The sequence below is a fragment of the Schistocerca cancellata genome, chromosome 1 (genome assembly GCF_023864275.1).
Source record: "Schistocerca cancellata isolate TAMUIC-IGC-003103 chromosome 1, iqSchCanc2.1, whole genome shotgun sequence".
Classification (NCBI taxonomy): Eukaryota; Metazoa; Arthropoda; class Insecta; order Orthoptera; family Acrididae; genus Schistocerca; species Schistocerca cancellata.
In genome coordinates, this window is record NC_064626.1 from 388,515,246 (window position 1) to 388,576,193 (window position 60,948).

The following is a 60,948-nucleotide window of genomic DNA, read 5'->3' on the forward strand; positions in this document are numbered from 1 at the left end:
CTTGATTTTCTTTTGAAAGCTACTAGTTTATGAGTTACATCAGGTAAGTATGCACATGTTTTTAAAAAAATATATTTTTATCATTACTTATTACGAGCATCATAAGCACCACCACCACCACCACCACCACCACCACCACCACCACCACCCTTTTTTTTTTTTAAATCAAAAAGCTGTGTGGTCTTTGATGGAATCAGTTCTGTTAGTGTTGTAATAAATCTAGAATGAAATTTTCACTCTGCAGTGGAGTGTGTGCTGATATGAAACTTCCTGACAGATTAAAACTGTGTGCCAGACTGAGACTCGAACTTGGGACCTTTGCCTTTCGCGGGCAAGTGCTCTACCAACTGAGCTAGCCAAGCACGACTCACGATCCGTCCTTATACTCACAGTTATGACAGGTCGTGAGTTGTACTTGGGTAGCTCAGTTGGTAGAGCACTTGCCCACGAAAGGCAAAGGTCCCAAGTTTGAGTCTCAGTCCGGCACACAGTTTTAATCTGCCAGGAAGTTTCATAATAAATCTATGTAATCATTTATCATTATCTTTTCTTTCCAATTGAAACTTAAAATATACCACATGCAACTAGGTTCCACTTTAATGGAGCTGTTACATCTGACTCACCACTTTTTCTACTCACCCTTATTACAACCAAAGACACACTGACCTTTCAATGACAATATCAATACGGTATTTAGGTAATCTGCTTCTTTTACACTATTACATAAAATGTTTACTCCATATCTGGTAGAGACATTATATTTTAATATAGAGATTAAAGAGATTACTTATACAGAAAAACATTAGGTTCTTTCAGGTGAAATACCATAGATACCTTGACTGGAAGCGATTTGGACATTGCTTCACCTCGGGCGGACCTGTGAAAACATGTTTTGAATATACTGGAAAGGAGAATTGTTCACTCAATTGAATGTTTGGGTATGGATTACGGACGGATAGAATGGTACCCCACTGGGAGAAGTAAGAATGGAAATTGAAGATTAGGAATACCATATATACCTTGACTGGAAGCGATTTGGACATTGCTTCACCTCGGGCGGACCTGTGAAAACATGTTTTGAATATACTGGAAAGGAGAATGGTTCACTCAATTGAATGTTTGGGTATGGATTACGGACGGATAGAATGGTACCCCACTAGGAGAAGTAAGAATGGAAATTTAAGATTAGGAATGTTAGAGCCCAAGAAGGAAAGAAGACAGCCCTGAAAGAAAGACAGCCTTCTCATCCAAGATCCCTCCCTAGGAGTACTTTTCTGCTGGAAGAATAGAGATGTACATCAATCCTACAGAATGGACACTACCAGCTTCATCCCCATAGTCTCCAAAAATATTGGTTCTAACACCTTACGATGGAAAGTCTATGGAGAGAGCCACAATGCACACAGTAACTTTTGTTCAACATCTGAGTCAGACTACAAAGTGGACTAACTCTCACTATAAAAATGAATAAAACTATACATCAGTGACCTTAATCTAGAGTTGTTAGGGGATGGACACAACTAATAAATTAGATCATGTCTGTCATAGTGGAAGACTCCCATAGGATGTTCTCCTTCCTCCAGAATTGCCAATACTACCATTACCATTTCTGATGGATTCTCCTACAAGTGCTAAACTGCAATTAAACATGTAACAAGGGAAAAAAGATTCCACTTCTTCACTCTACATCAGTATACACACTATCAGTACCCATCCCATAAAGCAGTGGTTGTCAAACTTTACTCAAGAGCCAGTACTGACATTTTTGGGGCAGAACCTCGGACTGCATACATACTGATATTATTATTAACTGGTAACCTACATACATTAGTATGTTACGAAGCCCCAAAAGTATAGCTACAGTAATTGGAACTCTTTGTGTCAACTGTTGTCTTTTTCAGTTTGCTGCCACCATCAAGAGCCCCAAATAAGTGTTCTGTTAGTGTGTGAGCAGATGTGTAACTGATTAATAACAGTAACTGTACTTACGTGTCAATGCATTATGAAATGTGGTCACAAATGTTTACTAGATTTTTTAATGTCATTTTTCTCCTAGTCACTGTGTTGTATTACAACAGCCTTAATTTAATTTCAAATTCCTTGCTACAAATATGTACTCATTTGAAGATGACCATGTCTGTAATGCACATTCACAAATAAATGATTCTCATATTTGAAATTCATACCTTAGCAGCTAATCTGTAAAAGCTGTGCACACCCATGAGTTGCCAGTACTGAGAAGATGAACAATAAAACACTCTCACTCTCATATCCACCAGTCCTGTAGTGGACTGGGTAAGTGGCCAACTTAATTTAGCTCATGACCGAATTCACCAATGTCAATTAAAATTAAGCATGCCTTAAGTTATTACTATCTCTGTAAGAATTTTTGTTCATTACTGAATAGGAATGCAAACTCTCTTAAGAAGTTCTTATTGTAAGTAGACATTTTTGGTTTCAGTTGTTAGCTGAAGGATACATATCATTATAAAATATGACTGAGAAGTGCAGGCCGCACGAATACTTCATTAGGGCTGCATGTAGCCCATGGGCCGCAGTTTGACAACCACGCCTGATTTTTGACACAAATTCAGTCTCCTGCTTTGTACTGCACAAGATCTCATATAACCATCTTTTCCTCCATTTATCTCCTTCTTTGATTAAAAAGGCCCTCAGCCACAAAATCCGAAAGGCATTCTGATACTATTGGATATTTTTACTTACACACACACACACACACACACACACACACACACACACAATCCGAAAGGCATTCTGATACTATTGGATATTTTTACTTACACACACACACACACACACACACACACACACACACACACACACACACACACACACACACGTGCAAAGTAACTACTTTAACTATATGCTATAAGGCCTCAGTATTTTCTTTACTGTTCTAAACATATTCCTTAAGTTGTAATGTTTTTTCATAAGCAGTACACACTGTGTGTGACCAAAATATAAATCCTTTAATTCTTTCCTTACCTCACTTCTGACAAATTGATAGTTTAGACACTTACTGATATGTGACTACTGTGTATTATATCTTTTATCCCCACAGTTATTTATTAAGCATCCTATCTCAGCTTATACAGAAGAGAGTTCCTTCACTATCAGAATATTCCATGGCAGCTTCCAATTTCTCCAATTGTGGTTCCATTTAATTTTTAAATACTGCAAACAACTCAACATTCTTAGTTGTGATTTGGTCTAAATTATCCTTTGTTTCAATTAAAGCTTTTCTAATATTTGTACTCAACTCACTAAAATACCTTGTACTGAGTTAATAGTACATAAAAGCTGAACTTTGCTTTCTAACTCTTATTTCACCAAGTCTAAATTATCACCTAAATCTTGAATATGTTTTAATCGTAATTCCATTCTCTTTTCTAGTTTGTCTTCTTCCACTTAACTGGAAACCTAAACCAAGCACTTTACTGTTAATGTTAGAAAGTTTCCCATCATTTTGAGGGGAAAATCCTCTAGTCTATTTGAGAAAATCTTTTGCCTGCCTGATAATATCCTCCATCCATTATTGCTGCCTGGTGAGAAGCCACCAACAGAATTTTTTTGAATGCTTCTTTTCCTTCCATGAGAATCATGGCCATCAATCTCCTCACCCATAATAATCATAAAGAATCACATAAGTGGTATTTACAATAATTTCGAATGTACTTATAGCAAAAGGTACATGTTTCTTTTATCTAAGTTGCTCATAAATCTATGAAATTTGCTAAGCAAGTTCAGTGTGTAAACTGACATTCATCTCAAAAGGTCACTCTATACATTGAAATTAATAACACGCTGCACAATAAAATGATATCTCACCCAACAGAAATAATCAGGTTCCAATGAAGTGATCCCCAATTAAAGTTTTCATATGCCAAGCCCACTGCTCATTTATAGAGATGTGGGCACACAATCATTGCCGGATTCCCACTGCATTGGCTGGTCACAATGTGGGGAATGGCTGAGCACATATTTCCAGCAAGCAGGTGTACTATGGCCATTGTGTTCTCTATTGTTGCAGCCTCAAGATGATCACCTGGACAATAAGCTATTTGCCTATCACTCAGATAGTACAAGAAGTGTCTACATATACAGGGTATTTCAAAGTCTTTGCACAAAATGTCTAGGGATGAAAGATCCCAACACAGGGCACAACTTTCGTTGGAGACAAAATGTTTGTTGATGCTCCCTGACTGCTAGGCATACTTTAGTATTCACCAACCTTGGGGTGACTAGATTTCACCAAACTAGCAGGGTCCACTAGCCAGGTGTGCTGAATATACCTACCACAGCAAATTTATAAGGTTGCTTTTCAAAAATAAAACCTTAAAAATTAGTGTCTCTAAGTAGAGAAACATATTTTAGAAGCAAAGCAGTAACTTTAATTTTGCTGGGTATACCCAATTTCACATGGAGTAGATGACTGGGTTATAAGTAATATGTAAGGTGCACGCGTGCACACACACACTCACTCTCTTTGCGGAGTGCCTAAGTCCTGCTGCCTATCAGTGGAATAATGAGTATAAAATGACACCTTAGTGTTGCTGGAGTGTCAGCGAACATTTTGTCTAACGAAAGTTGTTCCCCATGATGTGATCTATCACCCCTAGACTTGCATGCAGAGACTATGAAACATCCTGTGTAACTCTGACTTTCAGCTTTTGATTCTTCCTCACTTAATACTATTCAAAATTATGTTCAGTTTCCACAGTCTTCTTTGTATTTAATATTAACCACTAAATATTGTGGAGCAATGGTTATTACTTTTTGTTCTGTTTGTTGATTGTCTTGTTGATTACTGTTGCTAATATATTTAATATATTGTGTGACTGCAACATTGTTACTCGCTCTTTTTTTTTTTTTCCTGCATCGGGACCTGATTGGTATGGTCATTAACATATGTGGCATTGTTAATTTAAGGGATGTCCAGATGACTTTCCTGTGCCCCCCTCCCATACATGTACCCCCAACTGTCTGTGTGTGAACTGTTGTTAATATGAAAGTAAGAGAAAGTTTTCTAAATGTTTGAGAATCATGTAATTGAGGTGAGAGATGGGTACCAGCCCACTGTTCATCTAGTTGGAAGCGGTGCTTTAAAATGACCAGCTATCTGGGAGTGCCCTGTGAATTCAATATTAATCAATGTTTAAGATTCAAATCATGAAGCATTAGACAATTTCTTGATCCATTAATTAGCTGTGAGGCTGACTTCTGATAACTGTAAACATTATATACACATATCTCACACTCCACTGAATCACGGTACTTCAATATCACTTGTAAATAAACCTTCAACTCACTTTAGAAAGGAAACCTTTAGTCCAATCTTCAGTTTTATAATAAAACCCAAAAATATCACTAAAGTCTGCAGTTCTTTAGTTTCTCAGCCTTGATTACTGTACTATAGCACTTCCACATGTAATGAATTAGTTTGAATTTTTTAACTTCTTGCAGATTCAGTCTTCTTCACCACTATCTCACATGAAAGGCATGAAATTCACAAGAACTCACTATTAAAAGATGTGCATTTTCTTTTAAAATGTCTCTTCTCCTTTCTGAATTTTGTAAAACCACCAACCATGTAATATTTTCAGATCTAGATCTCATCCGTTATCCGGTTTCTCCAGTTACTACACTTTCATTTTCCAACATTTTTAATTCTCAGTTTCATGTTGATCTTGTTGTTTTGGTTTCTTACTTTTCTGTTGTTATTTACTACTTTTAACTTCCATCATTTTTAAACAATAATGAATTTTTATTACAATGTAAGTACAGGTATGTGGTTTGAGCAATTGCTAAGCTTGTACTCAACTAAAAAGTTTTACAAGAATTCATATTACAATTTTTTACTATCTCCTTTTTTTCACATCAATGGAACAAAGTACTCTGAAGTTCTCCTTGGCATTCTACACAGTGTCGGTAGCTCCATACAGCACCTGCTGCAGCATATGGGTGTCTATTGTCAAACTCCATCTGCTGTGCACTGCCCAAGGAGTATGCAAACAAATAATAAAAATAGAAAACAAATATTTGAAAATATAAAGGATATCATCCACAAGCAAATAACATATTTCTCCAACACTTTGGTCCCATTTAATTATCATCAGAACTACAACATAATTAACCATATGCACAATTGCTCATTTATAGATGACATGGGTACAGAAAACGTCTTAATTAAACTTGCCTGACTTCTGTACCCATAACACACAGTACGTGTCATGCCATAAGGTGTCACCTAGATTCATAGTTGACCTGAAGACTGGAGTGGATACCTTAGCAGTGTGGTGAATATGACATACTAGCAATGTTCACTTTTCAAACATTTCAGATGGCTTTCACAGCTCCCATCTGGATGGTGTTTTGCTATTTCAGTCTGGTGTTTCTTGACTGAGGAATGAGTGTAATTCTTCAACCATTTCTCACTGATCAGTGTGTGCAACAGCAGGAGAGCATATTGAGAGGTTGGTAGCAGAGAATGACCCTGTAGTAATGCCAACATTCATGACATATAGCATTCTCAACAGCTTGAGTCAGAAGTCGGATAAGGATTTCACTTCTGGAGCAGGAAGTTGCTAAGCCTCATAGCACACAGTGTTTTGGAATCTTCACATAAGAAGAATAATTGGGGAGCTTATTTGTCAAAATTTTCATAAAACTTTTTTGTGGGGTAATATCAAGGATCATGTGTATACAACACAAGTCAATGTCACTGCTAACCTTCTTGCACGAATCAATGATGCAGTCAGAACTGTTGAAGCTGCCAGAACTCTAATAACATCTTGATGTTGCACGAATGCCTAGCAGAATTTACTTTAAAATTCTACCACAACAGAAAAAAATTGAGAGTTGCTAAACATTTTACAACAAACCACAATGCTCTAATAGTTTCAAAGTTATGATTTTTTTTAAATGATGCTGGGACATTATAGACACCCTGTTCTTACCTCATCTCAATAGGAATTCAGATCCAGCCTTTTTACAGCCAAAGCAGTTGACAGCTTGGTAATAAAGGTATAAAACTCTTTTGAAAATAAAGATATGATCTGTGCAACTGTGTCAGATCAAGAAATATATTTAATATGGTCTCCTACAATACTCTTACCAAAAGAATCCAGTACTATGGAGTGAGAGCGAATTCTCTATACACCTAGTGCAGTCGTACATGGGCAACTGAAAACATTTAATGAAGATAATTAATCAGAAGTCAGAATGTCTTCCAGTTGTAAATGTTCTGCTTCAGTGATCTGTTCTCAGACCTTTCCTTTTCATTATTCACTTGAATGTTTATTATTATTATTATTATTATGTTGTGATCTGTTCTCAGACCTTTCCTTTTCATTATTCACTTGAATGTTTATTATTATTATTATTATTATTATTATTATTATGTTTTACCAACAGTTGTGCCATATGAACAGTGGTGTATGAGAGAAGCAAAAAGTGTGTCATTACCTACAAATACGTGTATTTCCCCTTCAAAAATAATCCCTGAATGCAGGGGCATCATAAAAGAGTCTCCACTGTGTTAAAAGTTTCAGTTCCTTTATGTATCCTGAAGCAATTCATGTTCAACTGTAGTATGGGAGCCACTTTAGTTGTGAGATCTGTTTCTTTACATCTGGCTGTTTTCTCCAAGGAGAGGAGATTATGGCAGATGGAGAGGGTTACTTGAGGGTTAGTTCAGGCAGACACTTAAGTCCATATCATGAGTGAAACAGTTGTCATCTGAACTTTAAATGCAAACATGTTTGCTTAGGCTTTACTGTGGCTATTATTGATATAGAATGAAACAAGTTTACTGTTACCAGTCACCATTTATTCATTTCCACAATGCATTTCAGAAGTTTAAACCTCTATTAACAAGTGGGTTAATACAATGTGTGTGTGTGTTTTATGACTTTTGGGTAACCTGTGGCACTATTTCTAATGGTCATAGGCTCGTTTTCCTCTCATGCTACATCATATACACCATCAAACTTTGTGTCTGCAATAAGACTACAAGAGAGAGTACTATAGGTTACCTGAAATTTATAAAAGAACACATACATGCCATATTAATCTACATAAACCCACCTGATGTAGGTTAAACCTCCAAAATGCACCATGGAAATATATAAAGAAATACTGACTACAACAGTAAAAGCTGTTTCATTCATCATGTGAAGTGTCAAACAAGTCAAAGCTCTGACAGTCTTACATCAGATATTGTGGAGCTGTGGCTGTGCTTAATGCTAAGCCTTGATATTTAATTTGGTGGTGGTAATTTACTATTGTAATGGTATGACACAGACAGGAGTCCAGAGTTGTACTCAAGGTGCACATTGGAGCTAGCCAGTGTATCATTTTGCCATAGTGACAGCTTCCTCAATAGCGACCCTGGTTCTCCAGGCAATGATCAGTCTTCAAGAAGTTTTGATGGCACTGAAGTATGTGGCAGTACTTGTCCTTCACATTAACAAGCCCTCATTTTCTGTATATATATACCCCTGGACCAGCCGAGCAGATCATCAGTATGGCTTGGCTATGCATCAATGGCTAACATGTGTAGATCTCTGCCAACGGGTTATTGGGTCGCTGACACTCTTCTGATGCAACTATCATTGACACAACTGATCTGCATCCCAATGACTGCTGCCTGACTGCCTAGCCATCAAGTCACCTTTCTTCTGCACCATCTCCAAGAGACTGCCAGTGGGGGTCCTACATCATTGTCCGACATACAAAATGAGGTCCTCCCAGCTACAAACTGCTGAGGGCTGACACTGCCAGACACAGTGCCCCAACCATCAGTCCAGGGTTTGTTATCTGGAATTCACTGATATATCCTGCTAGATTGTCCACTGGTCTGCCTCATTTTGGCCATCTGAGGTTGGACTCTATCACACCATCATAACTCAACAGCAGCCAGTGGCTTGGAATGTGCTATAGTCGAGACTTCTCAGTACCAGATTTCTCTTCGAGAAACACTTATAGCATTGCGTCCACACCTGTGTACCTGGCTGCACAGTTCAATGCCCAACATCTATCATCTAACTGCAGCATGCACACTGCACTGTTTATAGTTAAAAATAAACAACTTTTGCAACATCTGGCTGCCTTCGTCACCTAATCGTCCAGCCATTCCTCCATAGAACCATGTGTCTACTCTGTTCTCCCCAATACCATTACAACTGGTGTCAGAAGTTGGATGGCGTAGATGGAGACAGAGTGCTGTTGCAGATTGAACTGGTAGATCAACATGTGTGAAGCAATGAATGTAAGTAGCAGCAACCGCTTATATCATTTGTAGAGTCCCTGCACTTGTCCTCTTCCCATTTTGTAATCATTTGTCTGGGATAAACTCAGTTATGGTACTTGGGTAGCACCTGAGGGATGAACCAATGACACCAAACGTGTGTAAGTAATGTTATTTTTTTGGGCATGCAGCCCGATGAGCTGAATCACACATGGTGCGCAGACAGAAAGGGCATTACCCTAGGCAGTAAACTCGAAGTCTGTGGCTAAGGTGAGGAAGGCCCTGCATACCGAGAACATTTAGGTGAACGCAAATAATAGGCAAATACAAGCAAGGGTTGTTTTAAATAGAGAAATAGAAATTTAGTAGTTTGTTCTAGTGGATATGACATGTCTATCTGAAATAGAATGAGTGCTATAAATAGTTACAGTTTGTACTAGGAAACAAAATAACCAATAGCTTATCAAGAGCTAATAATCTGGTAGTACAACAACCATCACGATATTACTTAGCAAATACTGCTTAGTTCTAATAAGGCACATGTGTTTACATAAAACAACATGGATCAAGTGTCACAACAAAAATGTTTAATGTTTCCTGACTTTGAATCATGTGCACTGACTCAAAGCAGCAAGGCACTGAGATAAAAATGAGTCTTTGGCCATGATGTCATCAGTTAAACTGCTCCAGGTCCTTGAGTTACAAGGAGCATAATGACAGAAAATCCACCTCATATATATGTTCAAGTCAAGGAAATGACATCATGGGGAATGTTTCAGATATTAAGGGAATAATTATAAAGTATTGACAACAGCCCTGCTGAAGTCATAACACCGGTTTCCTTCAGATCGCTGAAGTTAAGTGCTGTTGGGCGTGGTTATCACTTGGACGGTTGAGTGTCCAGGTTGGCTGAGCACTATTGGAAAGGGGAGGGACGGGGGGGTGCTCTCAGGCTGATGATGACACGGCACTCGGTCAGTACTGTTGGGCCTTCTGAGGCCTATTTGGATGAGGTTAGTTGTTATACAGTATCATAGAGTGCACAGGAGGGAGTTGTTGAAAAGCAGCCCCCAAACAGGACAAGTGTCTCTGGATGAGAGGTTTTAATACATTGAAATTTTTGTAGTAATATGAGCCACAGAAATGTGGAGTTTTGATAGTTTCCTGGTCATTATGTCTGAGAATTCGACCATAGCAATGTTACCAAAGACTCCTTCCTTCTGTAACTAATAATTACCCTTATTTGTTATAAGGCACAATAGGGCACTGTGAATATGGGTAAGTTTGGTCAAGCCAAGACATGCTTGCTTTGACCTTGAGTGCTGGAAGATTGCCAAATACTGCTTACTTAGGATAGCACACGGCATGGCTCTAGAAGACATACACTATGTGATCAAAAGCATCTGGACACCTAGCTGAAAACGACTTACAACTTCATGGCGCCTCCCATCAGTAATGCTGGAATTCAATATGGTATTGCCCCACACTTAGCCTTGATGACAGATTCCACTCTCACAGGCATACGTTCAATGAGGTGCTGGAAGTTTTCCTGGGGAATGGCAGCCCATTCTTCATGGAGTGCTGCAGTAAGGAGAGGTATTGATATTTGTTGGTGAAGCCTGGCACGAAGTCGGTGTTCTAAAACATCCCAAAGGTGTTCTATAGGGTTCAGGTCAGGACTCTGTGTGTAGGCCAGTCCATTACAGGGACATTATCGTCATGTAACCACTTCGCCACAAGCCGTGCATTATGAACAAGTGCTCGATCATGTTGAAAGATGCAATGGCCATCCCCGAATTGCTCTTCAACAGTGGGAAGCAAAAAGGTGCTTAAAACATCAATATAGGCCTGTGCTGTGATAGTGACACACAGAACAGCATGAGAATCATGATCACACCATAACACCACCACCTGTGAACTTCACTATTAGCACTACACTGCTGGTAGACGATATTCACCAGGCATTCGTCATACCCACACCCTGCCACCGGATCGCCACATTGTGTACCACTATACGTTACTCCACACAACGTTTTTCCACTGTTCAATCGCTCAATGTTTACGCTCCTTACACCAAGTGAGTTGTTGTTTTGTATTTACCGGCATGATGTGTGGCTTATGAACAGCCGCTCAACCATGAAATCCAAGTTTTCTCACCTCCTGCCTAACGGTCATAGTACTTGCAGTGGATCCTGATGCAGTTTGGAATTCCTGTGTGAAGGTCTGGATACATTATGACGCTCTTCAACTGTCAGTAGTCTCTGTCAGTGAACAGACAAGGTCGCCCTGTACACTTTTGTGCTGTATGTGTCCCGTCACATTTCCACTTCACTATCACATGGGAAGCAGTGGACCTAGGGATGTTTAGGAGTGTGGAAATCTCACACAAAGACGTATGACACAAGTGACACTCAATACCTAACCACGGTCAAAGTACGTGAGTTCCGTGGAGTGCCCCATTCTGCTCTCTCATGATGTTTAATGACTATTGAGGTTGCTGATATGGAGTACCTGGCAGTAGGTGGCAGCACAATGCACCTAATACGAAAAACGTATGTTTTGGGGGGTATCCGGATACTTTTGATCACATACTATATACATTACTCTGCCTTCTTAGTAGTACTCAGAATAAGTGATGTTGAGAAAGGCACTAAAAATGTGGGTATTGTTAGCGAGGTTACAGTGATACAATGCCTCCAATTCTGATCCCCCCTTCTTACAAGGTGGAACAACAGAGTAGCTTACTGGGTTAAAAAGGGAGTGAGAGATAAAGCAGGGTGGTGCAAAATAGGACCCAAAGACTCTGTGTCTGTGCCTCGTAAGAGTGACACTCTGAACATAAAATAAATACAGAAATGGAAAAAAGACAAAGTTATAGTTTACTCAAGCACGATTCCAGTGGACTCAAGTAGAAGAACGCATACTGCTCTGGGTCTGATATCACTAGGAACAGTGCAGCAGCTTTCCATCCAGTGTTTATCATCCAAATGTCACCACCATCTTTCACTACGCTGGTCAGCAGGCTGCATTAACCCAGCCATCAGAGCCAGGACAGTGTTACACCATCCTGACTCAGCCACAGCTGCCTGACTGGAATACACTAGTAGCCAAGGCTGTTCACTATCGAGCCACCTGTTTGAGAAAACACATACAACAGCATATCCAAACCAGTGCACCTGGGTGCAGGGTTCAATTATCATCGTCTGCTTAGTGTAGGCGCACTGCACTATGTCTGTTTGTGGTTAATAATAAAGAACTTTGACAAAATTTGGCTGCCTTCATCATCTCTGGCTCCACCCAGCTCTAGCAGAGAACCACTCACCCACTCAAATCTAAACAATACCATTACATTAACATATGCATTCTTTCGCTACTCCGTGTTTACCTAATGTGTAGATTATTGTTCCTCTAACAGTACATTCAACTGTCACTGTTAATTTTGTTCAAGGCATATTTGGACGTTTATTACCCACAGATTTGCAAAATCTCACCCAGCCACGATCGACCAAGTTCCCTAATGTGCTCCCCACCTGCATTATCTATGGAACACACAGAGCTTATGAAATGTTATAGATACAACAAGCATTACTCACTCTTCTCAAATTATAGCTTATTATCTATTAATTTGTGTCTCTATTATATTTCCAACTGTTGTGTAATAGCATTGGTAATTTATATTCTGACCATGCAAGTAGTAAAAATGCCTTGTCATGAGACTTTTTCCTTAGACAAAATGCATGTGGTAGTAAATAGTATGAGAAACTTCATTACACATTAAAATAGTGTGGAAGATCAGGACTCAAACATGGAACATGTTCATCGCTACGAGTATGAAAATTCAGCTTACAGGAGAAGCACAAGACAACTGATCTGAAAATTCTTTGAAGCTGACTTACAGCACACAATACTCACGACCTATGGGGAAAAAAAAGCAGTTGATAGTGCCTTATGGTATTCCCTATTAATGAACGAAAGCATATTCCATTTCTGCACAAACCTGTACCACATTCTGCCGCCCCTTCATTTTTAGAAGAATGAATTTATGCACACATTGGCACCTGAAGTACAGAGAGACAATCTATGTGTTGTTGATGCAGTAATTTTTCTTAGAACATATATATGAATAATGCAGTTTTCATAAAGCCTACAGGAATTTGGGGCACTCTAAATGATAAGCTAATCCTGTTCAGCACAACACTACAAGAAAAGGATCAATGAAAAAAACAACTGTGATTTTTTATTTAGTGTGTCTGTATTTTATCACACTTGTGTGTATACACAGTGTATCTTTCTAGTTGTGTTCTTGACACTTGAAATAGAAATGTGTGGGTAACACGGTGTGCAAAAAAAGGCAAAACAAGGGAGGGAAAAATGGTAGAGACTGTAACACATATAAATTGATTGAAATACTACACATATACTAGACACTGCTCTGCTCCAAATGCACTTTATTGTGAAGCACGTGAACACCACCACGATAATTTAATTTTTTTTGTACACACACACACACACACACACACACACACACACACAGAATTAAAATTGCAGCTCATTTACAAACCCTCTGAACACATGTTTTGCTTGGTACCAGTGCATGTCATCAAAATTCTTATCCACAGAATTCTTTTTTAGGTCATGTGATACATAACTGTTTCTACGTAAGAGATTATGTCCATTGTAAGGAAGCCTGAACTGTTCTTCACTATCTTCAGTCACTAAAGCATAATCTGGATAAATCTCTGCCTCTTGACCAGTATCATTATCCACATTACTGCTGATAGGCTGTTCTTCACTAGTAGAACCTTTCAATGAAAATATAATATGTTGCCCCATGTTAGGTGGTTCATACAGTCTTTTGGGAAGAAGCCATGGACTATTCAGCCCAGCTCTCTTTTTCACAAACAGATAGGTGTTAGTAGTGCTGAGTGACTTGGTAACAAAGTTCTGCAACTCTTCACAAGTCATAATGCCCCTGAAAATGAATAAGAAAAAGTGGTTTCAGAACAACTGGCATACAATGTTGAGATGTCTTTAATATTTTAAATCTGTCTATTAGTATATGGTAAACATTCAGATTTACTCTAATCAGTAAATGTACTGGACAGCAAATTAAACTATGTTACTTCAGTAATTTATGAAATAATAAAGTTATTTCCAAAATAGAAGTTCAAAACAATCTTACTAATAATAGGGCAAAAGCAGGAATCACATGAATAGGTGGTGACCACAGTGCATGAATCCATGGACTGTATTCATCACCACAGGACAAAAGGCTTGACGGTTACCACCTACACCTTCCTGTGGCAATGGTTCAAATATTTTTTGGCTGTAATCCTGATGATTTCAGATAACATGGCTTTTCAGAAAGTGTAATATCAATATGCTTGACACGTTTTGATCCAATATAATGGTGCATCAGATAATTGTGATGAGAGGTAAAGCATCACTTAGTGTGAAAAAAGTTGATAATTCCCAGGACAAAGAAACCAATTTCTCTGTTTCTCCTTAAACATTAAATTTCTGTACGAGATTTGAAGCTGATAAAGAATTTTTAAATGCTGATCACAATGTACAGTGAGAAAATCAACATTTTTTAACAGCTAAAGGAAATAAAACATTGTACGGGTTGTTACTGATACAACTGAAAGAGAGATAAAATTAATTCAAGACTTCATTTACAGTTTGATAATAAATGAAGAACAATAACAGTTTCTTTAACAGGCTCTCTAAACATAGACAATTTTTGCTGAGTCTTCAAAAACTATCAAACCAAACCCATTACCAACTTATTCACAAACGTTTAACTTACATTGATTTAATATGTATATTGTATAATTTAATAATTTATTAGCAAAATTAATTTGAATGCCATTACTTATTTTATAACTCCCATGCTCTTCTTTTTTCCTAATTTCTTCATTTATAGTTTGTACGTAGTTGCACTTACTTTTGTAAATTTCTCCAATTACCGATTTTGGACATACAAAATGAAAAAAATCTGGAGAGCAAATGCAAGTGACTGATGTAATGGTATTTTCCCTTCCTAAGTCAATTAGGAATGAAACCAAAAGAAAGTGCTGGGAAGTTAAATGAAATGGCTGCAGGAAAAATGCAATGAAACAGAAAAGGAAAAGGTTGTCAGAACAGATTTAGCATATAGAACAGCGGAAATGAAATTAAAAGCAAAGTTGTCAACACTGAGAATGTAAGAGGAATTATATTGTGAAACACACAGAATAGAGCAAAGATAGGGAAAGAGTGAATTGAGAGCTCCTGCGAGGAGGAGGAACTATCTGCTGACAATAGAACAAGAAATGGAAGTTTCTCCAGAGGACATAGGGGAAGCTAGTACTAGAGTAAGAGTTTGGCAGAGCTTTAGAAGTCAATCAAATAAGACAGAAAGTATAGAAAACATTAATACAGAATTGGAGAAATTACAGGAGAAAGTGTCAACCAAACGATTATTCAAGATAGTCTGTGGGGTGTATGAGACTGGAGATGTACCATTGGGCTGTAGAATACCATCATTCACTCAATCCTGAAGATACTCAATGGAGATAAATGTGATACATATTCCACAGTCAGTTTACTAGATCTTGCATCCTCATAAGAATAACATACAGAAGAATGTGAAAGAAAAATTGAGGAATGGAATGATCAAGTAGCCTCGGTTGTGGGTAAAGCAGGTTGTACGGTTTGGTTTATTGGTAAAATACTGGAGAAGTGCCATCAGTCTACAAAGGAAACTGCTTATAAATCATTCATGCAATCCATTCTAGAGTATTACTCAAGTATGTGGGACCTGTACCAAATAGAACTAGCATGGGGTACTGAACACATACAGAGAAGGACAGCACAAATGGTCACAGGTTTGTTTGACCTGAGGGAGGGTGTTGCTAAAAAAAACTGAACTGGAAGACTCTTGAAGATAGATGTTGACTACCCCACAAAGTCTAGTAACAAAGTTTCAAGAACTGGCTTTAAATAACTCTAGGAATACATTAAAACTCTCTACGTATTGCTCACACAGGGATTGTGAGGACAAGATTAGAATAATTACAGTATGTGCAGAGGCATTCATTCAATCAATCATTCTTCCTGCACTCCATACAGGCATGGAATAGGAAGAAACCCTAATAACTGGTGGATGTAGCTGTGTTACATGACAGTTAGCTTAGCTTTAGGCATGGTAAAAGCACCAGAGAGGCAACTATGATGATGTGCTTTTATCGTTGAGACTAAACTTTACAAAAATCAAGAAACAGTCATAGGAGTTGTCAACACAGGAAAAGCTTCAACAACGTAAAATGTTGTAAAGTGTTTGAAATTCTCAGAAAAGTAAGGATAAGTTATAAAGAAAGATGGGTAATATACACTATATACAAGAACCAAGAGGGGAAAAAATATTAATGGAAGACCAGGAGAAAAGTGCTTGAATTAAAAAAGGCAAAAGTTTTTCTCCATTACTGTTCAACTTGCATGCAGAAAAAGCAATAATGGAAAGAAAGGTCCAGGAGTGGGAAAAAAATTGAGAGTGAAAGAATATCAATGATAAGATTTGTTCATGATACTGCTAGTCTCAGTGAGGCTGAGGATGAATTACAGGATACATTGAATGGGATGAAGAGTCCTCTGAGCACAGAATAAGGACTGAGTAAACTAAAGGAAAATTAAGGCAGTGAGAAGTAGCAGCAATGAGACAGCAAACTAAATATCAGAATTGGGTACTACATCAAAATTGGCATCACAGCTCAATGAGTATGAATACAGACATCGTTACAGATCATTTAAAATACACCATGGAAGAACAATGCCCTTTTTCAAAATTTGGGACCACATAATAAAGGAAGTAAAGGAATTCTACTAAACTGGAAGCAAAAGATCACACACCAAAGGAAGCTAGTGGGAAGATGATGCAGACAAGCAGAAGAAAAAAAAAAGATAGCATTCCTCGATGCAGACTAGCAGAGAAGAGAGAGCATTCCTCACTTCAAGAAATCTACCAGTATCAAATATAGGCCTTAATTTGAACAAGAAAGTTCTATGAAAGTGTTTTTAGAACACATGGTTGTACAGATGGGGGAAAACAAAAAATAAAGAGAAATGTGGTGTTACAGAAGGATGCTTAATATTAAGAGCAGACCAACAAGTTAATATTTAGCTTTTTCTTTGTTTTCTTCCTCATTTAATTCTTTAAATTCCGTGCATGTTTTTCTATGTAAGAGCTGGAACCTCATTTTTTGTAACTGTAAAGTGTAGATCTGTGCAGTCTGTAGGTGAGTTTTCATTTCTTTTGAGCAACCATTTACACAGTTCAGTAGGAGTCAGCTGTCATTGGAGAAATGTCAGGAGGGCAGCAAGTTGGGTATCTACATTTCTCTCTGTAGTTTTGTAGTATACTTCTCCAGTTAGTTTTACTAGGATGGGAAAGAGGTGTGCATGCTGTGTGCAGACCCAAGAGGAGCTGGCCATAGTTTGTAACAGCTGAATACATTTTTGGTTATGGTAGCTGTCTTGAGGATAATGCCTCAGTTTGTAGTTGTGGCAAAGAATCTGATACATTGCATGTGACAACTCAGGTGTCGGCCTTATCAATGTACCCAATGCTGTGGATACACCCTCACCGCAGGGTGGGTGGCAGGTAGTACTGTGTTTGCGCCACTCAAGACGGAGGGTCAATGTGGAGACTGGCTGTCTGTCCTCGCCCATCCACTCTATGAATGGACAGGTGGTCGCTCCTTCAGCAGTGTGTGATCAGGCACACAAGGGCAGGGGGTTGCTAGTTATTGGGAGCTAGGCACATTACGGAGCCCCTTAAGCAAATAGCATTTGGGGCCAGAAAGAAAGTCAATGCAAACTCAGTATGCCTGCTGGGTGGGGGGTCTCATCCGTGATGTGGAGGTGGCCTTGCCTGTGGCTATTGAGCATGCAGTGGGCAGTTATCTGCAAGTTATGACTTATACCATCACCAATGACACCTGCTGCTTGGGTTCTGAGGCCATCCCCAGTTAATATTAGTGGCTAGTGGGCAGAAGAGGTGATGGCTGTTGGCCTTGCTTTGGGGGGGGGGGGGGGGGGGGTGCAAACTAAGCTCACAATTTGCACTGTGTCATTCTTGGCTGCAGGTTTCTGGATCAGCATGATCGGATGGAAAACTATGGGACTCCCCTTGATAGGTCAGGGATGCATTACACACATGAAGCAGCTACTCAGGTAATAGAAGACTTGTGGAGTACACATGGGTCTTTTTTAGGCTATGTGGTAGGCTGAGGTATTGTGATGAACACTTACCAATCAATACTCAGATAGTGAAATCAGACCACATTCAGAGTAAAGACACTCTGATTGTTAAAATTTTATCAGTAAACTGTCGTTACTATTTGTAATAAAGTCCATGAATTTACTGCCCTCCAGGCAATATGCCATGCTCAAATTATTCTAGATACTGAGAGCTGGCTGAAACCTTAAGTAGAAAGCTGTGAAATATTTAGTGAATCATGGAATGTACAGCGGAAAACTGATCAGATGTCATAGGGGGGGGGGAGTGTTCATTGAGTCTACAAAAATATTCTATTGAGATTCAATTTGAGTGTGACAGTGAAGCTATCTGGGCATGTACAGCAGGTTTAGGTGAAATCAAGCTAATTGTTGGATTTTTTGCCAGCCATATGATCCCACTGTGGCAGTTTTAGTCATTCAAAGAAAGTTTATGCTCAGTGGTGTGGAAATGCCCAGACCACGCAATGTTAGTTGGAAGCGACTTTAACAAACCGAGTATCGACTGGGACAGGCAGCCTTGTGAAGTATGTTAAAACATATCTGGTACAAAGAAATTACAATTATATTAATACCTTCATCTGCCAACGGACGTTGATATATACCAACGGGGACAGGTGAAAATGTGTGCCCCGACCGGGACTCGTACCCGGGATCTCCTGCCTACATGGCAGACACACTATCCATCTGAGCCACTGACGGCACAGAGGATAGCGCAACTGCAGGGACTATGTCATGCACGCCTCCTGTGAGACCCACATTCTCACCTTGTATGTCCACACACTACATTCGTACTGTACCACCCCAACACACTCATTACTCGTGGAATACATTCTTACCAAGTCCCGTAAGAGTTCGGGGAATGTGTGTACATGCACACAGAAGGAGGTCATGGCCAGTGTTGCCAGAACTATATACTTATATGGCTACAGACACAGAATTTGTGCATCTGTAAAAAGATCAATGTGCGAAGCATACAACTACCACTATCATACATTAGCAAAAGATCTTGCTAAGATCCTGAGAAAATTCTGGTCCTACATACAATCACTAAGCAGGTCAAGGCTTCTATCTAGTCACTCATTGAGCCATCTGTTGTAGCAATACAAGATAGCAAAATGAAAACTGAAGTTTCCACTTTCACATCTTAAAAATTGTTCATGCAGGAGTATCGTACAAACATACCATTATTTGACCATAGTGCAGACTGCCAAATGGAGGACAAAGTAATAGGCATCCCTGTCATAGAAAGTAATAGGCATCCCTGTCATAGAAGGCAACTGAAAGAGTTCAAAACAGATAAATTACCAGGTCCGCATGGAATCCCAATTTGGTTTTGCAGAGAGTTCTCTACAGCATCAGCTCGTACTTAGCTTCCATTTGTTGCAATTTTTCTGCCCAGCACAAAGTCTGAAGTGAACAGCTCAAGCAAAAAAACTCTTGTATATAAGAAGGATAAAGAGCAGACCTGCAACATTACAGACTGATATTCTTAACATGGTTTTCTGCAGAATTCTTGAGCATGTTCTTAGTTTAAAAATAATACATTTTCTCGAGATGCAAAAGCTTTTGCCCACAAATAAGCGTGGATTTAGAAAGAATTGCTTGCACAATACTCAGTTTTCCCTTTTCTCACATGATGTCCTGTGATACACGGATGAAGGGCAACAGGCAGATTCCATATTACCTGAAAAGTGTTTGACAAGATGCCCCACTACAAACTATGTCAGTGGCTCGAAGACTTCTTATGTAATAGAATCCAGTATGTTGTCCTCAATGGCGAGTGTTCATCAGAGAGAAGTGTATCATCAGGAATGATTAGGGAAGTGTGGTAAAATCACAATTATTTCCTACATACTTGAAAGATCTGCCAGACATGGTGGACAGCAATCTGTGGTGGCTGGCTGATGATGCTGTGGTGTATGAGACGATGTTGATATTGAGTGACTGTAGGAGGATACAAAATGACTTAGACAAAATTTCTAGTTGGTGTGATGAATGGCAGCTGGCTCTAAATGTAGAAAAATATACGCTAATATGTATGAATAGGAAAAGCAAACCCGTAATGTTAGACTACAGCATTAGTAGTGTCCTGCTTGACACAGTCACATCATTTAAATATCTGGGCATAAAGCTGCAAAACAATATGAAATGGAATGAGATGTGACTGTGATTTTCACATCTCATCCAAAATTCACTCCCATTATTAACCGCAAATACCATTTCGGGAAGAAATGCATTTGCCCATAAGTGAAATAATCCCTATGTCCCTAAAGAGGCACCTTCAACATATTCAGTTATCAGTTTTACATAATACTGTTATTGCACACTTCTGTAGATTAAACACTTTTTTTACCTTAGTTGGACTGTGCCAGGTGGTTTCGACGATTATCCTCTAAAACAAGTTATGTAATCAATTTTTCGTTTGTTTGCTGATACATGTCTGCAGTCCTGGTACACATTGAAATCCATGCAGCACAGCAGTACAGACGCCAAAACAAAATGGTGTAGTTCATTAGTAAACTAGAGTATCATTTAGTCAGTTACTTTCTACATTTGAAGGCAAACAACACTGCAACAGTCCTTGCCAAGTTTGTGGAAGTTTGTCAGTGCTGCACAATTATGTAACAGTGGTTAGCTGACACAGACGCTTCCAGTGTGGTCAAACAAATATGAATGGGGATGAACCAACTGGTAGACCATGTGTCTCTGGAGAACTGGGATTTACAAGAGAAACCACCACTTGTTGTCACTCATTAGTAATGTTAAAATGCCAGATCAGTGAACCACCAAGACCGTTGCCCCTGCAACTACTGTAGAGACTGCTGCCTCTATTGAGAAATCCATAGTTATCTTCTGTTGTAGTTGCATTTAAACTATGGCTATCTGTATCATTTAGGCACACAAGCCACGCTGCAAGATCCATGGTTTGTGGGGGTATCATAGTTATTTACCAAGGTATCTACTCGTTTCCCTTTACTGGAACCACACTTGCCAAGACTGTGTCTGCAACTGTACATTCAACTGTTAAAGCGAGAAAAACCATCTGTAAACAGTATATAAAATTTATAAATCACAATGCACTTAGGAGTATTAGCTCCATTTTCAGATGGGGAATTTGAATACTGGATCATCCATAGAGCGCTAAGGTTCTGAAACCTTTAATGACTGATATATACAAATTTTAATTACTGACTATGAGGTGTTTCGTTAGGGCAATGCCCTTAATTGGTCCTTGACACTGAAGCAGCATTGCGTAAATCACTATAAAAATTTAGCTCAAAGGGCAAATCTCCTCCCAAATTGGCAAGAAGGAACTGTGGTGGGGAGCTGCAGATGAAGTGTCCAGTGCGGTACTTGCCTGTGAGTGTCATGCTGCTAAATATGCACTCCTGTGTGCCCATACAGCTATGTTTAGCTGAACAGAACTAAGAGTGATAGTCTATGTTAAAAGTACCACCATCACAGATCCTCAAATAAAAGATGTCAAGGTAGAAATGTTAAGGATGGTAACTTCCTGTGCAGATGTATCTTTTTATAAGACCTCACAATACACACAAATTAGCTTTGGCGAATTTCAACATCAAATGTTTCAGTACTACAAGACAACTGGTAGCATATCGGGATGAACATCCATCCTATTACGTCCCTATGATTCAGAAGCCAATGTAGAAGGTTAAGCAATGTTACCCTATCTGACACAAATGTTCTAATCTCAACCAAGTCAGTAGTGGTCATGGTAGATGGTCTGTAATGAGGAAATTGGGTATTCAATAAAGTGCTGGTATAGGTGTTGTGCAGAGGAACAGACACTGTACAACAATGTCCACACCATTCATTTGATGATGGTCTGAGAGACTTACATGAGGTGATACCAATTTCTGAAACCTGGCAGTGAAACATTATTTGTGATTATTCTGTAATTAATTTATATCATCATCATAGCTATGTCCAAGGATGTTTTGTTGCCTCACTGTGAAAAAACAGATTGGGCCACTGGACTGAATAATGACAGGTGAGATAGTATGGGGCACCTACACTACTGAACAACTGAAAACAGTCTGTCCCAGTATAAGGTTGCTATCTTACGGCCCTAGGGCAACAAAAATCTGATTTTAAGAATGTCACACAATTACTGACCAAATTTAAAAAAATAAAATGCTTACATAATCTACTCATTAACAGATATAATCTTACAATAAAGGTTTAACACAATACATCAAGTATTAAAATTAAAAACTCTGTTTATGTCTTGATGCTGTGTAACTCATGACATGCAAATTACCACTATATTCATTCAGCATTTAAGAATGAGAGCGCTTAGTGCCTTTCAACAACATTTTCGCTGTTCATGCAGTAAAACTTGAGCATCAGGCATGACATTTAAATTTATTGTTTATTTACTATTAACTCTATTTGCAACACATTTTGCAGACAGTTTCCACATATACCACTGAAAGCAACTGCAAAATTATATTGTTGTTCGATACACAGTTCAGGAGATATGATACCATAAACATTGAAATGCATGAAAAACTAGGTTTTCCTAAAATGGAGTGTTTTCAACCATAAATGTTTTACATGCTTAATATCAAGATTTAACACATTAATTCATTTGTAGAGTAATCAGACATTTGAATATGTTCTATACATGGGACTTTGATTCTTTAAAGAATCAGAGTGGAGCTTCAGTGTTCACCTGCTATTTGTGACAATTAATTATTTACTATGTGTTTGGCTTGTATGGGCACCCAATGGCAAGGTCATCAGCATCCCTACAATTATCAGCACAAATGAATGTGGAAATGAACTAAAACTGTGTACCTTTGTGCACTCGAGATGGCCACATACTCACTCTATCTCACATGCAATGAAACCAATTAGGGGGAAGATAGCTAATCAAGAAATTAAAACAAAGAGAAAACAAAACACAGAGGAGCTAAAAGAAAAGCACAGGGAAATGTGACTGGCTGACCACCACTGAGCCAGCCAACCTGTTGACACATTAAAAACATCTCCCTAAAATCTTGTTAAAAATGTTGGGCAATTCACAAAACTTTAAAATTCAAACCACATTTGTTTCATCATTACATAAAATACACTGCAGGTCCGTTGGAAATTCTTCTGAAGACAGCTGGTCAGCAAATAAAATACAGTCCAATAAAACGTGGCACACTGTTACCTGCACACCACAAGCACCATACATTGGAGGGTCCTCTCACCCGAGTAAGAAGCCATGTGTCATAGGGCTATGGCCTGTGTGAAGTCGAGTAAGAAGGACCTCATCCCGTCAACATGCCTGGAAGGAAGTACCCCATGGCTGAGTTGTGGGCTTGATGACATGGAGCTTGTTGTCAGTCACTTCCAGCCACTCATCTTCCCATTGACACATCACTTTGTACTTCAACAGCGAGGTGATAACTTGCAGGGGGATAGCATTCCGAAATACTTGAAGATCACGACAAGCCTCCTTGGCTGCTCAATCTGCCAATTTGTTCCCCGCAATCCACAAGTGCCCTGGTTCCCAGCAGAAAGACACCTCCTTCCCCAGTTGTTTTAGTTGGAGGAGGGCATCCTGGATATTTTGGATTATTTTATCTGCTGGGTACAAACACTGGAGGGAGTAAAGGATGCTCAGAGAATCCGAACAGATGAGAAATCTAACACTGGGAGAACGCCTTATCTGCTCCAGGGCCCACAAGATCACATATAATTCTGCGTCGAAGATATTAAATACTGAAGGGAGTCTGACGTCAAAGACATGATGTGGGAAAACAACAGAGCAACCAACGGAGTCCCCCTGCTTAGACACATCCATAAAAACGGCTACATGGGTGTGGTGCTAAGATAAAATGTCTGAAAATGTCGAATTAAAAACAGGAGGAGTGCAATCTCTCCCGTACTAATCCAAATTTAAAATCACTCTGGCCCTCTCCAGTAATCAGGGTGGCAGACGGATAAAACTCTGGATTTGGGGTCGTACTGGCTTCACACCGAGTGACTCCAGCACATGTTCCACACGGATCCCAAATGGCATCATGGCTCATGGACAGTTAGAAAAAAGGTGCTCCAGAGGCGGACGAACAAAAGTATGGTGTGTGGGTGAAGTTGGAGCTGTGAGGAACTTACGCGCCTGACTCACCATGAGGAGCTGGCACTGGATGGCAAGTGGTGGTTCCCCCGTCTCAGCACAGAGGCTGGGTATGCGACTGGTCCAATAAGCACCGGTGGCCAGCCGAATCCCTGCACGGTGCACAGTGTCAATGATCCACAAATAAGAGGGTCTCGCTAACCCATACACCATGCACCCATAGTCCAGCTGTGAATGCACGAAAGCCCAATAAAACTGGAGGAGACGCACCCTGTCCACTCCCCGAGACCTGTGGCTAAAGCACTTGATGGTGATCAGTGCCTTTACGGTTCTTGCTTTCAGGTCTTGCAAATGTGGCAACCACGACAATCTGGAGTACAAAATCAGGCCCAGAAACTGCACTGTGTCTGTAAAATGTAGGATGGTGTCCCCCATAGTCAAAGCAGATAGATTAAAAAAAGGTGACGATAATGATTAAAATAATGAAAACACACACACACACACACACACACACACACACACACACACACACACACACACACACACACACTTATCTGCAGAAAACTGAAAACCCATCTTTGCAGTCCGCTCCTCTAACCTCCACACTGTAAGTTGCAACTGATGGCTTGCTGTTGCAACACTGGAAAAGCAAAATAAAACAGAAAAATCGTCCACAAATAAGGAGTACTGTACAGGACTCCTTACCATAGATGTGATACTGTTGATGGCTATAACAAAGAGGGTAACACTTCTTCAAAACAATGCCCTGAGGAACACCATTCTCCTCCTCAAATCGATCAGACAGCGTGTCACCAACTTGGGTCCTAAAAAACCGCTGAGACGTGAAAAACGGTATGAGGATGGGGAGGTGGCCACGAAAGCCCCATTGATGCAGTTCTGCGAGAAAAGTGTCTCCAAGTAGTATTGTATGCCTTACTTATATCAAAGAATATGCCGATACATTGAAGCTTATGGAGGAAAGCCTGCTGAATAGCTGCCTCTAGGAGTGTCAGATTGTTGATAGTGGACCAAAATCTTCGGAATCCACACTGAGAGAGGCTAAGGGGTTGCCTGGTCTCTAACAACCAGACCAGGCGACGGTTAACCACTTGCTCCAGGGTCTTTCCTACACAGCTTGTTAAGGCGATATTCCAATAACTGCTGGGATATGTGCAGTCCTTTTCTGGTTTGAGGAGAGGGATCAGAATTGCCTCCCTCCGTGAGTTGGGTTGGGGAAGTTGCCTGTCTGCCATATTAGATTAAAACATTCAAAGAGGATTTCCTTTGCACCACTGGCAAATGTCAAGGCATGCAATACAGGATTTGGTCGTGACCGGATGCAGTGTCATGAGTCTCAGTCAGTGCTGATTCAAGCTCCCACAAGGAGAAAGGGGAATGGTAGGCCTCAGAACTGTTGGACCTGAAGTCCACCTTTTCCCTCCCTAAAGTCACATGGTAGAGACAAAACACCAGATCCTGGCTGGCATTGGCAGTAGTTTGTGCAAAATGCTCGGCCAGCATCTGAGCAATATCTCTGGGTGTTGTTTGGAGGCACCCCTGTTTCAGCATTGCTGCTATCAGTAAACGGCTTCGTTTACCGGAAATCCTTTGGATGGCTTCCCATACTTTTACAGAAGAAGTGGAATGATTGATGGAGTCCAGGAACACTTGCCATGACCTTTTCTTACTCTCCCTAATGATGCGTTGAGCCTTGGCCCTCACGACTCTTAAAGCCCTAAGGTTGCCTGCTGTCGGTCAGCATTTAAAATGTTGAAGAGCGCCATACCCTTCCTGGATCACAGAATGGCATTCATCTGTCCACCAAGATACTAGTCACTTCCTAAGATGACCTGAGGACTGTGGGATGGACAGGTCAGCAGCATGATTATCACTCATGTGACGCGGTCCACCCATCCGTGGAAACTGTCACAGTGTTCGAACACAGCCAGCTGTCTGAAATGCATCCAGTTAGCCCTGCTGACCATCCATTTTGGTGGCTTAACTTCAGGTGGTGAGCAATTTAGTAGGTGAAGGTGGACTGGGAACTGGTCACTGGAATGAAGGCCGTCAATGACCTCCCACTGAACAGAGTCGGCAAGGGTGGGAGAACAGAAAGAGAGGTCGATGGCTGAGAATGGCCCAGTAGCAGTAGAGAAATGTGTGTGAGTACTCGTGCCGAGGATGCACAGCTCGTGAGATGTCATGAGGCCCTCCAAAACCCGACCCCAATGGCAAGTAGAGATCAAGCCCCACAGGACATGATGGGCAGTGAAGTCTCGCAGGAGGAGGAATGGTCACGGGAGTTGTGTGATAAGATCTGTGAGAGCCTCAGTGTCTATTGCATCTTGCAGAGGTAAATGCAGTGAGCAAACAGCGATCCTCCGATACACTGATACACATGAATTTAAACTGCAAGTGCTTGCAGGTCAGTAGCCAGGGGGGAGAGCAGAGGAGTGGTACACATTAGTGACAAACACTGCGACACCTCCCTTGGCCTCTCCTGATAGGTCATCATTGTGGTATAGTGTGTATCCCTGTAGCACAGGGATGTCTGTATACAAATACAGGTGTGCATTTCTTGTAAACATAAGCACAAGGGGCGTGCCTGTGCTATGAGTTTCTGTACCTCCACATTAGTCTGGAACCCATTCATGTTCCATTGTAGTATGGAAGCCATGTCATTGGTGTGGTTTTAATTTACCCATCTTAGTACCAGGGAGGTGAAGAAGAGTGAGGGGGAGTGGGGGGGGGGGGGGGGCTGCCTGGATCTGAGGCATCTAACTCCATGATGTCCTCCTCATCAGCCAAACAGGAAAGAATGATGGCTGATGGTGGTTGGGACAGATTTTATGAGACTTTCCCTGCAACCTGCCCCTTCGAGGATGATGGAGAAAGCGAGCATTGAGAGGCACTCTGTTATTCTTGCACCTTCTGTAAGCTCACTGCGGAACTATTATTGGTCTTTCCTGGTGCAGCTGCCTGGATTGCTTTGTCCTTACTCTTTTTCCTTGACATGTATATGTCAAGTAAAGGTGCTTGTGGTAGATACAAGCATGCTTAAAGATGTCTGTGTTGAAGCAGCCGCCTTGGGAATAGGTTTGTTTTCCATGGAAGAATATGAGGTGGCAACGACAAAGGATTTCGTCGCCTTACATTCTTTTTTGGCTTCAGCATAAGGGATCTGCTTGGTTACCTTTATCTCCTGTATTTTGCGTTCCTCAGCAAAAGCAAGACAGTCTCGGCTCCAGACTGGGTGGTTCCCAGAGCAGTTGATGCAGGTCGCTGGTGATGGGCAGTCGGTCCCAGCGTCATGAGCGGTTTTTCTGCAGTTCCCACAGATCACTTCACATCCACACTCATGGTCGTATGGCCAAAATGCTGGCATTTATAGCACCGCATAGGGTTTGGAATGTAAGGCCAAACATTAAGTCAACGGAACCCCGCCATACGATGTTCAGGCAGTGTCGAAGAATCGAATGTGACAATAAAAGTGGCAGTCTTTTCAGTAGCTCCATTATTCCTGTGCATTTGTAGCTCTACATCAACTGTTCCCTGGGATACCCATTCTTGCTTCAGTTCCGCCATGTCCATGTCCATGATATCTCAACACGTGCCCTTACTGAAATTGAGAGACGTGTGCATCTCAACAATAATATCACAGTCACCCAGTTTCTGCAATTTATTAAGAAGTTCCACCTCCTTTGACCCGTTAGTTTCGACCAACAATGGGTCATTACGCAATCGTTTCATAGATTTTAATGTCCCAGCATGGCCTTTGAAACCCTTATGGATATAAAAGGGGGACACTTTTTCAAATGTCCCCTCCTTCCTCTTTACCACCAGCAACACACTGTTATTCACGACTCCATGAGCCCTGTTACTGCAGACCAAAGTATTCTTATTACCAGGATGACTAGCCTCTCTCATTCTTTTGGATGAATGGGTGTGAATCCTCCCAGGCGGTACACCCTTCCCACTGAGAGAATAAGATGATGATTTAGAGGGTTCCATCCCGGTCCCACGAGCAGCTATGGTCCACTCACACAGAGCCCCGTATGCCTGAGTAAGACTCATACAACTGAGGTGCGGCAGGTTTCCCAGAGGTTGCCCGCTAATGACTATGCCACCTCAACAGCCATGCATCCCATCAGTGTGAAGCACACCTTAAGATTTAGGTTTTTTTTTAGAGGTTTATTCTGTCCTCGTGATCTAGGTGGTCAAGCCAAGACCCTCGTTCCATGAGACACACAACGTTCCACCGCTGCGCTGCACAGTGGTCACTGAAGCATGCCCAGAGCTTACGGTGACAGGGGCTGGCGGCATTTATCAGCCCCCAGCTCAGGAACCCCAGGGTCGCCAAGTCCGTACCCAGCAAATGAAAATGTTGAGACCCTGATGGGTTCATTATTTATTGTCATTACTCTTATTAGTAACTGCTGCTTCAAGAGATCAGATAGGTCTATATAATTATTGCTTTAACTCACGTCTGATAATACATTTAAAAAAGGAACTGGGCTATAAGCTGTCTGGGAATGCTTAAGTGTTCTACATGCTACACAAATACTGTTTTGCTCATGGCCTACTCATTTACCAGCCACATCATCATCATCATCATCATCATCATCTACAAGAGCTGTTAAATAAGTAATCCAAGACTTTTTTTTCCTCAGCCTGTTTCAGTTGAAGCAAAGTGAAGTTTGTTGTGGGACAACATGGAATATTCCCATTTCAGCCCCTATGATTTCATGAAGTTCCAATAGGTGGCGGCGCTATTTGCAGTCTTCAAATCGCATCTGCAACAGAGGTGCATTCCAAGCACAGAGCTTTTGGTAGAAACCAGAGCATCACAGATATTTATAGGTGCTTGAAGAACATCTGCAGAGACCAGGTAATGAATAAATGCATGGTGAATCATTGGACGAGGGATCTGTCATCATCACATTGAGTTCATACAAACCCGTCCGATCACCTGTGTGCCAATCAGTAGCAAACAGCTGTGATTCCTGCAATGTTTGAACATGTAGACACTTTCATTTGAGGTGATCAATGGATTGCAATTGAATGCCTTGCTGCCCAGTGACCTTGCAGTTTGGTCTCCTTCCCCAAATCAACCCAATCCATTGCTAATAGAGGTAATGTTGGAGGCTGTACAGCATAGGGACCGTATCCTTCAAGCCACTATCCATCCCTACAGTCAGTGTGTTGCTGATCGCTTGATCTTTCATGGCAGTAGTCAACAGTTTACAATCAATCTGTTGGAAGTCCTGACACACTCATACACCAGTTGTGTACTCAAAGGTGTATGCACGCTGGGTTCCTTGACGCCTAAACGAAAAAAATTAATTTTGTCAACTACATGTCATTCTGGTGATATTTATAAGCAAAGTTAGTGATGCTTAATCACTTCGTTTCATTATGATGAAAATGGGAAATGCTTACACTGGAAATGTGTCCATAATGCACATATCCCATTCTATGGTGTCCTGGATATGTTCAATAGGATTGAGGTTAGCTAACCTTAGGGTCACACAGTTATCATCACAATGAATACTACACTCTACTGTGGAGATTATAAGGTTAAGAAACTTCCCTCTAATTAAAACTGTGCACCAGGGTGGAACTTGGACCCGGAACCTTGCCTTTCGCATGTGCCTGATGCCTGTAAGAGTGTGCTTCTTGAAAGGTAAGGTTCCGGATCCAAGTCCTTCTACATCACACAGCTTTAATCTGCTGGGAAGTTTCAAGCGACCTTATGTCTGTGGAGATTTTCTCAAATCATTCTAACACTTTTTGGTAGCAAAAGGGTGAGCATGTTTTGCTTAGGATAGAGATTACCTGTTGCATGCTGCACATGAGTAAACGGATGTCCACGACTGAACAGTGGGATACCTGTATCACTTGCCAGCGTGACCTAGCCTAATTTTTGAAACACTCGTACCACACCATTGGTGTGTACTGACACTCATCAATCCAGCTGACCTTTTCCCATGTTAAGAGCATTCAATGGTGGTAATCCTAGACCTGTACGAATCCCTCTCTTGTCAGAAGTATAGATCAGAGGTACCAGGTGGTTAAAAAGCAGCTACTCACAGAGGTCTAGAGTACGCTGGAATTACCATATGGCAGAGAAACTTGGTACATATGCTAACACGTTAATGCGGAACTGATTTATGGTTGAAAAAAATGTAGTTCCAATGTTGGCCACCAGGTGCAAATCTGGTGCTGTACACTGTTTATATGCTGGTGTGACAGCCGTGTTGTCATTTGACAAGCCGTAACATGTGTGAACAGTATGTCCATCACAAAGAGAGACCGTGTGCTGTTAGTGAAACTATTTTATATGAATGGCAGTAATTACAGTGCTGCACTGAAAGAGTATTGCTGACTGAAAGGTCTGAGGAGAGGCCCGTTGACTTTAAATGATTTAAAGGTGGTGGAGATGAAATTAAAAAAGAAAAGGGTGAGTATGGTGTGACACCTGGAAGTGTAAGGCATCCATCTCTGTGGAAGTTATTGATGTAGTTGCTGTTGCTGCAACTGACCATATAGCAAAATTCCAAATTTGCTCTTCGGTCCATTCTTCTTTGAAGGGACTTGTGAGGGGTACTGTGACATCTGCACTTTATTGAGACCTCCTTGTATACAGTATGTGATTCCTGTTTTGGAAGAGTGCAACTGTATGGAAACCACTGTATTCATGCAAGCTGGAGCAACACCTCATGTCACTCACACAGTGAAAGATCTATTTAATGCAACCTTCCATAAATGCATTACCTCCAGATGTTTTCCAGATAAGATCATCTGATCTTAATACATGTGGCTTTTGGCATAATCAGAATTGCACTTGTTGACCAACTGGAACTAATTTTTTTCCAGAGTAAATCAATTCTGCATTACAAGATCTACCAAGTTATGCTGCCATACATAATTACAGGGCAAAGAAAACCTCTGTAAGTAGCTGCACATTTATTATAACCACTCGGTACTTGTGTGGGGCAACGTCATCTACACCCCCTGGCAACAAGCTGATTCTGGACGGGATGGTTGCAAACGGGTTATTGTTGTCATTGTCCAACACTGAAATAATGGCAGTCAATTTGACTTGATACTGTGGTTTGTGAGAACCCCAATATCTGCCTGACTAAAAAGAGGGCTTGACATGCTGGCTCGTAAGAATCCCTGATTCCAGAGACGAGCTTTTCTATGTGTCAGACACCCACAAACTAACTACAACCAAATGCATTGGTACAGTGTGTCTTGTGCAACTGAACTTGGCTGTCAGATGGTCAGCACAAAGTACGATGACATTCCAGCCCTGTGATGTACCAAACTATACTCTTGCCACTGGACTGGAGTACCCTCTCCAAAACAAGTGTGTAACAGTACAAAGTTTACGAAGTTTTCTGATTATTAACTCTTTGTAGAAAATGGTGTTTTCTGTCACAAATATTTCCATTTCCTTTCTGTGATTATCTCCAGCAGCAGTAACTTTGGATAGGAGTACTTCTGGAGGTTGCTGTTGGCTAAGATGTTTGTCCAGTTATTGGTATTATGTTCATTTAGAAATGGAAACAAAGAAATATCATTTTGTGTTATGTGGTTTTAAATTTAGAACTAGATTCATCACTTGAAATGCATTACTTATCTGCAAGTAAACTGCTTAAAGAGAACTTTGCACAACTGTGAATGAATAAGGGCTGTGATTCAAGAGGAGCAGGAATGAAAGAATAAGCTTTATGAAACTAAAAAAAAAAAATATCTGTACTTTGAAATAAAAATTAAAGGCAGTCTGTCCAAGAATGCACATCTTTGAACTGAACCACTGCTGCCCAGTAACTTTCAATGGCATGTTGATCAACTCTGTGCATTGTTACATACTTGGATCTTCCTTAACATGCAGTACGGAAAATGGGCAAGATGCCGTCGTTCAATTGTCCCCCCCTCTTTGATGGCAGCTCATTTGAGATCATCCAGTGAGTGGTGAATGTTTTTGTGAGAATGCACTGCAAGTTTCAACTGGTCTCAAGTACATCCACTTGGATTCCTGCCATCTGATGCAGCAGGCTATTCCACACAGCTGACCCTGCCTTTTGGGGGAAGGTGTTCACAAGGCAGGCATGACGCGCTTGAGGACTACTGCCATGAAAGATCAAGTGATCAGCAACACACTGACTGTAGGGATGGATAGTGGCTTGAAGGATGCGGTCCCTGTGCTGTACAGCCTCCAACATTACCTCTATTAGCAATGGATTGGGTTGATTTGGGGAAGGAGACCAAACTGCAAGGTCACTGGTCTCATCGGATTAGGGAAGGATGGGGAAGGAAGTCAGCAGTGCCCTTTTGCCTGAAGAGATTTAGGGAAATCATGGAAAACCTTAATCAGGATGGCCGGACGCGGGATTGAATGCGAGTCCAGTGTGTTAACTACTGCGCCTCCTCACTCGGTATTAGCAATGAAAGGCATCGATACCTGTATGTTATACTAGCCCAAAACATAACTGACCTACCTCCCCACTTCATATATGGGAGAATGTGCCCGAGACATGCATTGATACCGGCAACCTCTATGCTCTTCTATGAAAATCATAAGGCTTCATACAAACCCCATATGTTTTGGTAAAGTAAGCCACATACTGTAATTCCATTTCAGGTGTTTCCTTGCCCATCTTCTCTACACCCTACATTGCTGGAGTTTGTACAGATGTTCACAATGGGTGTCCAGAGAGCAGGCCTGGAAACAGATTAGTACTGTCTAAGTTGACTAAGCACTCCCAGCTGTACCAAAAAGAGAATGTGCAATTCCATTGCATTCTCTTTGGGGGTAACTAAGAGTCATAATTTGTAGGTTGCAATCATCAGTTGGTACAGTTGACTACAAGCACCCCGTAGCTGTTTTCTGTGGTCAAAAGAATATTGAAAAAGAGGTTTCTGATTGAAGAAACACTAACATGCAAGTCTTTATGGTAGTGAAACTTTTTTGAGCAGTTTACACAAATAACAATAAATGACAATAAAATCAGTCATCAGTTGCTCAACTGAAATATTTTAATGTACGCAACCAGTTTCAACAGATTAATCACTCATCTCCGGAAATCTACAAACGTAGGAAAATACAAACGATTTCCTAAATTTTGTAGACTTCCGTAGATGACAGATTAATCAATCGAAACCAGTTATGTGCAACAAAATAATTCAATTATGTAGCTGATGACTGATTTTATTCTGAGAAAATTATACCACTGTTGCTGCAAAAAGTGAACAAAATCAATAATAATAAAACACATTTAAAGAATTATCATACCTGAACATGTGAAAAATATTTGTTTTTGGTGCTATGTCACTTGTTGAAGAAATTCTTGAATGCTGAGGCAAGATGATTCTATAAACTTCTTTTGGGCTCATTGGTGTGGAGCCAAGTATTATCATCACTTCAGGCACTAAATGGTTGTTACACTGGTCAAGTTCCTGGCGCACATTCTAAAAATAAGTAAGATTCCCCTTAAACTATTTTTCATGTAATTGTAGTATAATTCATTACATTTAAACATTAGTTTGACATGTAAATTCACACTGTAACCTCTATGTACTGTAAAACCATACAAAATTAGTAGTCATGAACGATGGAAGGTAACAGTTTAATGACCTCAGTACTGACAGGATGATAGTGGTGGAGGGCTGTATTGTTTGGAGCAGGATAAGGAGGAAATTTCCACTTGTTTCAGTACACACTTTGTGAGATTCAGGGAAACCACAGTAACATTAAAACTAGGCGGTCATATGGGGATCGACTCTGTATCCCTGGATGATTGTTGTTCATGTTGTTGGAGTGTCATTTGGGTTCTTTTAATGGCCACTTATTTCATGATTCCATCACTGCACAAGTTTCGAGTGGTAGGGATGTGAGGAGAAAAGGAGTGTTACTTTCGTATACGACATCGCTTCACAAAGAAACTTTAGAAATGCTACACAAGGGACATTAAATCTCTTAAATGAGGAGAGGTGGTGGTATATTAAAGATAAAATCTGTGATCATCTGGCATGTGTAAGATCACCTCCTCCAAAGGCACATAAGTATTACAAAGCATAGAATCTATCTGCATCAGTATGTGCACAGCTACCATTTCCACTTCCAGTAAAGTACTTTAAATGTGTTTTTGTGGAGAAATGCACAAATTCCAGTGGATGCCCTCGAAGTCTCAGTTCGATATTTGTAATAGGCTTTGCAATATCTACCAAGGAACCCCTTGAGTGGTCACAAGCATTGATGTTAAGTTTACCACTAATCTAATTTCTCCACTTCCCACTCTTCTTTTGGTATACTTAAATCCATAATATTTGCTCATTAGGCTGTTCATTCCATTCAATAGGTTCTGCATTTCTTCACTTTCACTACGGACAGCAATGTCATCAGAAAACCGTATCATTGATACCCTTCCACCCTGAATTTTAATCCACTCCTGAAACCATCTTTTATTTTCACCATTCCTTCTTCAATGCCGAGGTTAAACAGTGGGGGCAAAATATTGCATTCCTGTCTTACACCTTTTTTAATCCAATTCTTGATATTCCATCTTAATATTCCCTTTTGTTTCTTGTACATATTGTATATTACCCTCCTTTCCCTATAACTTACTCTTATGTTTCTGGAGTCGAATGCTTTTCCTAGGGTGATAAATGCAATGAATGTGTATTGATTTTTCTTCAGCCTAGCTTCCATTAGTAACTGCAACATCAGAACTGCTTCTCTGGTGCCTTTACAGTTTCTACAGCAAAACTGATCATCTAACAGATACTAATTTTCTTTTCCATTCTGCTGTATATTTTTCTTGTCAGCAATTTAGATGCAGGAACTTTCAGCTTATCATGCAATAGTTCTTGCGTTTATCTGCCCTAGCTATCTTTGGGATTGTGTGAACGATATTCTTCCGAAAGTCTGACAGCATGCTTCAAGTCGCACAGATTCTACACACCAACGTGAGTAGTCATTTGGTTGATATATCCCCCAACGATTTTAGAAATTCTAAAGGAATGTTGTCTATCCTTATTTGCTGCCTTATCTTATTTGCTGCCTTATCTGCACACAAGTCTTTCATATCTCTGTTAAACTCTGACTCTAATACCTATCACCAACCTAGTGCAGTGGAAAGTTTAGTGACTGTTCCTGGCACAACACAGATAATGTAGTCAGGTAGCATGGGGTACTTCCACTTTCACTGGAGAGACTGTTATCTCCAACAGTGATGTTGAGAAAACTGCTTTCTTCGGAAATGGAAAACTGAACTACAAATGAACAATTCAAACCTATATAAAAATGCACATTTAATAAAACTGACATTTATGTCTGGGTAATTTAAGTGTGCATTGTCTCTATATGTGTGTAGGCTGTTGTATTTTGAAGATAATTATTTTAATTGCAGCACCCTCAGATTTTAACTATTGAAGGATGCTTGTAGCAAACATCGATGGGTTTGCCTTTCTAATTTGTAATCTAACAGCCATATGTCTAATCATCCTTTTTATACAAGGAACTTTTATATAGGTTATTCAAATAGGAGGCCTACTGTAAATTTTAAATTGTATGCTCATGCAGAGAACCATTTTAGTTGGCAAAGTGGAGATTGTTCATGTGTGTATTTATGATTTATGGATCAACTTTCATGGTTAAATAGAGCAGGACAGGTCAAGTAAACAAAGGGTCAAGATGTCAATCTGAAGACAAGTTAAGTGCCCTGGAATCTTTTCTGAAATAATAAATCTTTAACATCTATGCACGTACAGTATGACTGATAACTTTATAGAATATGTAAATAAGGCACAGATATAAAAGAAAAGAAGTCAGCGATTTATTTGTAGATATTTTGGGTACTCTCACTTCAAACTGATCACACCTGGTAGATCGTAAGGTTTATTATTTACTGTTCGTATAATAAGTAAGTGATATGTCAGGAATTAACGCTTTCAGACCCTCTGGCTACAATTGTGTACATTAAATTTTACTGTGTCCTGGCTGCAGCAGAAGTATTTTTTTACAAATTTTAACCTGAAGCATACATTTGTGAGTGTTCAATCTTTCCATCCTGTGCAAGTGCTGACAACTGTTGGGCTTCATTGTGAAAATATCAGCAAGACAGTGTAGCAAACGATGAACAACAGTATACACAGTTGTGGTTGGTTCGATATATTACACCGTATAATTCAGTATTGTTATTGTTATTTTGCATGATAATTATTGAATGAATATTTTACTAATTACTACAGTAGAGAAAATTTAGAAATTAGTTATCTTGGTCAATATAATGAAGTCAAATATACGAAATATGTTTTGAAAACAGGCACAGAATTTTGTATAAAACTTGCATATAACTTCTTTTAAAAGTCATCTAAGAGCGTTACCACATAAATAAAAATTTTCCTTCCACCAGAAAAAAAGTCGGGTCTGAAAGGGTTAAATGAGAAGGTATGTTACAGATGTCACCTCTGAAAGTAGGCAGAACATAACAACAACACTCTGCAGCTACCAAAAATGAAGGTCTCAATACATCATTCAGAGTGTCTTTTCATACAAATCCACTGTAACAAGGTTCTGTAGTTGATAGTAGTCAAGTATACAATAGTCTAAACATGCAGACATACTTTGCTCTCTTTGAATACTTCAATAAATTCACTTAGATATTTTTTTCTTTAAATGTGTGTTCACACAGCACTGACACCTTGTCACTGATTAAATAATTTAATTGTATAGATAAAAAAGCTACTCCTCACCAAGCAGCGGAATAACACACACATGAAAGAGGTTGCAATTAGATAAGCTTTTGGAGCCAGTGGCTCCTCCTCCAGGCAGAAGGGTTGAAGGGAAAGGAAGAGGGTTGAAGGAAAAGGGCTGGAGAGGCCTAGGAAAAGCAGTAGATTTCTAGAAAGCCACCCAGAACCGCAAGCCTGGGGAGATTTACCGCACGGGATGAGAAGGAAATTATTTTGTCAAAAATTATTTTATTATTTTGTCAAAAATTGATTGTTTTCCTTGTTACTGATTAGTTCAATGCAGCTCTCCACAATGCTCTGTCTTGGGCAAGTCTTTCCATGTCTGCATAACCACTGCATTTACATCAGTCTGAATCTGCCTACTGTAGCCAACCTTTTTTTTTTTTTTTTTTTTTATATAACTTTTAATCCCCCCCCTCCCCCTCCCGACCCTAAATTACCTACTATTCATGACTCAGGAGTGTACTAGCAATCTATCCATTATAAAAAAATTGTGTAATACATCCTTTTCTCTCGAATTTGATTCAGTACTTTTTTATTAGTTGCTCAATCTTCGGCATTCTTCTGCAGAACCACATGTCAAAAGCTATTTAAAATTATATTTGACGTTAACACAATCTTTTCCAGAAAAGCCTTTCTTGCTATTGTCAGTCTATATTTTGTATAGTTATTTCTGCTGCTGTCAGTTATTTTGCTGTCCCAGTAACACACACTGTCTAATACTTACATTGACTCATTTCTTATCTACTTCCCTAAGAATCACCCAATTTAATTCAGCTATAATCCATTACCCTCGTTTCACTTTTATTTACGTTTACCCTTGTTTCACTTTTATTTACATCTTATAAAATCCTTTTAAGACACTATCATTCTGCTCATCTTATCTTCCAAGTGCTTTGCCAAAGGTGTTTCTGACAACTATATGTTTAGCAAAGTGCAAAGCTCTTATATCTTCTTTATGAACTGAAATTCACTTTCCAAAATTTTCCTCATTTCCTTTGCTGCTTGTTCATGTACATATAGAACGATAGTGATAGGCTTCAATCTTGCATCACTCCTTTCTCAATTATTGCCTTCCGTTTTGTCCTCTGTATCTCATGAGAGCAGTGTGGTTTCTGTACAAGCTGTAGATAACATATTACTCCCTGTATTTTATCTTCCCTACGGATTGGCTTCTATGAATCATTCCATCACCAGTGTTAGTATTTTACAACCATACAAGAGTGGATAAAAAATAATTCCTCCAGTACCATAAAAAAATTAACAATGAAGATATAACAGTGGAATTAGTACATATCATAGTCTGAACTAACATCTACACAACACTATCATTCAACATAGTCATCAGGTGTTTTTATACATTTGCAGTATCACTGAACCCAGACATCAAAACAAGTTTTGAAATATTCACAGTTTTGCCTCTTGAATGTGATTTTAAAGCTACTTCAATTTCATCCATGAAGAAAGTGTACAGAGATGCTTTAATGGACTCAGCAATGTATGGTGTTGGATGATGAATTTTGGTGACAAACAAATGGACATAAACCATGCAGCAGCTGGTTGACATTTGCCACAGATATTAACTGAGGATGTGCTGTTGAAGTTATTTGAGGAGAAGACTAATTAAAGCTCACAATCAACTGTAAAACTTATGTAACCACACTTAAGAAGCCTAAGGCTGCAATAATGCACACCCTTACATATAATCTTCCACAACCCAAATGATTGTGAAAATGGGCTGGTTAATGGTACCTCATGCACTCTACCAGACCTGATTTGGGCCTTTCTGGTTTCTATCTGTTTTGATCTATGAAAGACAGCCAATGATATTACTGATTCAATTACTTGGATGAGGTTAAAACAGTTTTAAAATTATGGGTCAAGAAGAAAAACTGCAATTTTTTCCAAATTGATTTTGAAGCCTGGGTTCAATGATACCACGAATGTGCACAAATTCATGGTGACTATGTTGAATGGTATTGGTGCTTATAATACAGCGCAGGCTATGATCTGAGATAACTCCACTGTTATATGCCCATTGCAATTTTTTTTATGGTACAGGAGGTATTACTTTCTGACCCACTCTCATAGGACTGTTCATGCAGTAATACTGACTGTTAGTATCTGCCTTATTTAGGGTTGAGATTATTGTATTACTGATGTGTGATTGTATTTCATGTGTGTCATATACGGTACATAACCAAGGGAACATTAGTGTTACTGTTACTCCACCCAAGAATCTTAATAATGCTGAAGGAATGTTGTCTACTCCAGTTGTCTTATTTTGAGTTAAGTCTTTCTCAGCTGAGGCAAATTCTTCCTGCAGTATTGCATTCCCTGTCTCATCTTCATTAACTAATTCTTCTCTTTTCGAGTCATTTTTCTTTATATAGCCCTTCCAAGAGTTCATTCCACCTTTCAGCCTTCCCTTCTTTGTTTAGTCCTGGCTTGCTATCTGAGCTCTTTTTGTATTTACAGCTGTTTCTTTAATGTTCCTGATAGTGACCACCCCTCCTACAGTCAAGCATATGTTTACATGCTTTTCATTTCTTCTCTAATCATTCCACATCGCTCTCCCTATCAATGACATTTTTAGGTGAATATATTCCATTTTGCTTGTTTTATTTACATTTTTACACTTTCTCCTTTCAACAATCAATTTTAATCTCTCATGTGTTATCCAATAATCTCTCCTAGGCCTTGTCAAGTTTTTACCCTATTGCCTTTACTACCACTACTACTACAGTTCTCAAAGCTATTCATTCCGCTTCTATTGTATTCATTTCCTCGGTCACAGTTACAGTCAGAGTCACTATCTGTGATCTCTCTAAAGCCCTGGATAATCAAACAGTATATAATGGTCCCTTAAAATAAATCTTCATACACATTAACAAAAACATTTTGTTTCACTTTAGCTCACTTCCTGTAGGTATTAACTGGTGAGATAATTGCAGCAAACTTTTCAGTATTTCCTAACACTCATTGAATCAAAAGCGCAATAAGTGTACCCAAAATGTTACAAATCAGTGAAAAATTGGTGCACCATAGTGCTGCAGCTGTTTTAATTTTAACAACTCCTGACATGTAAAGAAAATTATGTAATACCAACTTCAAAATTTACACTCATAATTACTTTTAATTTTGGGCCTACCTTAAATATTTCTTCCAACATTTCAAATGATTCAACAATTTTTTGATATTTTTTCCACTGGGTTCTGACGTCCTGAAAGTGACCACCACGCCCCTGTGGACAGTGGAAAAAAAAAAGTTATTGGAGTTCTTACCACATACATTTGATACTAAAGATCTCTCAGCAACGGTAATAACATTAACCCTAGTTCAGACAAACTGGCTACAATTGTGTACATTAGTTTTTACTGTGTCTTAACTGCAACAGAAATATTTTTGTACAATAGAAACCTAATATACACGTTTGTCAATGTTCAACCTTTTCATCACACTCAAGTGCTGCCACCTGTTGTGCACCACTATAAAAATATGAACAAATGCATGTAGCAGTGCACAGCAGCTTGGGACCATGAGAATAGATGGAAGTGGTTGATCAACTACTTAAATGAATGTTGTTGTTATTTTACACAGTAATTATTGAATGATCAGTTAATTTATTACAACAGCGAAATTAATTATTTCAGTCCATAGAAAGAAGCCAACTTCTTCTATGCACACAATTGTTACCACGAGATCTGAAGCACGGCATGTGACACAACCTAAAACTTTTACTTGATGTGAAGTGGTGTTCTAAATGTTTAATTGTTATACAAACAATTTTTAAGAGTTTTGTTTGAGACTTCTTCAAAACAGATAGGTCTGTTGTATTACCAGTAATTGTTATAATGAGTTACAACTAGGATGATTACTATACCATTCAAGCTCCAGTTATCACCAATGCTGTTAGATCTTTGGGGAAATTCATCCTAGTGCGACCGAAAGTCTTTGGCATGAGCGGTGTGGAAGCTCTTTGGAACAGCATAATATGGTTTTAGTGCAAGTTGGACAAAGAGACTGATTAGAAGCTCTGTACTAGTTCTCTGTTTAATAAAAAATATTGTTGTGATTGGGTGTGTAATCTCTACTTCTTACAATGGTCACTCCACGTCAAACGTGAATAAGTACAAATTTGTCTCCATACTCAATTGTGCTTACTACATGGTGACAATGTGGCCACTTTACACGACATCACTGGGCACAGTATCTACATCAATGAATGCTGCTCACAGGAATATAGTGCAGGATCAGTGTGGACACTGTGTGAATCCGACTGTGAAAATTGAATGTGCTAATAATCCATTTTGTTACCACTAACCAACAGTGGGACAACACATCAATGATGGCAGCATACAATGAACCCATTCCCTGTCTTAAATCCAGTGAATTCCACAGACTCCTTTGAGTGCTTTCTAGATTCTAATCATCTCTGAAATGCCATGTTCACATCACCCGCATCTTTCATGCCATGCAGTGTTATTCAAAATTTGCCATGCAACAACTAATTATACATGAATAATTGGCAGCCATCTTTCCTCACTTCACAGGCACAGTGCGACGACCAGTAAAATGACGTGGTCGGGAGGCACTCAGTTCAAAGTACCACTTTTCGACACCAAGAAACAGAGCTTGAGGTTCATGATCATATAGTACATTTTTCAGACAACTGGCAATTTCAATGACCAAACAAAATATATGCATACAATCAGCCACCTGGATCTAATTTACGATATTATCAAGTGGCCTCTGGCAGAGGATAGATACGAGATGGCCAAGGCAATGCTGTTACAGAGAGAATCCCATATGCTGGAATAGCAACTTCAAGAGGTCATGATGGATTCAAACTGGGTGGTAGTACACCATCACATATCTCACACCGCTTCCGCACCTCAGCCTATCCTGCTCTTATACCGGTCGCCATGCTATGGGCTGTGTGGTTGTTCAAGATATTGACACACCTATAGGTCACCATGCTCATGAATGAGACAGAGATGATCACAGGGTACTAGGCTATGGCTGACATAATGTTCACTGTAATTCACTATAGGCAAAAATCAACAATGTTCCAAGATTCGACTCAGTAACACAAACAACAGACCCCACTCCCAACACCACACGACCGGAGCTGATGGGACAGAAAGTGCCACAATCACAGCAGACAGCAGCACTTCTCGCTGCCTGCACGGCAATGCACACCAGAGCCCAAAGCTACACATGTCAACAGCATCATCCAGTTTGCACCCACTCCAGGTCCTGCTCCCTGCCAGTATCATATGCAATTCGGCACTGCTGTATGCAAATGCCTGGATCCTTACTGGCACCCAAACTCCATAAGTGGGTCATAATAGGCATTTCAGTCTGAAGTGTCTCATCAAGTCACCTCCAATTCACCAGAAAAACTCACAGACACATCCACCTCAGCTGTTGCACATAAATGTCTTGTCAAATTGGACAAAGCATCAAACCAATATCTACTAACAGACATGGGTTTCCATGTTGGCTCACTTCCATGTTCCAACTTTTGAGCCTACAACTACCCTCACATTCCAGGCTGCCAATGTCTCCAAGATTACTATACAAAGCACCATCACACACACAGTGCACCTGTCTGACACATTCCAGTGTCCATTGGCCTTCCTGGTTACCAACACGGTAGAACCAATCACCGGAATCAACTTTTTACACCGTTATCAGCTCTCCCCCCATGTCTTACAGTCCACGCTCATTCACCACAATGAGTATAAGCTAGCTACTGTAGTGCCCCCAGAATTTTACGAAAGTCTGGAAACACTTGTGTTCCAGCCATTTCGAACACACGTTATTTTAAAGCAGGGCGTAAGGATGAGCATGGAATACTGCACCCATTTGTTGTTTGTGCAGGCAAAACTGGAAGGGAGATAGTTCGTGGGGGGCTGGCAAGTGTTCAGTGCAACCTGCGAAGAATAAACACATACGGCTCGGAAGCTCTGTGGCCGGCTGCAAAGAGTAATGTAGCTTTGTATTGTTGAAAAACAAATGTAGTGACTCGAGATAGTGACTGTTTTAGTAGACGTTGAACTGCTGTTGAGAGTACGTGGACTGGATGTGGATAGTCAGCCACGATAAAAGCTTATGTATTAATTGCGTTCAAAAATGTGTAATTAACTGGTCTTGGGTGCCTGGTAATGTGTGGGCTTACGTTATAAAGTTTAGTTGTTTTTTTTTTTGTTTTTTTTGTACAAAGTGGAAAAAAATATGTTCTGGTGCATTGAATGATATTCCACGAGTAGTGTATTTTTAAATAAAACGAGAGAGAGAGAGAGAGAGAGAGAGAGAGAGAGAGAGAGAGAGAGAGAGAGAGTGAAAATTTCCCCTTCCTAGCAGTGAAATCTTCGGAGAAGTGTCCGGTGCTAGCAGAAGAGATCAGCACTGCAAGAAAGCAGAACCCGCATTCTTCAACAAGTAAGTCCACGAAAACGCTTAACATTACACTGGGCCACCGCACTACACCTCTTCCATGCCTCCACAAACAGCATCAGTTGTGCTCTCCCTCAATCGCACCGTCCATGGCATTCTCCACTAATGCGCCAAACTCTCAGATGACTTTCCCACACAAATCAACACTATACCACTTGCAATGTGCAGACACAACCGCTCCATACATAAAACGAGAGGTTCAACTTCGTACTGCTGCCACTGCCATGGCCCTAGCAGCTGCACATGAGCAGCTGGACACAGCCCAGCCTCTCTCACCAAGGTGTGCCCTCTCTCCAGCACACACGACACCAACACAGATGCTGACTGCGATTCCAGGATCAGTAAACTACAGCGCGCAGGGTTTGTTAACAGTGCTACCGAACCCACCACCTCGTGCAGATACACATGCGCCTGTGTTGTTAGTGATGAAACCATACACTGAATAATAACCATAGACAGACACCCAGTTTGACACAAACCAAGACTGTTTGCCCCAGCAGATCCACAATTTGCCAAAGATACAGATAACAAACTCCTTCAAGCAGGAATTTTTCACACGTCAGATAATCCCTGGGTCTCCAGAATCGAACTCATTCCTAAGAATAACTGCTTTACCAGATTGTGAGGCAATTACAGGGTCCTCAGTTCTCATCAGACAGCATATGACAGCTACCTCATTCCCAACATATAGAACTTTACTTATGCCCTTGCAGGTGCTACAATTTTCAGCATGATCGATTGCTAACATGACTACCTATAAATACTGATCTACCCCGATGACATCCAAAATTCCGCCATTACAGCTCCGTTTGGACTGTTTGAGTATCTCTTTAAGCTGTACAGGCTTGAAAATGCTGCACAGACTTTTCAGTGGTTCACTGACATTCTCCTATTCCTCTTCACCTTCTGCTATACGTATCTTGACAACACACTCATTTTCTCACGTGGCGTGAACAAGCTCTCATGGCACCTGGAATAAGTTCTAGCCACACTGCAGGAGGGCGGAATGGTCATTAACAAGGTGAAATCATAACTTCAGCAGACTGAAGTCACCTTCCTTTGGCACATTCTTAACACCACTGCCATCAGACCAACAAATGAATCTATACTGCTGGTACATGACCTTCCTCGACCAGAAACATACCACGGCCTACGATGATTCTTCAGGATTGTCAACTTTTACCTCTGATACCTCCCACAGGCAGCTGAGTTGCAGATCCCGCTAACAAACACTGAAAGGCAAAAACAAACAGAGGAAGAGGAAATTACCTTGGCCACAGAAATGAAGGGAGCGTTCTGCCAAGCTAAACTGTTCAAACTGCCTCGTTCAAACTGTTACAATGGTGCACCCACAACTGGATGCTCAATTGGCACTTACACTGGACATAATTGGAGCAGTTCTTCAACAGACTGTTACGCCAATGATGTGCCACAACAACTTCGATCTTTCTCCAAGAAACTCTTGGCTATGCAGTCAAAATGGTCAGCATTTGACCAAAAGCTGCTTGCAGTTTACCCCATTGTGCCTTATTTCAATGAAGGCATTGAAGGTCGCCATGTAACAATATTTACAGATCAGAAGCCTTTGACCAATGCCATTCGCAGTTCATCCACAGATTCTAGGCTCCCAACATTTCCGTAACTTGGATCTTATTGGCCAATACATGAACAATATTTGTTGTGCGCACAGAGCTGATAATAAATAGCACCACTAATTATTTTTCATGTCTTACAGCAAACTCCGTTCAGCACGACTACAAGTGCATGCCACAAGAATTAACAAATGATTCTGCCACTCAACTGCTTACTGATGGAAACACAAATCTTCTGACTGAACAACACACTTTGCCTTTGACAACCACCACTTTATTTTGTGATTCTCTGTGGAAACCATGCCCACTGGGACCCCTCAGCATCGATGCGAAGTATATGACAGAGTTCACAAGCTCAGCCACCCTGGTGCCAATGCAACGCAATAGATGATTATGGAGCATTTTGTGTGGCCTAATGTAAAACATGACCATTGCCATTAGGCACAATGCAGTTTACCTGCCAAAAAAGCAAAACTGGGTGTCACAGTCAACCTATATTAGGCAACTTTCCCGTCCTGACAATGCATTTCAAACATGTCCACACTGACATTGGCACACCACAACCCGAGTCCAAAGGATTTTGTTAGTTCCTCTCTGGCATTGATATAATGACTTGCTGGGTGGAGGCAGGCTCCTCAGCACACTATAGAGAGGGCTTTTGTCGAACAACAGGTTGCGCGCTTTGGCATACCTGAACTTATGACTGACAGTTTGGCATACCTGAACTTATGACTGACAGGGGCAGACAGTTTGACACAGCCCTTTTCCACACTATCTGCCACCACTGTGGAATCAACCATATGCATACCACTGCTTACCATCCACAAAGCATTGGCCTGGTGGAGAGGTGGCATGGAACAATGAAAGCGGACTCATGTGCCACGGGGACTTATGGGCCAAGGTACTTCCATGGGGGCTGCTATGCATACAGAGTGCACATAAAGATGACCTTAAGGCTTCGCTCACCAAAGTGGTGTATGGAGAACTGCTTGCACTCTCTGCAGATTATACTCAGCCTACGTCCAACATTGGCGAGTTTGATCTTCCACAGTTGGTAGGACTCATGAAAAATCACATTTATCACACACGAATCCTGTGCCATTGCCACACTCCACAATGAATGTATTCATTCATGGAGATCTCTAACACTGTGACAAGGTGATAACACCATAAATCCTGCATTGCGACCTCCTTATACCAGGAACCCATACCTTTGACATACTGATTAATGAGAAATCTACCACTGCCTCCCTTAACCGTCTTAAACCAGTGAAGACGCTGCAAGATGGACCACCTCCACTGTTACTGGATGTGGAAGATGCCTATCACAACAACCAAGCTATGCAGCACTGCTGTGTCTCTGCACAATCTGACTAACCCATCCACACCTCCAACATCATGGTACGGTCACACTAGATGACCACCGCAGCACCCCATCCCCTACGACACGTACAGCTTCTGCCATGCTACATCTTCCTCTGTGAGAAATTATCTAATTAAGCTTCATGCAAGTGCCGGCCACAGTGTGATCAAGCACATATAATCCCACATTCTCCACAAGAAACAGCACTGTCAGGCCCTCTGGAGGCATCACACATGGGTACGTGCACCTGCACCATCAGAAACAGCAATGCTGCCTGGCACTCCTGCACCTGTCAGCGCAGACTAGTCACCATACTCCACAGTGCTTTGTACTCCCAGTGGGGGGCTCTGTGGGGGCATTCGTCCTAATGTGATCAAACATCTTTGGTACGAGTGGACTGGAAGTTCTTTGGGACAGCGCAATGTGACTTCAGTGCAAGGTGGGCAATGCGATTGACCAGATGTTCCACACTAGTGCTCTGTTTAATAAATAGTACTCTTGTGATACGGGTGTGTTGTCTCTATCGGTAGCTTACAAGTGCTGTAGTATACGACTTCCTACAGGTCTACTGTATATCATTATATACACAAAAGTACTACGATTATTGTTTGTTATTTTATACCTTTTAGGCTCCATTCATCATGTCAAAGAAAAGGTATTTCAACACTGAACAAAATGCAGATGTTGTTTTAGATATGGTGATAAATGGTGAGGTTTCAATTTATTGTTAGCTGATGAATCAGATACTGATCTAGAATCTTTCTGCACTTCCAGGAGAAAAAAGAAATGAGAATAAGGGCCGATAAAATAAATTGGAAAGAAACCAATGCTCAGACAAAATCGGATAATGAAAATGATATGTATAATGACAATGACAACAGTGATAGCAATATTCAAAAAAGTGATATATTTATCAAGAATGAAATTAGGGACATAAAATACATTTTATCAGAAAGAAAGGACATCAAAAGGCATTGTTATCTGATTTCTACATTGGATTTATATTCGCAGTGGGAACAACATATTAAAGGCTAGGAGTTACTTTCTCCTTCAATTTTTTTCAGAAAGTACATTCCCAATGACCTCTTCAGCACAATGGCTGATATGGCGAACACATATGCTTTGCAAAGCAGAATGATTTGCAATTTTAAACTAACTATACCAGCAGAACTCAAAACATTATTTGGAGTTCATAGACTTAAGGGAAATCTAAAATTTCCCAGAGTATAATAAAGACAGGTTTTACAAAGATGGAACTATCTATACTGCCCTGTGTAACAGATGTATAGTTACCTGTGGAGCTGGAATTGGTAGTTGATGAGGCAATGATCATATATAAAGGACAGCTCTCTTGTAAAACAAGATGTGAAGTATAAGACAACTCAATGGGGTATCAAGAGTGTACATGTTATGCGGGAATAGTGGACATGTTAAGGATTTTATTCTTTATATGGGAGCACCAACTGAATTTCAGAATTCTTCATTGAAGGTGTTTGGGCATGGACCAAAGGCTGTTTTTGGTTAGTGCAGAGAATGAAAAAAGAAATGAGGCAGAAGATATATTTTGCTCATTTTTTCCCTCCATACAAACTTTTCCAAGCATTTAAACTAGAAAACATTTGTCCTGCTGGAACTGTCAGAGTCAACCGTTCTGCTAATTCTTCTCTAATAATGGATAAGAAGGCACAGACAAAGGAAAGACAATTTTTAGAACTAATTTGGAGCACAGATGACACAGCACTGCTAAAATCAATCTACAACAAAACAGTCATTCCAGGTTCAAATTTTATTGAGAAAGTGACACAGTCAATTGCTGGGACAAGAAAAAAAAAAATGATATAACAACTTTTTTGCAACAAGGTTATTAGTGATGTGTCACAAGCTTGAATTTAGGAGGGATGTGGAAGGAACTCGGTAACATCAATTTCAAAGGAAACATCCTGGCATTTTTCTTAAGTAATTTAGGGAAACTACAGAAAAATTAAACATGGATGGGAAGCTGGAAAGCCTTCTTCTGAAACACAAGTCTAGTGTTTTCCCACTGTGTTCAAATTACCAGTATTACAAAAGTTATATTTCAGCAAGTATTACACATTCCTTCTACACAAAAGGGCTATTGATGAGTTACAGTATGCAGAGGGATCTATCATCATCATCATCATTTAAGACTGATTATGCCTTTCAGTGTTCAGTCTGGAGCATAGCCCCCCTTATACAGTTCCTCCATGATCCCCTATTCAGTGCTAACATTGGTGCCTCTTCTGATGTTATACCTATTACTTCAAAATCATTCTTAACCAAATCCAGGTACCTTCTCCTCGGTCTGCCCCGACTCCTCCTACCCTCTACTGCTGAATCCACGAGTCTCTTGGGTAACCTTGCTTCTCCCATGCGTGTAACATGACCCCACCATCTAAGCCTGTTCGCCCTGACTGCTACATCTATAGAGTTCATTCCCAGTTTTTCTTTGATTTCCTCATTGTGGACACCCTCCTGCCATTGTTCCCATCTACTAGTACCTGCAATCATCCTAGCTACTTTCATATCCGTAACCTCAACCTTGTTGATAAGGTAACCTAAATCCACCCAGCTTTCGCTCCCATACAACAAACTTGGTCGAAAGATTGAATGGTGCACAGATAACTTAGTCTTGGTACTGACTTCCTTCTTGCACAAAAGAGTAGATCGCAGCTGAGCGCTCACTGCATTAGCTTTGCTACACCTTGCTTCCAGTTCTTTCACTATGTTGCCATCCTGTGAGAATATGCATCTTAAGTACTTGAAACCTTCCACCTGTTCTAACTTTGTTCCTCCTATTTGGCACTCAATCGGTTTATATTTATTTCCCACTGACATTACTTTCGTTTTGGATATGCTAATCTTCATACCATAGTCCTTACATTTCTGATCTAGCTCTGAAATATTACTTTGCAAACTTTCAATCGAATCTGCCATCACAACTAAGTCATCAGCATATGCTATCTATAATCTATAACGGAGCTATATCAGTACATACTTTTAACACTTCTGTAGACCACTTGCATTAGTGACCAAAACAGTGAAACATTTTATGGCATGAAGTGATCACAATCCCAGAAGAATTCTTAGTGAAATTAGGAAATTTTAACTCAGATGAAATCCTTAGTACCGTTACAACCAAGGTGCATAAACTAATATTTTCTGTGGTCTGTAACAAAAGAGAAAGCTGGAATTACCTTTTGATTACACCTATGAAAAGAAATTCACAATATATCAATACAAAGGGACATCATAGGTGTGTTACACACCTTGTATTGCAGAAAATTCTGTACTCAGAGGATATATAACGAAAGACAGTACAACTACATCTACAAGCTGCATATGGAACTTAACAAAAATCGACATTTCTCGAAGGGGTTTTTATGGTAAACCATGAAGTGCATCACAAAATAATTTTCAGTTATCTGTAATGAGTTAGGGCAAAAATGGGTTTTAATCATCTAATTACATTATCATGTCTTATCATTATTAAGAGTTAAAAAATTAGAGAGTTTTACGTTCTATTTGCAGACCCTCAGAAAGTGCAACTGTTTGGGGATTTTGTCGAAAATATATCCCTACTTCCCTCAAAAGTTCATCACGCTGAAACTGCATTACAAGAATTTTCTGTATCAGTTGAAACGTAAGCTTCAGCCCGCCCCCGTTTTCCATAAGTGTAATTCTGTGGTCAGTTAATTTTCATGTACAGTATTTAGTGTAATATACGGACATGCAGCACGGAACAAGCATAAGTACTTTCGAGGAGAAAGGGTAAATACGACATAAAACATTCTCACTTTCGCTGGCGCATCTCACAGGCGTTAAGCAAATGATATTACATCTATAAGCAGAATGAAATAAATCAATGAAAATTTCCAAGTAAAGGAACAAGCATACTGGCTTGTAAAATATAACGCGCCAGCATGACCGTTGAGTACGGTAGCAACAGACAATAAATATAACCAGGTTTCGCATAAAATTTAGATGAACTCTTGTAAAGTCAGTACTTACTGCACCCTCTTTAATTTTTGAATCATTGAGTACTGCTTTGCCTTTCAAGGCGAGGTCCATTAAAAACTCGTAAGTGAAAGGTATTTGCTGTCGTTGATATAGTATATATTTTATGGTTTTTATTACAATAACGGAGCTTGGTTCATGAGATGGTGTCATAATATTAACCGTAATCGGTTTACATAAATCATTAATCCGCGAACATCGCGTTTGAGTGGCCATAGTTTCACAAAAATGACATTCTGCTCTCTACACTGACAAACAGAGACACGCGTACTTTTCAATCCTAAATATTGCCGCCTTTGACGTGTACCAAAGATACAGTTGCCTTCATTTGGTTCCAATAAAGGTGGCTGTGGTCCAATGATCTCTAAAGAGATCACTGACTGTTTGTATGGGTAAGTTAAACACAATAAATCACACACAATCTGAATTGCTGTATCAGAACAAAATTTATTTTATAGCTTGCAAACATTTACACAACATTAAATCGTGCACAAAACATGAGTGAATGCCAGAGTCAGTGAACTGCTCTGTTTAGTGCAAACAGCGATCTACAATTTAAACCACAGGTACACATTACACTCGAACACAGCAGAATGGAGCACCGGGAATGTAGGGGAACTGGTATCGAAATCGACGTCCAACCCTGGCGGCAGTAGTACTGATTTCTGCGGAGTGTACTTTCGAGATGAAGCTGGCGGCTCTTGGTACGGTGGGGGTAGTGGCAGCGCTGAAATTGGATATCGCTGACCTTGCTCGTCTCATTTGGTGACGTGAGTGACCGAGTGAGTAGGCTGTCAGCTGGTAGCACATACATTGGCTTTACCTTTTGAGTGACACAGTCGTAGGTTTACCCCTATAAGAGCTGCATACTGTGTTCATTGTGCTTCAAAACCTCTTAACGGCCAGTGTAAGGACGTTTATACTCTGCTTCTCTGACCGAGAAGAAGAATTACATTGGTCAAAGAAACTATTTGAGAATGTAGATATGTGAACTCATTGTCCGCTGCCAGGACAACAGCCTCATAATTTCTAATTCGCGACCGCCTAAATATTAATTATTACAGATTCTGCTTGGACGTCGGACTTCGTAATGAAATAATAGCTGCTGCTCTGAAAATGTTTACTACTGCCAGTAGCAGTCTGCATGAGAAGTAGAATATGGTAGACGAAACTTCCTGGCAGGATAAAACTGTGTACCGGATCAAGACTCAAGTCGGGAACTTGGCCTTTCGCAGCAAGTGTTCTACCATCTGAGCTACGGAAGCACGACTCATGACCTATCCTCACAGCTTTAATTCCGCCAGTATCTCGTCTCCTATCTTCCAAACCTTCGAAAGGCAAGGGTCCCGAGTTCGAGTCTCGGTCTGGCACACAGTTTTAATCTGCAAGGAAGTTTCATATCAGCGCACACTCTGCTGCAGAGTGAAAACTTCATTCTGAAAATGGTTGATAATTGTCTGTCAGCAAGCTGTTATTCTGGAAAGCTTTACAGGTACTTACAGAAACTGGAAGCTTTTTAGTTGGTCAGCTGTGAGAGTGGTAATTATTACTTTTAAAATAAACACAAGTACATAATTTTCAATCAATGCACTTATTATTAACTAAGAATTACAACTGCTTACATAAGCGATGGCCAAGGCAGAAGAGAGTAATCTAACTGGAGAAAAATAGGAAAAAAAAGAATTAATCGAAAACAAATCATGAATAACTTACAAAAATTCAGACTGACAATTTTGTTGATTTTTATCACAGTTACTGATGTACATAGGAAAATAAATCGATGTATCATTACAAGTTGTAGTGGGAAGTGGATAACATCTGTCCTTAACTTAACATGTGAGCAGGTCTTCAATTATTATGAATGAGAATGTTGGCTTCTCTGTGGCGGAGTAGGGTGAAGCTTTCAATTTAAAGTCTTAACTTGCTGCAGTAGGAACAGTGGTTTGTGCGTGGAGAGGGATTGTTGTGGTAAGAAAAACTCTAACGTCAGGTTTCCGCATGTAAGTCAGCTCACATATGGGAGCATCCCTCTTGCACACTGTTATGCCAATTATCTATAAGATGCTAAAATTAACTGCGTTTAACTTTATTGCACAATGTTGCTCCCGCCAGTCATCGTCTGTAAACTTCAACAACTGCAGCAGTGTGGATCTATTCTCATTCTGCTATCGTTGTTGGATGGTATATGTCTTATTTGTTTATGTGTTTGAGCAGTTAGTGTCCTGAAAAAATAATTGGCTTAGTCTCCAAATACTGTGATAGAATCACATTCTAGCATTCAGAAATCCCTTGCAATTGCTTATTTGTTATAGAATATCATGCCATTGTTTAAAATGATGAACTGGATAATAAAAGTAATTTAGCTGAGGGAGTGGACTCGCTGAGGTTCATGTTACTGCAGAATGACCACTACTGTAAAAGTATGTTATATTTTAGTATAACGATAATAGTTTTCTTGCTTCACTCATTGAGTTTAAATATGATGGTGAAGTTGAAATACAAAATTAATTTGTGCCTTTAGAGAACGTTATTCTTGACCATAATTATCCTTATGTAAAGACAACAGTGTTTGCACTGTGGCAGTCATTGAGTAATAATTGTTCTGCACATTAGTACAAAGTTTGGTTACAAAATTAAGTACTATACCAGTAAAGGTTGCGTTTACAGCACCTGTGACCCATCAGAGTCATGATTAACTCTAAAAATAAAAACGAAACACAACTTTTGAGGAAAAAAACCTTACTTTCTGGTGTATCTTCAGACAGAATCTAAGTATTTACCACAAAAAATTAGAAGTAGTGCTCTATGGAATGCAATGCTTGTACTGAAATGATGATTGTCTCCAGTTGCCAGATACCAAATTTTACTTGTACTTTAATGTGGGCTGACACAGAATCTCCTATGAGTCTAGCAGATTTTTGTATAGATTTAGAAATGTGGCCCAAAAGGAATTCAAAATTGATTTTACACACTCGAAAATGATCTTTGTCTTTGGCAGATGGCTCTGTTATTAGTATACTGAATATCACCAGATGCTTTCTGTGTGGTACCCTTTTCCTTAGCCAACTTCTGTGGGTCTGTTTTTCTTAGTCAATGTTAGTGTAAGCACTTCAGCTAAATGCTGCACAATCATATTGTCTCCCCCACGCATAAGGAAGAAGCAATATTCATCTGAACCTTACTAGTAAACTTCAGGTGACACTAGTTCTCCCAATGAATAACTTCACTTGTCGCCATCTTGAAAGTTGGGTAAGTAGCGTTTCCAACTTCAGTATGTGGAAATGCTAACTTGCTTGTAAGGGTAGTGGGGGAGGAGGAGGCAGGATTCACATGTAAGTAATTCATGCCTGTGGAAATCTGACTTAATGGAAGTTGCAGTGTCTCTACACAAACCATTTCATGCTGATGTCGTGATTGATAGTGGTATGGACATCAAGAACCACTAGTGCTAGAACTGCTGTTCACATCGTGTCATGAGATATAAGTGCAGCTTTGAGTGTCCTGTACCAGCACTCTACCATCCCATTGCTGGATAGGTGATGACTTGTGGTGAGATGGTATTGGAATCTACTTAATTTAGCGAATTTGACAAATAGAACAGGCTTGTACTGCTGTCCTTGATCGGTTGTGACCTGTACTGGGCAACCGAACTGGACAGACCATATAGCATAGAATGTCTTAGCCATTGTTTCCACAGAAATGTCCTTGATTAGTAGGTTCAGCTCAATCGGTGTGCTGGTTAATAGCCATGAACATGTACCTGAATGCTTCAGACTGAGGCAGGCAGTGAATTTGATAGTTGGGGTAACTTCTAACTGCCATAGGAAAAAAGATTCCTGAGGCCTTTTGATGGCAAAAGTTATGAGTTTGTGATCAGTGTAAATGGCTTGCTTCCAACATACAGGACAAAGTGCAGGATAGCTTAGAATATTACAAGCAACTCTTGATCATAACCTGGTCTAAGGAACAAACAGATTACGAGAAAAAAGGAATCTAGGGGTTGTCATGTGTCGAGTATCACACAAGTTGCTAGCTAACTAGTGTCCACAATCACAGCAATAGGATCTGTGGTGTGTACCAAAAGAAGCACTTCGTGTATGCCAGTCTTCACGATCCTCAAATGATTTTTTGGCGATCTGAGCCACATTACATTTCTGTAGTCTTTGCTGGTGGGTGGCGACCGGTGGTATTTCGGCCCACGAAACCTGCCATCAAGGGTGCCTGAATTGTGACTGCAACCAGCAAGTGTCACTGATGAAGACTAACATCCCTAAGAATCTTTTTAGTTGTGAGAACACGATAGGGCGAGGCATGTTTTTTATGGCGTCGACTTTCTGCTTAAGAGAACAGATGCTAAATTGCAGAAACTACGTGCCCTAAGAATTGTGCTCGTTTTTTCCAGAGCACAGACTTGTTGTCAAATGGTTCAAATGGCTCTGAGCACTATAGGACTTATCTTCTGAGGTCATCAGTCCCCTAGAACTTAGAACTACTTAAACCTAACTAACCTAAGGACATCACAAACATCCATGCCCGAGGCAGGATTCGAACCTGCAACCGCAGCGGTCGCGCGGTTCCAGACTGTAGCGCCTAGAACCGGACTTGTTGTCATTCACTATCAAACTGTACTCTACTAGTTTATTAAATACAGTTCTTAAATGCGCATCTTATTCCACTGCTGTTCATAAAAACAACGGTACATCGGCCAGACAGGCTAAACAAACAGATAGTTCATGCAGTACTTCGTCTACAAATCTTTGCCAGGACTGTGTAGCGTTTTTTAGACCAAAAGGCATTCGTAGGTATTCGAAGAGGCCAGCATGTGTTATTAATGCTGTCTTCAGAATATCCTGTGGCCCACCAGAATTTAATGGTAAACTTTCTTGAAGACTATAGCAAAGAATATGGTCACTCCCACTACTAGAGTTGTAAAATTTTTAATATTGGGGTCGAGGTAGCAGTCAAGTACAATTTCAGCACTTAATGTGCACATGTTAGATAGTCTCGATGTTCCATCTTTCTTTTTAATGAAGTGCAGTGGAGGTGCCTAGGAGCTGCTGGACCTGTGGGTTATTTCTGCCTGAAACATTTCTTTGATTGCCCAGAGCTAAAAATCGACATTTCTGGGGACAGGTGGACCAGGTGTGGTCTCAGTGCGGTGCAATGTATTGTGATTGATGCCGCTATGCTGTGTTGGCATCCGTAAATTGGTCGGAAATTGCAACTCACGATCCTCAAATGATTTTTTGGCGATAAACACTTTCATTTTCCCATCTTTCTACGAGGGTTGAATGAAAAGTAATGCCTCCACCTTCGTTAATTCGGTTTGGATGGGAATATTTTAATAAATCAGACACTCAGATAATCCTTTGCCGACCGAAGTGGCCGTGCGGTTAAAGGCGCTGAAGTCTGGAACCGCAAGACCGCTACGGTCGCAGGTTCGAATCCTGCCTCGGGCATGGATGTTTGTGATGTCCTTAGGTTAGTTAGGTTTAACTAGTTCTAAGTTCTAGGGGACTAATGACCTCAGCAGTTGAGTCCCATAGTGCTCAGAGCCATTTTTTTTAATCCTTAGAATGTGATCTTTAATTACCAGTATTCACTTTTCCACATAATTACCAGGCAATTGGATACATTTCTGCCAACGATGAACAAGTTTTCTGAAGTCATCACGAAAAAAGTCGACACTCTGTTTCCGCAACCACAGTCTCACAGTTCTCTCAATGAATTCATCAGAAGCATGATGATGTCCCCACATATTGTCTTTCATTATCAGGAACAGATGAAAGTTAGACAGTGCTAAGTCTGGGCTGTATGGAGGATGCCGTATGGTGGTGAGATTCAGTCTCTGAAGTTCTGCTGTGGTGACGAAATGTGTTGTTTGGCAGTGTCATGCCGCAGGAAACATTTCCCTTTTCCTTTCGGACTCTTGTCAGACGTCGTTTCAGAATTTAAAGCGTTGTGATGTAACGCTCTGAATTTATTGTTGTTCCACGATCAAGGAAAGCAACATGGATAACACCATCTGCATCCCAGGACACTGTGGCCATGATTTTTCGAGCTGAGAGCTGCGTCTTGAATTTCTTTTTCTGGGGCGAGTCTTTGTGTCGATATTCCATAGACTGGCATTTTGTCTCCGGTTCGTAATGGTGTACCCACGTTTCGTCTCCTGTCACAATCGAATGGAGAAAGACGTCATCTTCATTCTTGTGACGCCAGAGGAGTTGCCGGCAAATTTCAAGTTTGTGCGCTTTCATTTCAGGAATCAGCATCCGAGGTATCCATCGTGCACAGATCTTCAGATAGCCAAGCAAATCAATAATGTGACCCACACGTTCTTGTGAAATGCCGATTGTGCTTGCAAATTCTCTCTGAGTGATACGACGATCGTCCTGAATCAATCTGTCAACATTTTGCTTGTGAAACTCGGTGGTTGCTGTCACCGGACGTCCAGCTCTTTGTTTGCCACGCAGGTCAGATGTTTCCGCCTCAACATCTTTAAACTTACTCACCCAACGACGCACAGTACTCACATCTACACAGTCACTGTAAACTCCTTTCATTCTCTGATGAATCTCCTTTGGGGTGACACCTTCTGCTGTCAAGAATTCAATGACTGCACATTCCTTAACTCGTATTGACTGACCGTCTGCACAGGGTTACATACTTTACACTGTAACAACAGAACTGTTCAGTGCTAAGACTTTCCGCCAACTGGAGCTGTAGAGAAGAGGCTACGAAACAAGCCAGTACCTACCGCATACCAATGCTTCCAACTGCTGGAGAGTTACGAAGATGGACGCATTACTTTTCAGCCAACCCTCGTAGTTTCATTTTTGCAGCTTCTGATTCCCTTTTTACAGAATACAATTCTTGGTTTTCAGCATATAATTTTTCTATTTGTTCTTTAACTCACTTAGCTTAGATTTCAAAACATGGAAATTATCCTTTACTTGCGAAAGGTCTTCTATATTACATTGTAGAGGATCAGATTTCACCTCGAGCAAGTCTAGCTTCTCTGTATCTGTCTTTAACGTACTGGATGAGGTGCCAATGTTTCCTTTGTTCTTGCTCTCACCTGATGTCCACTGAAGATTACATGAGAAACGCTGCTGTTTCTCGAAGACTTGCCTAATTGCCCAATATCATCTTGGTCTCCCTCTGAAGCTGTGCTGTGTATAGACTGATTTCCAGTCCACAATCACATAAGACATATGCACCTAACTTAGGTTCAGATATACTAGTCAGCACAAAATTCTTTCCAATGGCCAATGAAAAGCAAGGTCCACCATAATTTTACAGTCACTGTAAGTGGAACTACCTGAACTGTTTAGATGCAGTATGACATATACATGCCTGAGTATTTTTTCCATTTCTGCTGCATGATCAGTAAGGTGCTCAATTCAGAACTTCAGCCCACCAGATTTGTGAATATATTGTTTGTCATTTATGTATAGCCGTCGGAATTCTTCAAAAACACTAGCCTGTTTATCGTAGATAGGCAAACCATGAGTGACCACAGGGCCAATGTTTCCTGTATATGGAACATATTAGCTCGTAAAGAAACTGGCACTTGACTGATTTGTTTTGATGGCTGGCGAGTACTGGGTTTGATGTGTCAATATTGGTGACATTGTGTGCACTGAAAATTGGTGCTTGTAGACTGTGCCTAATACAGATTACCGTTTGCGTTTGCAAGGTGTGATGCAATCCATAGCCCAAGCTCAGAAGCGGCTGATACCAGTACACGAGTGTTGCTTCATGTACTGTTCTTTTACTGGTCATGGGGCCCAGAGGGGTGGAACTACAGAACTTTTGCAGCTTCTTGTGTGGCATAACATCATGACTTGTCTTCCTTCTCGTTAATCTCTTGTTTGAGTGCATTCAGATTGTGTTGTGAAGTCCAGATCTGCTCAGAAACCGTTAGCTAGTATTCCTTTTCGATGGCAGAGACTGCCACCATGGTGATGCCATCTTGGGATTTCGTCATTGTTCATACTATTTCGTGCTGAAGCATGCAGCTTAATTTGTTTGCAGTCTCTGTCTGTGAAATAATATAATTTTTATTGCTTGATATAACTGTATTTTGAAGGGTGGTGGCAGCTGGTTGAGCACTGCAAAATGTAATGTTGACTATGTATTTTCCGACACAACAATAGCGCATACGATCACCAAAACTCAAATGGCGCTTTTCACTAATTTTATCTTTGTTTAACACCTATTGAACGCGCTGAACCTGTGATTTGCAGATCCTTTTTACTAAAGTACTTTTGAGATTCTGGTAACTGTCTTGCACTTGCTGTTTTTAATGATGTATGGCACCAACACTAATGTATGAGAGCCTGAGGTGTTAACTGGCAGTATAAACTGCATCTAATCACTTGAAACATTATATGCAGCAAATGAAAGTTCCAGCATACGAAAACTTAATTGTGGGTGTGGTAGTAAATATGACGAAATTTCCATTTTACATCACGGTGCTGTTGAAACATGTCGAGTGACAGATGTGCGAAAATCCCGAACTTCGTGGAAATATTGTCCTACACTATTTGAAGTTGCCTGGAATTTGAAGTCACTATTTGCTCTGTGTTTGGCTGCATGGTGATTTCCGAACAAGGTCTCGACATAATATTGTCTGTTTAGGCATTGTTGGTTCACTTTTAATTTCAGTTCTCCTTACTGTCCATTTTGCTTCTCAGGTCAAGAACTACGATAAATAACACACACTCGGAACTTCAGAATAATAAAAAAAAATATTTTATAGCTTACAAATATTTTGACTATGTTACACTGAGGTGCCAAAAGTCATGGGACACCTCCTAAAATAGTGTCGGACGTCCTTCTGGCCAGCCTACTACAGCAGCTCGACGTAGCTTGGGCTCAATAAGTTGTTAGAAATCCCCTGCAGAAATTTTGAGCCATGCTGCGTCTATAGGCGACCATAATTGCGAAAGTGTTGCTGTTGTAGGATTTTGTGCACGAACTGACCTCTCGGTTATGTCCAATAACATTCGGTAGGATGCATGTTCGGCGATCTCAGTGGTCAAATCATTCTCTCGAATTCTCCAGAAAGTTCTTCAAATCGAGAACAATTGAGGCCCATTGAGACAGTGCATTGTCATCCACAAAAATTCCATCGTTGTTTGGGAACACAAAGACCATTAACAGCTGCAGACGGTCTCCAAGCAGTCGAACACAACCATTTTCAGTCAGTGATTGGTTCAGTTGGATCAGAGAACCCAGTCCATTCCACGTAAAAACTGCCCACATCATGATGGATCCACCACCAGGTTCCACAGTGCCTTGTTGACAACTTGGTTCCAAGGCTTCATGGGGTCTGCGCCATTCTCGAACCCTACCACCAACTCTTGCCAACTGAAATCGGAATTCATCTGACTGGGCCATGATTTTCCAGTCACCTAAGGTCCAACCGACATGGTCATGAGCCCAAGAGAGGTGCTGCAGGCGCTGTTAGCAAAGGCGTCGCGTCGGTCGTCAGCTGCCGTAGCTCAGTATCGCCAAATTTCGCCCACTGTCCAACGAATACGTTCGTAGTACGCCCCACATTGATTTCTGCGGTTATTTCACGCAGTATTGCTTGTCCTTAGCACTCACAACGCTACGCAGAAGCCACTGCTTTCGGTCGTTAAATGGAGGCATTCAGCCACTGCATTGTCCATGATGAGAGGTAATGCCTGAAATTTGTTATTCTCGGCACGTTCTTGACTCTGTGGAACTCGGGATATTGTCTTTCCAAAGGATTTCCGAAGTGGAATGTCCCATGCGTCTAGCCTCCAACTACCATTCTGCATTCAGAGTCTGTTAATTCCCATCAAACGACCATAATCACGTCGGTAACCCTTACACATGAATCTTCTGAGAACAAATGACAGCTCCGCCAACGTACTGCTCTTTTATATCTTGTGTAAGCGATACTACCGCCATCTATACATGCGCATATCGCTATCCCATGACTTTCGTCGCCTCAGTGTAAGTCGCATTCCGCGCTGGTATTGTTTCATCACCCTCACCACACAGCTTACACTGAATGGCTTCCTTCTCTATACCCATCATGTGTAAAGGTTTCTTTAAGTTCCCA

At 40.3% G+C, this 60,948-nt stretch overlaps 1 protein-coding gene across 5 annotated transcripts; it reads right to left on the reverse strand.

The window, feature by feature from the left end:
• Positions 1–13,764: 13,764 nt before the first annotated feature.
• On the reverse strand, positions 13,765–51,780 carry LOC126161508 (MAD2L1-binding protein). 5 transcript variants are annotated; one of them, XM_049917440.1, is made up of 5 exons: positions 50,844–51,133; positions 49,831–50,001; positions 40,549–40,641; positions 33,937–34,112; positions 13,765–14,240 (listed from the first exon to the last, which is right to left on the reverse strand). In XM_049917440.1, exons 3-5 carry the CDS (start codon positions 40,567–40,569, stop codon positions 13,805–13,807), a joined length of 633 nt encoding a protein of 210 aa, XP_049773397.1. In that variant the 5' UTR covers positions 40,570–40,641; positions 49,831–50,001; positions 50,844–51,133; the 3' UTR covers positions 13,765–13,804. The 5 variants fall into 5 exon arrangements, with proteins under 5 accessions (XP_049773397.1, XP_049773387.1, XP_049773372.1 ...); XM_049917448.1 differs by lacking the exon at positions 49,831–50,001 and adding an exon at positions 33,270–33,366 and having other exon boundaries at positions 14,109–14,240; XM_049917430.1 differs by lacking the exons at positions 49,831–50,001; positions 50,844–51,133 and adding an exon at positions 51,673–51,780.
• Positions 51,781–60,948: the final 9,168 nt, after the last annotated feature.

Excerpts from the sequence above, each read along its gene's own strand:
- LOC126161508 (XM_049917415.1), bottom strand. The coding sequence starts at position 51,065 with ATGGCCACTCAAACGCGATGTTCGCGGATTAATGATTTATGTAAACCG. Across the intron at positions 40,642-50,843 it reads CAAAAATTAAAGAGGGTGCA|GGGCGTGGTGGTCACTTTCA; the intron begins GTAAGTACTGAC and ends CACTGTCCACAG. Across the intron at positions 34,113-40,548 it reads TGTTGGAAGAAATATTTAAG|AATGTGCGCCAGGAACTTGA; the intron begins GTAGGCCCAAAA and ends ACTTATTTTTAG.